We start from the raw sequence: 70561 nt of genomic DNA on the forward strand, positions 1-70561 counted from the left end.
AAAAAAATCAGACCCCCAACTACGATGTGGCAAATCGAGAACAGTGCTAACAACTTTCATCAGAAAGAGGAAAAGGAATTACCATGTCGTAAGAGCAAGGTAATAAGAAGTAAGGTTCAGAGAATATGCACTAGATTAGGAATCCATTTTCCTGAGGTGTATTCTTAATTCTTCTAGTTTTTATAAAGGTCTATAAAATCATGACCGGTGTGGAGAAAGTGAAGAAGGAAACGTGATTTACTTGTTCCCATCACACAAGAACGAGGAGTTACCAAATGAAATGAATAGGTGGCAGATTTAAAACAAACGAAAGGACATTTTTCTTCACACCACACATAGTCAACCTGTGGAACTCCTTGCCAGAGGATGTGGTGAAGACCAGGACTTGAACAGGGTTCAAAAAAGAGAACTAGATAAATTCAGGGAGGTGAAGTCCATCGATACTTACTAGCCAGGATGGGTAGGGATGGTGTTCCTAACCTCTGTCTGGAAAGGGGTGACAGAAGAGGGATCACTTGATGATTCCTTGTTCTGTTCACTCTCTCTGGGGCATCTGGAAGACAGGCTCCTGGGTTAGATGGACCTTTGGTCTGACCCAGTAAGGCCACCCTTATGTTGTTACGTTCTTATGCCCTCTGAGGCATTGATCCATTTAACTGACTGTTCAATTCCTCAGGTTCCTCATCTGTGATGATCATAGAATCATAGTCATAGGGTTGGAAGGGATCTCAGGAGCCCTGGCTGGGATGACTGAGTTGGGATTGATCCTGCTTAGGGCAGGGGCAGAACTCGATGACTCGTGAAGTCTCTCCCAGCCCTGTCTTTTCGGTCCCATTGGAATGCAGTTTTCCAAGCTAAATTTCCAACCCTCTGCTTTTAGAGAAGGCGAGACAACAAAACTCCTTTTCCAATAAAAACAAAATCCTTTCCCATGGAGAAGGCTTGATTTGACCATGTGTCCTCTTTCCCCAATTGCCTTTCCTTTATGGCGCTCCATTTACCTGACTGGCGAGTAAAACAAACATCTCACGAGGACAATATTACGAGGAGCCGTCATTCAGAACTCATCGAGAACCACCGTTCTCAATGAGTTAAAAATACGTTTCATTGGGTCATTATTTCCCCCAAGACTTTCCTTTATAGTTCTCGGTTGACCTGACCGGTGGGGAAAATGCATCTCTAACCACGTCTGTTCTCAATGAGTCAAACCCACCTTTCTCAATGGTTGTGTCTAGACTTGCAAGCTTGCTTCCTGGAATCCCTGCTTCCCAAGTGGGATCCGACCCCCCAATGAATTATTTAGGTAAACCCCTTTTAACAATGACAGGAGGATGTATACACCGATTGCTCTCCCGGGTAACATTTATTCACGCTGGGCTTGAGAATCAATACAAGCGGTTTGATTAAGTACCAGTGGAAGGGATGAAGTGGTTGCAAGTGGATCCAGGCAGAGCAAACTAGATGACAGATTTACAATAACAGAAAACACACAGCTGGTTCTAACACAGCGAAGCTTCTTGCAAAGTCACCCCAAAATTGTTATGTCACCAAAGCCAAGGTAGATCCTTTTTTTTCCCGGGGTGTCGGGTTCATTCTCTTGGGAGTGATGTAGAAAAAGGGGTAGTAGCTTCCCAATGTTTTATAGATTCCACTTTGGGTGGGAACTTCATGTTCTCTCCCCCACCTTCTATGGGAAATTGCCTGGTCAGACCCTACCAGTTGGGGTGGTCCCATGCCTTCCTAAGATCAACTACTGCTTAGACTGAAAAACAAAGGAAGCTGTTTACAGGTGATCACCTAGACCTTGAGGGAAACAGCGTTAATGGCGTTCCTGTGCACATTTAAACCCAGAAATCATTCCCTACCCCATATCTCCAACTTTACACACAAAAATGATCCATCCACCAAAATAAGATCTACAGATCCAGCAGTTTGGGACATTAAAACTGATAGGTTACATGAGGTTACCTGAAGATAAAAGAGTGGATTTTTATCAGCTCCTGGCTCCAAATCACAGAAGAGTCATTTGGATTCTTCCCAAAGCTTCACTCTCATGGCCCAGATCGCGGACAAATTTGAGGAAAATTTCAGAGCATCTGGTTCCTCTGAAAAACTTGAGAACTCTACATTGGAGACTCCTTTTTATCAGAGTCACACACTGTGGAACAGTCTTGTTGACAACCGTCAAGGATAATTTGCTTTCATCCTTCAGTGCTTCTGGGACAAACTCCTTCATCCCCTTGCGTATTGGAAGTTCAAATGAGCTAAGTTTTCCCGGGAGAGATGAAGGGCGAAAAAATTGGAGCAAGAAGAGCAAATGAGGTGCAAATATTTTCATTAAGCCAACGTGCTCCGATCGCTTTAAATTTGATGACTCAACTAAAGAAACCCAACTGGGTCACTCTCCTCTCATACGTAATGTTTACTAAACCTTTCATCCTTTTTGTTGCTCTTCTCTGGACCTTCTCCAACATGCCCATATCTTTCCTGAAATGTGGTGCCCGGAACTGAATACAATGCCTCAACAGATATCTAATCAGCATAGAGAATGACTTCTCCTATCTTACTTACAACACTTCTGTTAATGCATCATCTTTGATATTTTTTTTGGCAACAGTATCACATTTTGACCCATAGGGTATGTCTAGACCACAGGGTTTTGTCGACAGAAGTTTTGTCGACAGATACTGTCGACAAAGCTTCTGTTGACAAAGAGCGTCTAGACTACAGCCTGTTCTGTTGAGAAAGCAAACCGCTTTGTTGACATAACAGAGTGGATGCAAAGGACAGTGTAGATGCAATAATGCCTTCTATCAACAGAACTCTGTCGACAAAAGGCGTTATTCCTCGTAGAATGAGGTTTACATACGTCGACATAACTCAAAGGCAGTGTGGACGCAGGTATAGTTTTGTCGACAAAAGTCCAATTTTGTCGACAAAAGTCCACTTTTGTCGACAAAGCCCTGTAGTCTAGACACACCCATCTTGAGCTTCACCAGACACCTTTGAAAAATCCCAGATTCCACCAACAGGTTGGAATGGATAAGGGTAGGGGCTTCGGAATGAGCGTCAAAGCCTTTCTGAGGAATATTTTTTTGGACAAAACTAAAATGAACATGCCAACGGTCTGTTTTTCTTAATAGGAAATTAACTTTCCATTGGGAAACCAACAGCCAAGAAACGGGGAAAAAAACAACCCTTGAGTGTATTCATTTTTCAGTGTTGGCAGTTTTCATTTCTCCCATGAACTATCAGCATTTTTCTGTTGAAAAATGGAGGTTAGGTCCATCAACGGCTATTCACCAGGATAGGTAGGAATGGTGTACCTAGCGTCTGTTGGTCAGAGTGTGGTGATGGTTGGCAGGGGAGGGATAGCTCAGTGGTTTGAACATTGGCCTGCTGAAGCCAGAGTTGTGAGCTCAATCCTTGAGGGTCCCATTTGGGGCAAAAATTGTCAGGGATGGTACTTGGTCCTGCTGTGAAGGCAGGGGACTGAACTCAATAGCCTTTCAAGGTCCCTTCCAGTTCTAGGAGATAGGCAATCTCTGCTAATTTAGGGGAGGGATTATGTAATGAATTCCCAATTTTGTTCACTCCCTCTAGGGCACCTGGCATTGGTCACTGTTGGCAGACAAGATGCTGGGCTGGATGGGCCTGTGGTCTGGCCATTCTCATGTAAATGTTGACAAATGGATTTTCAAATTCTTTTGGCAAACTAAACAGATTCCCCATCCAATTTCAAAGTACTGTTTATTCCCACGTTTTACACTCTACCGTCAAATCTCTGCTGCCCAGTGCACAACACACATCCAGGGTGAATTCTCTGTAACTTAATGTTTTTAAAACGTGGCTGGTGGGTTTCTGAAACTCTACCAGAGGTTGGAAATCGATTACAGGAATGAGGGTTTGTGACCCTTCAACATGCAGGAGGTCAGACCAGTTGACCCCAATGGTCAGTTCTGACCTTGAAGTCCATAAATCATAGAATCACAGTATCCTAGAGCTGGAAGAGACCTCAGGAGCCATTGACTCCAGCCACCTTCCCAAAGCAGGACCAACCCCAACTCAATCTTCCCAGCCAGGGCTTTGTCAAGCTGGGATTAAAACACCTCTAGAGATGGAGATTCCACCCCCTCCCTAGGGAACCCATCCCAGTGCTTCACTGCCCGCCTAGGGAAATCGTTTTTATTAATATCCAACCTAGACTTCCCCCACTGCAATGTGAGCCCGTTGCTCCTCATTCTGCCATCTGCCCCCACTGAGAACAGCCTCTCTCTAGACAAAAACGATCAACCTTCAGTTTATTCATGTCCTTCCAAAGAGCAATTTCCTTCCTAGCACTTTCCTCAGGGCAGTTTTGACCTCCTGGTTCCTCAGGGTGTAGATCAGGGGGTTCAGGACGGAGGTGACGGTGTTGTACATGAGGGTGGCTATCATGTCCCTCTCTGGGGAGTCCCCTAGAATAGGCATCACATAGTTGAAGGTGGTAGGAACGTACTGGAAAGTCACCACCATGAAGTGGGAGGAGAGGGTGGAGAAGGCCTTCACCCTGCTCTCCCGTGACTGCACCTTCAGGAAAAGGAAGGAGATGATGTAGAGGTAGGAAAAGAGCGTGAGGATGAAGGGGCCTATCACGATGCCTCCGGTGACGATATTGAGGAGGCTCAGGTTGAGGCGGGTGGTGCCACAGGCCAAGTTGAGGAGAGGTTTGATGTCACAGAAGAAGTGAGGGACATGGTTGGGGCCGCAGAAGTGCAGCCGGGAGGTCATGACCGTGTGCATCAGGGCGTGCAGGAAGCCAGTGACCCAGGTGGCTGTAGCCAGGAGCAGACAGGCCTGTGGGTTCATGACCAGCCTGTAGCGCAGCGGGTTGCAGATGGCCACGTAGCGGTCATAGGCCATGACGGACAACAGGATGCCCTCGCTGCTGCCCAGGAAGTGGAAGAAGTGGAGCTGGGCCAGGCAGCTGGTGTAGGAGATGGTCTGGTGCCCAGAGAGGAATCCAGCCAGCAACTTGGGCATGGTGACCGTTGAGTAGAAGATGTCAAAGCAGGAGAGGTTACCCAGGAAGAAGTACATGGGGGAGTGGAGCTGGGGCTCGGCCATCACCACGACCAGGATGGCACCATTGCCCAGCAGGCTGGCCAGGTAGAGCACCAGGAAGAGGGCGAAGAGGAAACCCCGCAGCTCCTGGACTGTGGTCAGACCCAGTAGGATGAACTCGCTCACCTCCGTCTGGTTCTCCATCCCTGCAGGGGGAGGAAGAGATGGCGGAATGTAAAGCAATGCAGCGATCGTGGCGGCCTGTGTTTCTCAGCACACCTCAGTGAACCATTGAACCCCAGGGATGGCCGAGATCTTGGGAGGCATCGAGTCCAGCCCCCTACCCAAACCAAGACCCAACTCAACCATCCCAGGAAAAGCTTTGTCAAGATGGGACTTCAACACCTCTGCGATGGGGATTCCACCACCTCTTTAGGGAACCCATCCCAGTGCTTCCCCACCCGCCTAGGGAAATCCTTTGTCTTAATATCCAACCTAGACCTCCCCCACTGCAACCATCCCTCAAACGTTCCCGCAGCACCCGTCTCTTATAGATTACGACGTCCCATTTCTGCTTTGCGGTAACAGCCCAATTTCACAGGCTAGATAATGGGAGCTCAGGGGGGCAGTATGCGGTTTAGCTTGATATCGACGTGGTGGGATTCAGGACTGTGCTAGAGTAGAAAACTATCACCCTAAGTGACTATGTGTGAACATGTGAGTGTGTATGTGCATGTGTGTGTGTTTTCTTTTGGTCATAGTTACAGCCTGGGGGACTCAGTAGCAATGTATAGGAGAATAAGCCGTCTGGTGTATAAGTAAATATAAGTATAGATACAGTGCTAAGTTGCTCCTCTTGGCCTGAGGAGCAGCCATAGGGTGTATGGGGATAGATAGATAGATAGATAGATAGATAGATAGATAGATAGATAGATAGATAGATAGAGGGGGTCTGTGGGGATAGATAGGTAGATAGATAGAGGGGGTCTGTGGGGATAGATAGATAGATAGATAGATAGATAGATAGATAGAGGGGGTCTGTGGGGATAGATAGATAGATAGAGGGGGTCTGTGGGGATAGATAGATAGATAGATCCTTCCATAATGAATCAAGGTTGTCAAATAACAGGCCTAAATTATATTAGTCACAATATGACTGTTTAACAAAGATTAATACTGCCCTTGCAGAATTCAGAAAGCACGGACATGTTGCCATCCCATATAGTCAGTGAACAGCAGGTGTTTTGGTCCCTATCTCCATCCCCGTGGGAATCCTGGCTGTGTTCTAACCCGAGCTCTGTTTCCAACCCTCTTTGCTTGCTGAGGGCAAATGTGGAAGGGGGAATCCTTTGCCAAGCTGCATTTCCCCTGGTGTTCTGCTTTCCCAATGGCCGACAGACTCTCCATTATGGTTCTCAGTTGACGTGACGGTTGGGGAAAATGCATCTCTAACGACGTCTGTTCTCAATGATTCCAACCCACCATTGTCAACGAGTGGAAAATACATTTCCATGGGTCGTTCTTTCCTTCCCCACGCAATTGCAAATATCTCTTCACAGCCATCTGGTTTTATCTAAGACATCCATTTGGAAACACATTCATTAATTGGGAGGATCTTTTCCCTGGATACCTGGACTATACTTGTTATGACAAGGTAAATAGAGGCAAAAACGTGCATTCCACGAGAGAGACATAAGAACATAAGAACGACCGTACTGGGTCAGACCAAAGGTCCATCTAGCCCATGTAGCCAGACAGGAACTCCCCTGTAACATCCGTCTTTTCTTGCCTGGAGCATACAGGGCACACATAGCAGTAAAAGCCTTGGAGGTGGAGGCTCAGGATATGCAGGCTGCTGTGACCGTGAATGGCTGTAAACAGAGATACGCCAATTGCTGACCATGAGGCTGCCGAGGAGTGCCCTTAATTAAAACCCATATTGATACGAACACACAGCCGTCCGCGGGAGGAGCAATCTCTCGCCCAGTAAAAAAAATGTCTAGTACTCACAATTTAGTTCTCTCTCTTGCAAGTGTAAATTAACTTGAAACTCCCGTGTAAGAACTGGCGCCACAAAAACAGACCAGTACAATTTGGCATCTTAGATAAGAAAGAGGATACGGGCCCCCAGGGGTATAAAGATGGGTCCAGCAGCGCATTTCTCTGAGTGTCAATCTACCATCTATCTGCTGGTCGGGTTAGGTGTTTGATCTCCCGAGGTTCCACGGGGACGCCCACCTCGTATTCGTCTTTCCTAGGAATTGAGGGACCGGCCCTGGCTTGATCCGCTGGAGTGGAGAGGCACAGAAAGGGGTAAAAATTGTATCTGAATGTGGTCCTTTGTCTTAAGTGTACACATAGACTTAGAGCTCTTTAAAGATTAAGCTGTCACTTGGTACCATTATTTCTATTTTCTGTCTTTCTTTTCTTAGTAACCATTTTTAAAATCTATATTTGCTAGCAGTTAAGAAAGAGAGCAATAGCCATTGTAACCATATGCTTTTATAAGTCTTTTTAATAAACCTGTAACTGTTTAAGTTTTAACCTGACTCCTTCAGGTGCTGTAACAGAACCAAGCACAATTTAAAAGAACTTCAGCCGGTCATAAGGGACAGGTATTGGAGGAGCTTGGGCGTTTGGATCGTGTCACTCCCAAGTGACAGATCCGTTGGGGCATCTCTCAGTCTTCCTTAGACTGCCCGGTGCAGAGGAATCTTGTATCCTAGCAGCTGGAATCTAAGATGTAATAAGCTCTTCCTAATAACTCAGGGCATCTGTTAGCCTGTTGGCTGCCCTCCGTGATGGGACCTGGGTCCAAGCGGTAAAGGCATGAACGTTAAACCTTTTCTCAGTAACACACACACACATACACACACACACATACACACACTCTGCCCTGACCGTCTGCTAACACCCAGTAGCCTGTCTGCCGACAGTGGCCAGCACCGAGTGCCCAGAGAGGGTGGACCGAAGACTATGTTCAAGCAATTTTTCTCCTGCCATCCATCTCCAGCCTCTGACAAACAGAGGCCAGGACAACATGTCTATCCCCTAGCTAATAGCCTTTTATGGACCTAATATCCTTGAAATTATTTAGCTTCTCTTTAATCTCTATTATAGTCCTAGCCTTCACAGCCTCCTCTGGCAAGGAGTTCCACAGGTTGACAAAGAGACAGGTTTCCCTTCAGCCATCTGGTTCAGTTGAAGGACAAAGCACTTTTTAATTTAAGTCCACATAGCACAATAAACTCACCAAAGAAACGAGGCCACTGGTGAGCAGGCTAATGAATTTGAGAGTTCAGTGCATAGAAAGGAAAATTTTAAATAATGAAGATCATGGCCCACTGATACAGGCTGATTTGAGTCTGTTTGTAAGTCATGCGGGACTGCCGAAGGGTTGGGGGGCAAAAGTCCACCTCAAGCTATGCACCTTCCGGGGGCCTGTCTTCTCTCTTTGCCCCTCTGCCTCACGGCCTAGTTGCTCTTCCAAGATGAAATAATCGCTTCCAATCCTCCATACACCCAAATGCAGAGGTTGAAAGTGGAGAGGAAAACAATAACTAACGAGGAAAGATCAGAAGAAATAATAGTGATTTCAAAATATGGGAACCCACTAAGTCTTTACCTGAAGATAAAAGAGAGTTGACCGTTATCAACTCCTTGGTTCCAAATCACACAAGAGTCATTTGGATTCTTCTTGAAGCTCACGACCCAGACTGTGGACAAAGGCCACCGTGAGGAAAATTTCCGAGTATCTGATTCCTCGGAAAAGCTTAAGGGCTGTGCATCTGCGACTCCTTTTTATGAGTCCCACACAATGAAACACCCTTGTGGACAACCAGCCAGGAAAATTTGCTTGTGTCCGACGGTGCTCCTGGGAAAACCTCCTTGCGTGTTGCAGGCTCGAAAACAAACAAGCTAAGGTTTCCCGGGAGAGATAGAGGGCGAAAATACTGGAGCAAATGACTTGCAAATATTTTCCTTAAACAAGCACGCTCAGATCTCTTTAAAATGTATGACTCTCAGGAGGAGTTGGGATGGGGGTCTAAATCTCCTAGGCCTCTTTGAAAACCCCAAATACTCTAAGGCCAACAGGAATGATAATAATTGAGGTAGGACAGAGTCTGGGATTAGAGCGCACGGCACAGATTTACAAAGTTATTTAGGTGCCTCGAGTGCCAGATAGGCACCGTAACGGGATTTAAAGCACCCAAGTGATTTAGACACTTTAGCAGCTATTAATATTACACAGTGTAGTAGTCTGCCACCCTTTGGTGGTGGTTGGGGCCAGCCACGGGGGTTGATGGTCTACTACAACCGTTGTGAACAGAGATAAGTACCGGAACTCAACACTTGTGCTTTATTTTCGTAACATTTTTCTGTTGAAAAATGGAGGTTGGGTCCATCAATGGAGATTCGCCAGGATGGGTCATGAATGGTGTCCCTAGCCTCTGTTTGTCCGAGTGTGGAGATGGATGGCAGGGGAGGGAATATGTGATGATTTCCAGTTCTGTTCACACCCTCTGGGGCACCTGGCATTGTCCACTGTTGACAGACAAGATGCTGGGCTGGATGGACCTTTGGTCTGACCCCGTCTGGCCGTTCTCAGGTAAATGTTGACAAATGGATTTTCGATTTCTTGTGGCAAACTAAAAAGATTCCCCATCCAATTCCGAAGTATTGTTTATTCCCACGTTTTCCACCATCAAATCTCTGCTGCCCAGTGCACAATGAACATCAACGGTGATATTTCTGTAACTTGAAGTTTGAAAAATGGGGTTGGTGGGTTTCCGAAACTCTACCAAAGTTTGGAAATCGATTACAGGGTTTGTGACCCTTCAACATGCAGGAAGTCAGACCAGTTGACCACAATGATGCCTTCTGACCTTAACATCCACGAGTCTTTGAAATGACTTAGAATAATAGAATCACAGAATCCTAGAGCTGGCAGAGACCTCAGGAGTCATCAAGTCCAGCCCCGGCCCAAGGCAGGACCAACCCCAACTCAATCAATCCAACCAGGGCTTGGTGAAACCGGGACTTAAACACCTCTAGGGATGAAGATTCCACCCCCTCCCTAGGGAACCCATCCCAGTTCTTCCCCCCTTCCCAGGGAAATGTTTTTTCCTAATATCCAATCTAGACCACCCCCTACCCCAAAACCTGGGACCATTGCTCCTCATTCTGCCATCTGTCACCACTGAGAACAGCCTCTCTCCATCCTCTTTGGAACCTCCCTTCAGGAAGTTGAAGGCTGTTCTAAATCCTCCCCCCTTCTCTTTAGCAGACTAAATCAGCCCAAATCCCTCAGCTTCTCCTCGTACATCATGTGCTCCAACCCCCGGTATAATTTTGGTTACCCTCTGCTAGACCCTCTCCAATGTGTCCACATCCTATCTATAGTGGGGGGGAGCAGGACTGGACAAAATACTCCAGATGTGGAACCACTAGTGCCGAATAAACAGGGGAAAATCATTCCCCTAGATCTACTGGCAATGCTCCTCCTAATGAACTCCAATATACCATCAGCCTTCTTGGCTACAAGGGCGCCCTGTTGGCTGATATCCAGCTTCTCATCCATTGTCATCCCTAAGTCCTTTTCTGCCAAACTACTACGTAGCCATTTAGACCCCAGCCTGGAGAAGGGCTTGGGATTCTTCCATTCAAAGTGTAGGACGCTACACTTGTCTGTGTTGAACCTCATCAGATTTCCCCTACTTTAGTCTTCCCTGTGATTAACCTCCGATCTTCAGTTCAGAAATGTTCTCTGCAACCTATTTCCCAGTGCCTAATGCCACCTCCCAGTATGCAACCAACTCAATGTGAGACAGGACAATGCATTTTCCATTTCCCGATATTGTTGTCAACCATGTAGAATCTTAGAATCCTAAGGCTGGCAGACACCTCAGGAGGCATTGAGGACAACCCCCTGCCCAAAGTGGGACCAACCCAACTCAATCATCCCAGCCAGAGCTTTGTCAAGCCAGGACTTCAACACCTCTAGGGATGGAGATTCCACCACCTCCCTAGGGAACCCATCCCTGTGCTTCCCCACCCGCCTAGGGAAATAGTTTTTCCTAATATCCAACCTAGACCTCCCCTACTGCAATGGGAGACCATTGCTCCTTGTTCTGCCACCTGCCCCCACTGAGAACAGCCACCCTCCATCCCCAAAGACAGAGGATCAACCTTCAGTTTATTCATGTCCTTCCAACGAACAATTTCCTTCCTAGCACTTTCCTCAGGGCAGTTTTGACCTCCTGGTTCCTCAGGGTGTAGATCAGGGGGTTCAGGACGGAGATGACAATGGTGTACATGAGGGTGGCTATCATGTCCCTCTCCGGGGAGTCCCCTGGAATGGGCACCACATAGTTGAAGGTGACAGGAACGTACTGGAAAGTCACCACCATGAAGTGGGAGGAGAGGGTGGAGAAGGCCTTCACCCTGCTCTCCCGCGACTGCACCTTCAGGAAAAGGAAGGAGATGATGCAGATATAGGAGAGGACCGTGAGGAGAAAGGGGCCTATCACGATGCCTCCGGTGACGATCTTGAGGAGGCTTAGGTTGAGGTGGGTGTTGCCGCAGGCCAAGCTGAGGAGAGGTTTGATGTCGCAGAAGAAGTGAGGGACATGCTTGGGGCCACAGAAGTGTAACCGGGAGGTCATGACCGTGTGCATCAGGGCATGCAGGAAACCAGTGACCCAGGTGGCTGTGGCCAGGAGCAGGCAGGCCTGTGGGTTCATGATCAGCCTGTAGCGCAGCGGGTTGCAGATGGCCACGTAGCGGTCGTAGGCCATGACGGCCAGCAGGATGGCCTCGCTGCTGCCCAGGAAGTGGAAGAAGTGGAGCTGAGCCAGGCAGCTGGTGAAGGAGATGGTCTGGTGCCCAGAGAGGAATCCAGCCAGCAACTTGGGCATGGTGACCGTTGAGTAGAAGATGTCCAAGCAGGAGAGGTTACCCAGGAAGAAGTACATGGGGGAGTGGAGCTGGGGCTCGGCCATCACCACGACCAGGATGGCACCATTGCCCAGCAGGCTGGCCAGGTAGAGCACCAGGAAGAGGGCGAAGAAGAAACCCCGCAGCTCCTGGAGTGTGGTCAGACCCAGTAGGATGAACTCGCTCACCTCTGTCTGGTTCTCCATCCCTGCAGGGGGAGGAAGAGTCAGCGGAATGGAAAGCAGTGCAGCGATCGCGGCGGTCTGTGTTTCTTTGCACACCTTAGAGAACCATCAAACCCCAGGGCTGGCCGAAATCTTCGGAGGCATCCAGTTCAGCCCCGTACCCAAACCAAGACCAATCCCAACTCAAGCAGCCCAGGAAAAGCTTTGTCAAGATGGGACTTCAACATCTCTGCAATGGGCATTCCACCACCTCCTCAGAGAACCCGTCCCAGTGCTTCCCCACCCGCCTAGGGAAATCCTTTGCCTTAATATCCAACCTAGACCTCCCCCACTGCAACCACCCCTCAAAGGTTCCCACAGCACCCGTCTCTTATAGATTACGACGTCCCATTTCTGCTTTGCGGTAACAGCCCAATTTCACAGGCTAGATAATGGGAGCTCAGGGGGGCAGTATGCGGTTTAGCTTGATATCGACGTGGTGGGATTGAGGACTGTGCTGGAGTAGAAAACTATCACCTTAAGTGTGTGTGTGTGAATATGTGAGTGTGTGTGTGTGTGCATGTGTGAGTGTGTATGTGTGTGTGTGTGCATGTGTGTGTGTTTTCTTTTGGTCATACTTGCAGCCTGGGGGACTCAGTAGCAATGTACAGGGTAACAAGCCGTCTGGTGTATAAGTAAATATAAGTATAGATACAGTGGTAAGTTGTTCCTCTTGACCTTAGGAGCAGCCATAGGGTGTATGGGGATAGACAGACAGATAGGGTGTGTCTAAACTACATGCCTCCGTCAACGGAGGCATGTAGAGTAGACAGATCGGCAGAGGGAAATGAAGCCGCGATTTAAATAATCGTGGCTTCATTTAAATTTAAATGGCTGCCCCGCTCTGCCGATCAGCTGTTTGTCGACCACCCCGGTAAATCTCATCCCACGAGGCATAACGGGACGGTCGACAAAAGGGTTTTCTGTCGACAGGGGAACGTCTAGACTGACCCGCTCTGCCGACAAACAGCTGATCGGCAGAGTGGGGCAGCCATTTAAATTTAAATCAAGTCACAATTATTTAAATCGCGGCTTCATTCCCTCTACTGGTTGGTCTAATCTACATGCCTCCATCGACGGAGGCATGTAGTTTAGATACACCCTTAGATAGATAGAGAGATGGATAGATAGATCCTTCCATTATTAATCAAGGTTGTCAAATAACAGGCCTAAATTATATTAGTCACAATATGACTGTTTAAAAAAGATTAATACTGCCCTGTGCAGAATTCAGAAAGCATGGACATGTTGACATCCCATATAGTCAGTGAAGAGCAGATGTTTTGGTCCCTATCTCCATCCGCGTGGGAATACTGGCTGTGTTCTAACCCAAGCTCTGTTTCCAACCCTCTTTGCTTGCTGAGGGCAAATGGGAGGAGGAGGGGAATCCTTTGCCAAGCTGCATTTCCCCTGGTGTTCTGCTTTCCCAATGGCCGATAGACTTTCTCTTATGGTTCTCAGTTGACGTGACTGTTGGGAAAAATGCATCTCTAACCAGGTCTGTTCTCAGTGAGTCCAACCCACCGTTGTCTATGAGTGGAAAATACATTTCCCTGGGTCGTTCTTTTCTTCCCCACGCAATTGCAAATATCTCTTCACAGCCATCTGGTTTTCTCTACGACACTCATTTGGAAAAACATTCATTAATTGGGAGGATCTTTTCCCTGGACACCTGGACTATACTCGTAATGACAAGTTAAACAGAGGCTAAAACAGATACGAGCATTCCACGAGAGAAACATAAGAACATAAAAACGGCCGTTCTGGGTCAGACCAAAGGCCCATCTAGCCCAGTTGCCTGTCTGCTGGCAGCGGCCAGCACCAGGTGCCCCAGAGAGGGTGGAACGAAGACAATGATCAAGCGATTTGTCTCCTGCCATTTTTCTCCAGCCTCTGACAAACAGAGGCCAGGGACACCATGTCTATCCCCTGGCTAATAGCCTTTTATGGACCTAACCTCCATGAAATTGTCTAGCTTCTCTTTAAACTCTGTTATAGTCCTAACCTTCACAGCCCCCTCTGGCAAGGAGTTCCACAGGTTGACAAAGAGACTGTGATCCCTTCAGCCATCTGATTCAGTTGAAGGACAAAGCACTTTTTAAATGTAAGTCCACACAGGACAATAAACTCACCAAAGAAACGAGGCCTCTCGTGATCAGGCTAATGAATTTGAGAGTTCAGTGCATTGAAAGGAAAGTTGTAAATAATGAAGAACGTGGCCCATTGATACAGGCTGATTTCGGTCTGTTTGTAAGCCATGCGGGACTGCCGAGGGGATGGGAGGCAAAAGTCCACCTCAAGCCATGCACCTTCTGGGGTCCACCAAGCAACTGCCCTATCTCTTGAAAATGTGTCCTCAACCCTGAAATTGGGTGCACTTTTGAGCAGTAGAGTTAGCTGTCCAGACAGTCATAAATCTATCCTTTACTCCTACATCCAATGCCCCGAAGAATACACCTCAATCTTGGAAGGAAATAGCAGGGGATTCGATCAACAAAAGGATGTGGCCTGATGCATGGGGGATGGAATTAACATAGGGCAGGAGCTATTCCCCCCCACCTGGCCTTTCCCACCCACCACGCGTTGTGTTGGACGTTGCGACTTTGATGCTGTTCTTTTGTGTAACCCAAATGGAAGAGCCCCACTTCATACATCATCATGCGGTGCAGCCCCAAACCCGGAGCTCTGAAACACGCTCCTGAAACTGTACAACAAACTGCATCACAACAGCATTCCGCAGCTTAACCTCCTCCAGCGCATCACGGACAATCTACAACCTATTGTGGGAAATGGTCCCTCATTCTCACGGACCTTGGGGGGCCGGCCAATCCTTGTCTAGAGACAGCCCCTCAACCTGAAGCAAATCCTTTCTAGGAAACACATGTCACACCTCAGCCATACTCACCCCACAACTTACCCCTGCCATAAGCCAACTCTGCTCACACATCTATACAAGCGACAACGTCACAGGACCTAACCACATCAGAGTTTCATACCACTGCACATCCACTATATGCTATCAAGTGCTAGCCATGCCCCTTTGGCATGGACATTGGCCGAACTGGAAAGTCTCTGCAACAAAGGACACAAGACGTCAGAAATGGGAACACCCGGAAACCTATACGGGACATTTTTACCTGCCTGGGCACTCAGTCATTGATTTAGAACCTGGATCTAAAAGTAGCCGTTCTTCTACAAAGGAATTTCACCTGCCCAGTACAGAGAAAGAACGTGGAATTGACCTTCATGTGAAAAGATGACTCTGTTCCCCTGGAGTTGAACTAAGGCGGCGTCTACACTAGAAAGAAAAGTCAGAAAAGACACACAAATTCAGAAGAGGCTTTTCCAAAATTTGACCCATCTACACAGGGCCAAATTGTGGGAAAACCTCCTCTTTCTCCATTCCTTCCACCTCATTCAATGAGTGTTACAGGGATGACGAAAGAACACAACCCCATTTCTGAATTTTTTTTGGAAAAGCGGACGCGTTTCTCGGATGTGGAGTAGCTTTTCCAGGATACCTCCAGTCTAGACCTCCTGAAGTCTAGATGTACCCAAAGACATTAACTGGATGTCCCAGTATAAAACCAGCCATCCTTACATTTAACATTGACATCAAAAGCCAAGTCTGGAGTTCCAGCCCACTCCAATTAGCTAATTGATGGGCACTTTCCCCCCCTCTCCCTTCTTTTTCTGCAGTAAATTCTGGGTCGCCATTTTTTTCCACCCCAGATCATCCGAAGAAGTGGGCTGTGCCCACAAAAGCTCATGATACTAGATATATTTTTGTTAGTCTAGAAGGACCTCTCGTTGTTCTTACAAGAAGTCTGGTAGGTGTGAGATCGGGGAACAGATCTAGGGCCGTATTCTAGGTGTGGGAAGTGACTGAATGGAGACCAGCCTGTCTTCTCTCTTTGCCCCTCTGCCTCACGGCCTAGTTGCTTTTGCAAGATGAAATAGTCGCTTCCAATCCTCCATACGCCCAAATGCAGAGGTTGAAAGTGGAGAGGAAAACAATAATTAATGAGGAAAGATCATAAGAAATAATAGTGATTTCAAAATATGGGAACCCACTAAGTCTTTACCTGAAGATAAAAGAGAGTTGACCGTTATCAACTCCTGGGTTCCAAATCACACAAGAGTCATTTGGTTTCTTCTTGAAGCTCACGACCCAGACTGTGGACAAAGGCCACCGTGAGGAAAAATTCCGAGTATCTGGTTCCTCGGAAAAGCTTAAGGGCTGTGCATCTGCAACTCCTTTTTATGAGTCCCACACAATGAAACACCCTTGTGGACAGCCAGCCAGGAAAATTTGCTTGTGTCCGACGGTGCTCCTGGGAAAACCTCCTTGCGTGTTGCAGGCTCGAAAACAAACAAGCTAAGGTTTCCCAGGGGAGAGAGAGAGAGCGAAAATACTGGAGCAAATGACTTGCAAATATTTTCCCTAAACAAGCACGCTCAGATCTCTTTAAAATGTATGACTCTCAGGAGGAGTTGGAGCAGGGTTTGCTGCATTCCTTACTCTGTCTTGGGAGACCAGGGAGCAGACAAACTTGGACCTGTCCTAGCTAGGATACATGCCCCCGATCTCTGGCTGTATCTGCTGGAGCAGCCTGCAGTGGCCATGGGGAGGTGCTTCTCACCTGGCCCCAAGTGGCAGTGGAGAGAGAAGGTTGGGGTGGCCCTTTCTCCCTGGGGCAGTCTGAAGACTGAATCCCCCCTTCCCAGCCCCACTCCAGAGCAGTAATTGACATGAAATCTGGACCCTCTCATATTTTTTATTTACCAAAACCCCTCCATACATTAATTCAGTTATACACCTGTGTGATGCTGGGTAAATCATAGAACACTAGAACTGGGAAGGACTTTGAGAGGTCATCAAGTCCAGTCCCCTGCACTCATGGCAGGACCAAGCACCTTCTAGATCGTCCCTGGCAGGTGTCTGTCCAACCTGCTCTTAAATATCTCCAGAGATGGAGATTCCACAACTCCCCTGGGCAATTTATTCCAGGGTTTAACCCCCCGACAGTTAGGAACTTTTTCCTAATATCCAGTCTAAACCTCCCTTGCTGCAATTTAAGCCCATTGCTTCTTGTCCCATCCTCAGAAGCCAAGGAGAACAATTTTTCTCCCTCCTCCCTGTGACACCCTTTTAGATACTTGAAAAGCACTATCATGTCCCCTCTCAGTCTTCTCTTTTCCAAACTAAACAAGCCCAATTCTTTCAGTCTTCCCTCTTAGCTCATGTTTTCTAGACCTTTAATCCTTTTTTTTTTTTGCTCTTCTCCAGACCTTCTCCAATTTCTCCACATCTGTCTTGAAATGTGGTGCCCAGAATTGGATGTAACACTCCAATCGAGGCCTAATTGGCGCAGAGTAGAATGGAAGAATGATTTCTCATTGGTCACAACCCTCCAGCTAATCCATATAAATCTTCTTACATATATATATATGACAAAAAAAAGCAAAAAAAAAAAAAGATTTCAACCTATTATATCACAATTGAATACGTCTTTTGAGTGGGTCAGCTGTACAATTGACTCTTGGTTTCATTTTCTGCCAGGAAAGTGGATTTCTGAAAGGGTGACCCTTTAACTTTTCTCCCAGTCACACTAGGATGATTAATTTTTTCCTCTCTTCCTGTTTCTCTTTCCCTACCAGAACCCAACTAGTGTTACAAAGACTGAAATAATATTGGAGGGGCGGGAATAAGTAAAGCCTTGATTTCCCATCACGATCCTACCAGTGTTTTTCATTGTCATAAAGACGGCTGGAACTCAGGAAGGCAATTTTGGAAATATATTCTGAGACAGAGCGTCCTCTGGTTCAAATTTAATCTCGCCACTGAAATCAATGCATCTATGACAATTTACTTCCATGTAGGATCTAGTTTTACTTAAACAAATGCACACGAACAGGAGAGACAACTCTAAATATCCTAAGTACAGGTTGAACCTCTCTAGTCCAGAATTCTTTGGTCCAGAAACATCCGGAATGATTTGAGTTAGTTGGAAGTCTGCTTTTCGTGGGCATGGCCAAGTTTCCCATGATCCGATAAAGTTTGTTTACAGCCACTAGTTCTGGCTCTCAGTGTTCTGTGCTGTTATTTAGCTCTAATGGACCCACAAATGTCTTCTCAGAGACCACTAAGCAGTGGAAGTGTTGACAATGCTGCTACACAATATTGACCTCCCATGGTCTGGAAAATTCTCCCGAGGGTGCCAGACTAGAGAGGTTCAACTCTATCTTTTTTCTATCACTTTGATCCATGAGTGATAGGACAGATCTTTTTTCCCTATCACTTTGAGCCATGAGAACTCGGAGAAATTGGACAGTCCCTTTCTGACCCATGCGTGGATAGATCCCCGTTTCTATCAATTTCTCTGAATTGATGGGTCTATGCGACATTTCGGCAGAGTTCTCTTCAGGGCTTCCTTGACTTCTTGGTTTCTCAGGCTGTAGATGAGGGGGTTGATCAGGGGAGTCAGGACTGTATAAAAGACAGAAACAAATTTATTAAGGATTCTGAGGGCACCCGTGTTGGGTAACATGTAGATGGCTATTAGAGTCCCGTAGTAAATTGTAACCACAATGAGATGAGAGGAGCAGGTGGAAAAGGCCTTTTGCTTGCCTGTGGTGGAAGAGATTCTCAGGATGGTGGAGATGATACAAATATACGAGCTCAGAGTCAAAAGAAATGGGACAATGATGTTTGTGGAGGAGAATATGAGGGTGGCAAGGTTCACCACAGTGGTGTCACTGCAGGAGCGTTCAATCATTTGGGTGAGGTCGCAGAAGAAATGGTCAATTTCATGAGGCCCACAGAACGCTAGTTGTGACACCAAATAGATTATTATCGCAAGAATGAAGAATGAACTGAGCCATGACCCAGCGGCTAGCTGGATACAGAACTTCCCATTCATCAGGGTTGCGTAGTGTAGGGGCTTACAGATCGCTAGGTATCGATCGTAAGACATTGATGCGAGGAGATAGCACTCCACTGTCAATAGGACACCAAACCAATAAAACTGAACCATGCAGCTAGTAACGGAAACGGTTCTGCTTCCAGTCAAGAAACTGTCCAGTATCCTGGGAAGAATGGTGGAGCTGTAGCCAATCTCCAAGCATGACAAATTCCCCAGGAAGAAGTACATGGGGGTGTGAAGGTGCCGATCGGCCACCACTAGCACAACAATAAGAGTGTTCGCAACCATGGTGAGTAGGTAGATCCCTAGAAACAGCAGGAAGAACAGGATCTGCAGTCCAGGGAGATCCCCGAATCCCAGCAGGATGAATTCTGTGATGGACGTTTGATTTTCCCCTTCTTTTTTCTTCATCCTCCGTGGTGATGCAACTAGGGATTGAGCAAAAGTTGGGATTGGTTAAGAAGTGGAGTGAACAACACATTGGTTTCCCTCCTTTCAGTTCCTTACAAATTCAGTGGCACCTAAGATCAAGGTTTATATTCCTTCTCATCCAAGGGACTGCTTCTCATACAAGTGTTGCCTAGATCAAGGAAGAGAGATTTCCCACTAGATCAAGGAAGAGAGATTTCCCACTCAAGAGTTCCAACCCATTCCAAAAACAATACAATGAATTACTACTTCCTACACCTGTTCTCAACATCTTTCATTCATTGGTTTATGGGTTTACAAGCCAAAATGGTACCGTGAGACCATCTTGTCAAGTGTCCATTATAGACACACGCTAACGCATGTCCACATTGTATATGGTTAAAATGCATTCTCCAGGAAAGCAATAGTTTCATAGCTGTCCAAGAAGAAAGATAGAGTGATGTGAAAGAGGTTTGGCAGAGGAAAAGACCAAAAGACAGGTAGAGAGAGTGTGTAGGAGGCATGAGAGAAGGACAGAAGTGATTAGGGGCACAAATAAAACACTGATTACAGATATTGGTAGGTGAGATCTTACTTCTCTTCTTTCATCAGTTTCTTCAGTCACAAATCACTGTCACATTCTAGCGTTCTTACTTACTGAGTCTGGATGCTGACCAATAGGAGCCACCCTCGGCTTAAGGGATGCATAAGCTTTCGAGGATGTGTCCTGAAACGGTCACAAAAGCAGATGCCCAAATGACCCTGTTTGTCTTTAAGGAGACACAGGACTTCTGGGTTTTCTTTGTGGGTACAAACCAGCATGTCTACTCCTTTGAAATATAGAAATAGAGCTGTAAGTAGGTAGATAGATAGATAGATAGAGGGGGTGTGTGGAGATAGATAGATAGATAGATAGATAGATAGATAGAGGGGGCGTGTGGGGATAGATAGATAGAGGGGGCGTGTGGGGATAGATAGATAGAGGGGGTGTGTGGGGATAGATAGATAGATAGATCTGTAAGCAGAAAGATGAAGAGATTTGTTCGGCAGGGGGATCGCTAAAAAGACAGAGACTATGTAAGAGGTTTAAGTGAGGGATAGATACAAGGGATTAGAGGGATTAGTGCTAGGCGAGCAGGGGAGACAGCTCTCCTGTGTCTTCCGTCAGTTTCTCTCGCAATACCTCATATCCTGCTCTACTGTCCGGACTCAGGGAAAACTCCCCGGGCGTGAAGACACGGTGCAAGCGGAGGTGTCCTGAGACGCGTCCCACTCACTTGTAATTCTCAGCAGGAAGCCGCCCCCTCGCCGTTGATGGGGACCGAGTCTGGTTTCAGCAGCTTTCTTGCCCTCTCTGCTCCCGGGGAGGCATGTTGTCGTGGGATCGGGTCTCTTTCCTGCTGTCCTCCAAGCCGGCCGCCAGGCGCCAAATCCAGAATCTTCCCTGCTTCTGATTCTTACATCTTTTATTGTGGGAAACCGCCTCCTCCCAGATGCCTCTGTTCCTCGGATATCCCCAGGGCCCCGCGCTGGTGATCACTTTAAAATTCACCCTGTGCTGCTTGTTAAAACGGAGCAACCCCACAGCTGATGGTGCTGGCAGGGATGTCCCACAGGGAGAGCTCCATTAACGAGCTGACTGCATAGCCTAGCTAGGAGGCTAGCTAATTCGTGGGTGATAATGAGGAACACCAGGAAGCAACAGCAAGTAACCCCTGCAAGCGAATCAACTTGAATATTGACACAATGAACAAGTGGTTATCTACAAAGGCTAGACTGCCTCCCCCCAAAGTCTGCCCCTCTGGTGCTGCCGGGGCTTCATGGCCAACACTCTTCAGGCTCTCATCTCCTATCGCTGTCACCGGGGTCCCAGGGCTGTCTGGTCCAGGGGCTCCCTGGTCCAGCATCCAGAGATGGACCAGAGAGTCCTGGACCAGTGAGGTCCAACCTGTAATTACATCTAATTCTAACAGACCATTTTCCATCCTGAGATCTCATAGGCCGTAACACAACAGCTTAATCATTGAATGCATGAGGAAAGAGAAGCACCAAGGGGCAATGGAGGAAGGGATAGCTCAGTGGTTTGAGCATTGGCTTGCTGAGCCCGTGGTTGTGAGTTTGATCCTTGGTGAAGGCATTTAGGGATCTGGGGCAAATCTTCCAGGGATGGTATTTGACCTTGCTGTGAGGGCAGGAGACTGGACTCCATAACCTCTCAAGGTACCTCCCAGCTCTATGAGATCTGTATGCCTCCATAAATACAATAAACAGGACTTTCTAACAGCTAGTGGCATAGGTGGAAATTAGTCTGGGCTTCCCTCTGTGGATGCTGAGCGGAACAAATTTGGAGAGCCATAGGCAGGAACTCAAGAGCAGGGAAACATGATGATGTCATGGGGGACAGATCATGGAGAGACACAGAGCAGCCATTGCATGTTGCTGAATGAGGTTGTGTTCCCAGAGGAGCCATAGAGGAGTGTTGCTCTTGCACCAGAGAAATGAGTACAGCCTGGTGGGATCTGTTGTACCCTTGTAGTTTGTAGAAAGTGAAATGATAATTCATGAAGTTCCTGTTTTCTAATTGTGTGTTGACAGGCTCTGGTGGTCACAGTTTCAAGCTCAGCGTGAGTCTGAGTTTCAAGTGCAAGCTAGGAGTCTACAGGGCACCCCAGGAACCAAGAAGGCTAATGGCATATTGGTGTGTATTAGGGTGCATTAGGAGGAGCATTGCCAACAGATCCAGGGAAGTGATTATTCCCCTTCATTCAGCAATGGGGAGGCCACATCTCAGAATCATAGAGCCATAGAGCTGGAAGAGACCTCAGGAGGCCATCAAGTCCAGCCCCCTGCCCAAAGTATGACCAATCCCAACTAAATCAACCCAGCCAGGGCTTTGTTAAGCCAAGACTTAAACACCTCAGCTGTGTCTACACTGGAATGAATTACCGGAACTGCTTAAAACGGAATACTATTCTAGTTTTTCCGGAAAAGGAGCATCTACATTGGCAGGCTGCTTTTCTGGAAAAGCCCTTTTTCCGGAAAAGCATCTGTGGCCAATGTAGACGCACTTTTCTGGAAAAGAGCCCTGATCGCCATTTTCGCGATCGGGGCTTTTTTTCCGGAAAAGACTTCTGGGCTGTCTACACTGGCCCTTTTCCGGAACAGTGTTCCGGAATAAGGACTTATGCCCAAGTGGGAGCAGAATAGTTTTTCCGGAATAGCGGCTGATTTTGTACAGTAGAGCATCGTTGCTTTTCCGGAAATTCAAGGGGTCAGTGTAGACAGCTCACAGCTTATTCCGGAAAAGCGGCTGATTTTCCGGAATAAGTGGCCCAGTGTAGACACAGCCCTCTAGGGATAGAGACTCCACTACTTCCCTAGGTAATCCATCCCAGTGCTTCACCACTCTCCTCGGATATAGATATCTAATATCGTAATCCCCTCTCTCTCTCTCTCTTTCTCTCTTTAAGGGTGCATCTACACTGCACCCCAAACTCGAAATTGCAGCTCTTGTGAAATTGTATATCTTATTTCAATTTTATTTTGAAATACCTTATTTTGAAATTTGGTGTGTCTACACGGTGCCAAATTTTGAAATAACATGCTGTTTTGAGCCATCCCTTATTCTTCGTGCAACATGGTTCACCGGGATGGTGAAATAGCACACCTGTTGTTTCAAAAATATTGCAACGTAACTGGTGGCTTTGTAGATGCAGGGAAGCTATTTCGGGATACCTCCGGTATCCCAAAATAGCCTTGCAGTGTGGACGCCACCTTAGATTTTTGTATCTGTTTGTCTATGAGTCTGTCTGTCTGTCCATGAATCTGTTTGTTGCTTGCCTGGCTCATGAAACTGTCCTGTGTCCACCTTGACAGCCACCAAGGAAAAATTGAAATACCAGCTCAGCAGGTGGAGAATGAACATCGAACATCCTTTTGGCAGATTGAAGGGTCGCTGGTGATGTCTGCTCACAAGATTGGACCTGAGTGAGAAAAATAGTCCAATTGCTACAGCTGCCTGCCAGGTCCTGCACAATATCTGTGAGGCATGTATGTGTTGGCGGGAAAGGAAATTGCTTCAAAGTGGTGGGCAGATGTGGCGTGCTGGTGTGCTTAGTTGGAATGGCTGGACACATGGGCATGTGGAAGAGCACAGGAAGGCTTGGAAGAGCACTTTAGCAAGATGCCACAGGAATTGATTGTGACGCTCCTGGACTTTTCACGGCTGTTAGGGACTGGGTGGCACTGGGTGTGCATTTAGGGTAATAAGACTGATTGTTCATGCAGCTATTCATTCTGTACCTTTATAACGATCACACTGCATCAGACCCTGACGCTATGCAGGCTCACCCGTGGGAAACTAATTGTACTACTTCAACTATTTTCTAATTGCGCGGTTTCTCTCACAAGCCATAGACTCACCATACAATTTTTATAAAGTACAACAAAACCATCTGAAATAATCAAAAGGAACAGAACTTAACATGAAGAGGAATTTTCTTGTCCATTTCAGCTTCATATACAGTAACTGTGGTTTTCCATGTGTAGGAAGTGGTGACAGAAGGGGTAGAAATTCCTTAAAGTGAAGGGTTGACCTGTATATGAACCATGACTTCAGACCTCTGTGGTCCCTTTTCCTCCAATGCCTCACCCCTGCCCCACCTTTTCCCACAAGTCCCTGCTCCCAAACCAGTTTTCCCTTCCAATATTTCCCTCTGAGATTTTCAAGGCAGTCTAATAAATGTAGTCAAACTTTCAACAACAGTTGGTTGCTTTGCTACCAAACACACCTTCAAAAATAATTTCCGTTAACACAAGGGTTATATGCCATCCTCAAGTTCCCCTCTATTTCCTTGCAAAATGAAAATCCTTCCCATCCAGTGAAATAATATCTGGAACAAAACATTAACCCTTTCATTCTCCATCATGCGCTTGACTATGTTTTTCATTTAGGCAAAGGAAGGGGGAGCTCAGGAAGAGATTTTTCAAAAAAATTGATGTACGGACCATGGTCTTCACGTGGCATCGCCCACCAAATATGAACGTTCCTCTGGAGACTGACAATTGTTTACCTAAATCAATACTAGTCTAAAATAATCTTCCTATAACTCAGGAAGTAATGACAGATGGGAATCTGGATCATTTGGATGGATACGTGATTCATGAATCAACGTATTCCAATTGCCTCCGTTTCTGGGTCCAACACTACGGAAAGGCTGTGGACGCATTGGAGAGGGTCTAGCGGAGGGCAACCAAAATGATTCAGGGGCTGGAGCATTTGACCTATTAGGAGAGGCTGAGGGATTTGGGGTTCTTTAGACTGAAGAAGAGAAGTGTGTGTGTGTGTGTGTGTGTGTGTGTGTGTGTGTGTGTGGAGAGGGTGCGAGGGTTGAGAACAGCCTTCATCTCTCTGAAGAGAGGTTTAAAAGGGGATGGAGGGAGGCTGTTTTTAGTGGGGGCAGATGGTAGAACAAGGAGCAATGGTCTCAAGTTGCAGTGCGGGAGGCCTAATTTGGATATGAGGGCAAACTATTTCCCTAGGTGGGTGGTGAAGCACTGCGATGGGTTCCCTAGGGATGGGGTGAAATCTCCATCCCTAGAGATGTTTCAGTCCTGGCTTGACCAAGCCCTGGCTGGGATGATTGAGTTGTGGTTGGTCCTGCTTTGGGCAGGGGGCTGGACTCGATGACTCCTGGGATCTCTTCCAGCCCTGGTATTCTATGATTCGATGATACCATGGAGATTCCACCACCTCCCTAGGGAACACATCCTACTGCTTCCCCAACCTCCTAGGGAAATTGTTTTTCCTAATATTCAACCTAGACCTCCCCCACTGCAACTTGAATTTCCTCCGTAAATTTTTTTTCCTGTAACTCAGAACATTTTGACTGATGAGCGCATGGGCCACCAAGATATTTCCTTTCCCACTGGAGAATAAATTTATTTCTGTTTCAATCAAATCCCCTGAGTTCCTGGAAACACCTGACATTTCTGCAGAGCCCTCTGAATAGCCTGCTTCACGTCTTGGTTTCTCAGGCTGTAGACGAGGGGGTTGATCAGGGGGGTCAGGATGGTGTAGAAGACGGAAAACACTTTGCTTGGTGCTCTGAGTGCCCCGGTGTTGGGTAACATGTAGACAGTTATTAGGGTCCCGTAGAAAACTGTAACCACGGTGAGGTGGGAGGAGCAGGTGGAAAAGGCCTTTTGCTTCCCTGCAGTGGAAGGGATTCTCAGGATGGTAGAGATGATGCAAACATAAGAGGCCAGGGTCAACAGAAATGGGAGAAGGATGTTGATGGAGGAGAAGATGAGAGTTGTCCTGGTCACCAGACCCGTGTCGGTGCAGGAGAGTTGAATGACAGGGGTGAGGTCACAAAAGAAATGATCAATTTCATTCGGGCCACAGAAGGCCAATAGTGACATAAACGATATCAGTATGGCAAGGACTAGGAGAGAACCTAGCCACGATCCACTTGCTAGTTGCAAGCAGAACCTGCCAGTCATAACATTTCCATAGTGCAACGGTTTGCAGATCGCCAAGTACCGATCATAGGACATCACAGCCAATAGGTAACATTCGGCAGTTGCTAAGAAACCGAACCAATAAAACTGAACCATGCAGCCAGTCAGAGAAATGGTCCTGTCCCCAGTCAGGAAACTTCCCAGTAGCCTGGGCAGGATGGTGGAGGTGTAGCAGATCTCCAAGCAGGATAAATTCCCCAAGAAGAAGTACATGGGGGTATGAAGGTCCCGATCGGCCACCACTAATGCTACAATGAGAGAGTTCGCCGCCATCGTGATGATGTAGACCCCTAGAAACAGTGAGAAGAGCAGGATTTGCAACCCAGGAAGATCCCCGAATCCCAGCAGGATGAATTCCACGATGGACGTTTGATTTTCCCCTTCTTTCTTCCCCATCGTCCATGTGATGCAACTAGGCATTGACCAAAAGTACGGATTAGTGGCTGAGTCTGCAGAACAATGCGGTGGTTTCCCTCCCTTGGATTCCTTACAAATTCAGTGCCCAAGGAAACGCACGGTACTTCTATTTACAGAGTCTGTCCTCAACGTCTTCCTTTCATCGATTCATAGATTTACAGGCCAAAAGAGATGTTTAGACCCTCCCATTCCAATTGACTACAGCCCATTCCAAAGAATATCCCTGGTGAACCTCCAGTAATTCTGTTTGGCAGAAAGATACTTTCAAGGAAAGCATCCAGCGCCAGATCGTTAAACGGATTTAGGGGCAAAATGGGATTTTCGAAAGTATCCAGGTAACCAAAACTCAACAGGTGGTTGGTGCTTTCGAAAATCCGACGGGGCACCAAAATGTCTTCAAAAAGCTGGCCAAATTTGCCTTCCTTGCGACACTACAAGAAGGCCGTGAGCATAGACATCAAGTCTAGCCTAGAAATCAGATAACCAACTAGTGTTATAACCACTGGACACCACTACCTTTGGAAAACTAAGGTGGAGAATTAAGTAGGTGGATAAAGTTGGACTCTTGGTTACCCATCCCTTCCGAATTGATAACTGTCTAATCTCCATTCAGTTCCTTTTGTACAGACAGCCTTTTCCTCTGTGTAAGTCAGAACCTCCTAAGAAATAGCGAGAGCCATCCACACCCTCTGAAATCCATGCAGATAACGCACTGCAGCAGGTGCGTGGTACCTCGCAGGACGGAGGTGGACAGGTACATTGAAATTTGCACAGCAGGAGCTGAGAAACGGATGAGAAACGGAAGCCAAAGACAGAGTGACGGAATATCTGGGAGATAGAGATAGAAGGAGATAGGAGAGTGAGGGACAGACAGATGTGTCAGGTGGTAGATGGACAGACAGGGGGATGTTTATGGTCACACAAGGAGAAAAATTTTCCTGGGCAAACCCTCACCTCCTCAGATCTGACAAAGTGAGGGTTTGCCCACAAAAGTGATGCCCCAATAAATCTGTTCGTCTTTATGGTGCGCCAGGACTCCTAGTTGTTTTTATGGATACAGACTAACATGGCTACTGCTCTGGTACATGGAAATAGAGAGGGGTTGGAGGAAATGATAGATAGATAGATAGGGGGTGTGTGGGGATAGATAGATAGATAGATAGATAGATAGATAGGGGGGTATGGGGATAGATAGATAGATAGATGGGGGGGTGTGGGGATAGATAGATAGATAGATGGGGGGGTGTGGGGATAGATAGATAGATGGGGGGGTGTGGGGATAGATAGATAGATAGATAGATAGATGGGGGGGTGTGGGGATAGATAGATAGATAGATAGATGTAAGAGTTTCAATAGAGATTTATTGATCTCTAAGCAGAAAGATAACCAGAGGCGAATGTGGGTCCGTGGAGGGCTAGTTAAAAAGCCAAACAGGGAGTCTGTGTAAGCCATGTGGGTGAGGGGTAAAAATCAGGGAGTAAGGGGACGAGGGAAGGGTTTATTGGCCGGTGTGCAAGACGAGGAGGGGAGACAGCTCTCCTTTGCCTTTGACCGGTTTCTCTTGCGATATCTGATGATCCCGCTCTGAAATCCGGACTTAGAGAAAACTCCCCGGGCGTGAGGACACGGTGCAAGTGGAGGTGTCCTGAGACGGGTCCCACTCACCTGTAATCCCCAGCAGGAAGCCGCCCCCTCGCCGTCGATGGGGTCCAAGTCTGGCCTCACCAGCCGTCCTGCCCTCCCCGCTCCTGGGGAGGTAGCGGCATGTTGTCGTGGGGATGGGTCTCTCTCCTGCCAGTATCCTGTCCCCAAATGCAGAATGTTCCCAGCCCTGCCTTCCTACAGCCTTTATTGGGGGAAGATGCCTCCCCCGCCCCCGGCCACCACTGCTGCTGGATTTCCCTGGGCGCCCTGCTGGCGATCACTTAGTATTGTCTCGTTAGCGCAATTACCATCGAGCTGCTTCTTAGAAGAGTGTCACCCCCCAGCATTGGCATCGCAAGGGAAGTCGATGGCTCCTAGGCCTTGCAAGCGTGTTAAGAACACAAGAGAGGAGGGAATAAGTTGCCATTAGTACAGGTTGGACATCCCTGGTCCGGCACTCTCGGGATCCGGCAGCTCTCGGAGGAGGGAGTTTGCTGGACCAGAGGCGCTCAGTTATGCCTCTCTATTGAGGCACTCTGGGGTCTTCTGGGGTTCGTCAGCAGACTTGGCTGGACTCATCTGCTCTACCAGGGATTGTCTGCAGCTCCGAAGCCACCGGGGCTCCCCTGCCTCCCCCCAAACTCTGCCCCTCTGGTGCTGCTGGGGCTTCGTGGCCAACACTCTTCAGGCTCTCATCTCCAATCACTGTCACCGGGGTCCCCGGGCTGTCTGGTCCAGGGGCTCCCTGGTCCAGCAACCAGAGATGGACCAGAGAGTCCTGGACCAGTGATGTCCAACCTGTAATTACATCTAATTCTAACAGACCATTCTCCATCCTGGGATCTGATAGGTCGTGACACAACAGAGTATGAATTATTATGTCCATTGAATGGATGAGGAAAACGAAGCCCCAGGAAAAGTGGGGGAGGGGAATTGCTTAGTAATTTGAGCATTGGTCTACTAAACCCAAGGTTGTGAGTTCAACCCTTGAAGGGGCTTCTTTAGGGATGGGTGTTAAATCTGCCAGGGATGGTACTTGATCTTCCTGTGAGGGCATGAGACTGGACTTGATGACCTCTCAAGGTCTCTTCCAGCTCTATGAGATCACTATATCTCCCTGAATTTATAATGGAGATTGCCTATCTCCTAGAACTGGAAGGGACCTTGAAAGGTCATCAAGTCTAGTGTGCTGCCTTCTCAGCAGGATCAAGTACCATCCCTGATGAATTTTTGCCCCAAATCCCTAAATGGCCTCACCTCTGCAAGGATTGAACTCACAACCCTGGGTTTAGCAAGCCAATGCTCAAACCACTGAGCTATCCCTCCCCCCTAATTTAATAAACAGGGCTCTCGAACAGCCATTAACATCGGTGGCAATTGGTTCCAGGTTCCCTCTTCCAAAATCGTTGGCCCCGTCTTCTGGGTGACACAAATTACATCCTGTCTTTCTCCAAAAACTTCTGCTTCTTTGGGTACTGCATTGTGCAGGGACGGATCAGCCGAAGGCTTTGGTAGAGCAGAAAGAGCTTGTCTACGCTAGAATCACTACAGAGGAAAAATTTTGCCATCGGTCTAATTCCTTCATCTCTCTGAGCCGAGGTAGCTTTATCAAATCTGGGCACCACGGTTCAGAAAAGAGGTGGCGAAATTGGAGAGGGTCCAGAGAAGAGCAACATAAAATGGCGGAAGGTCTAAACCAGTGTTTCTCAACGTTTTTTTCATCAAGTACCCCTTTCGAAAAATTGTAAGTAACCCCAGTACCTACAGTTTTCACAATTTTTTTCTACCATTTTAACATGTTTGTTTAAACAACTTAATTGTAGCTGGGTGGACGATGAAATTTTTGGGTGTAAAAAATACAAAAATAGTAAAGCGCTGCAAAACTTCAAACAAAATTTCAGTTTTCTTCAAATTTCAGTCATGTTGACGTACCCCCTCAGATTCCTCTCAAGTTCCCCTGAGGGTACTGGTACCACTGGTTCACTAATACTGGTCTAGGAAACAGGAACTAGGAGGGAGTTGGAGGATTGTGTCCAGGTCTGGGCACCATATTTCAGGAAAGATGTGGAGAAATTGGAGACAGTCCAGAGAAGAACAACAAGACTGACGAAAGGTCTAGAGAACATGAGCTATGAGGGAAGGCTGAAAGAATTGGGCTTGTTTAGTTTGGAAAGGAGAAGATTGAGTGGGAACATGAAATGAAAGCGGTTTTCAGATATCTGAAAGGGTGTCACAAGGCGGAGGGAGAAAAATTGTTCTCCTTGGCCTCTAAGGATAGAACAAGAAACAATGGGCTTAAACAGCAACAAGGGAGGTTCAGGTTGGACATTAGGAAAAACTTCCTATCTGTCCGGGTGGTTAAACACTGGAATAAATTGCCCAGGGAGGTTGTGGAATCTCCATCCCTGGAGATATTGAAGAGCAGGTTGGACAGACACCTGTCAGGGATGGTCTAGATGGTCTTTGGTCCTGCCGTGGGGCATTTCCGTTATTTTGGAAGAAAATCGAACTAACAGAGGGCTTTTTCCCATGTTGGCAAACCTCATTCCAGGAGGAATAAAGCCTCTTCTGAAAAGCTCTTTCGGAAGAGGGGCTATGTCTAGACTGCAAGCCTCTTTCGAAAGAGAGCGTCTAGACTGCACGTTGAACTTTCGAAAAAGCGGCTTGCTTTTTTGGAAGAAAGCATCCAGCGAGTCTGGATGCTCTCTTTCGAAGACGGCCTATTTACATTGAAGAACGCCTTCTTTCGAAAGAGGAACTTTCGAAAGAAGGCGTTCTTCCTCATGAAATGAGGTTTACCGCCATCGAAAGAAAAGCCGCGTTCTTTCAATTTAATTTCGAAAGAACGCGGCTTGAGTCTGGACGCAGGGGACGTTTTTTCGGAAAAAGGCTACTTTTCCCGAAAAAAACCCTGAGTCTGGACACAGCCAGGATGTGTGTAGTCGCTCCACTGCTATTATGTCGAAATAGCCCCACCCCACGGCTGTTCTAAGTTACTCCTCCCCAATGCCTCCTGGGAATGCACATTAAGGCAGCCTGCCTGGGACTAATTTTGAAGCTTCCATCGAGTGTGGATGTGCTATTTCGAAATAAGCTATTCCAGAAGATATCCAGAAGAAATAAGCTTACAGTTTAGATGTACCCTCTTTCTCTCTCCTTCCCCCCCCACAGCCCCTCTTCCCCCCCACAGCCCCTCTATCTATCTATCTATCTATCTATCTATCTATCTATCTATCTATCTATCTATCTATCTATCTATCCCCATACACCCTATCTATCTATCTATCTATCTATCTATCTATCTATCTATCTATCTATCTATCTATCTATCTATCTATCTATCTATCTATCTAATCTGCCTAGCTTAGTAGCTAGGGTCCTGGACAATGGGTGGAAGCTAATTGGCTTCTGTTCCTGGTGATCACTAACCCTGTTCTGCAACCTTAGGCAGTCACAGCCACCGCCTCTTTGTGCCTCAGTTTCCCCCACTGTCAGAGGAGGGCCTGGCTATGATTCTGTCACTGGGAAGTGCTTTGCAGCCTAAGTGTCGTTTCCGATGGGCTGCGTATTTAGTCTTCATTTCCCCAGTGCACAGCTGTGCCAAAAGGCAGTTCCCATTGAGATGAACTTGTCGGTGGTTGTCGCCTTGATGTTCACGCAGGTGTAAGAGGATGTGTATGAATACCTCCCCAAATTCCTTAGCTCTCATGGGGGAGCCCTGAAGCTGGAAGAGCCTGGGGGCGGGGATGCTGCTTGCTCTTCTAAGCCCAATAAGAATGCCGAGCGAGAGGCATTTCACTGAATTCACGGAGTCAAGCAAAGGAGACTGCGGCTGTCCCATTGGGAGCATGCAGAGATCACGCCGGGAGACTGAGAGCGTGCGAAGAGAGAGAGAGAAGCCAGATTCCGCTCCCCAGATCCAGTCATCTTCAGCCGAGAGGCAGTAGCTCCGCACTCAGGATTGAAGGTACGTGTTTCCGTGCTAGGGGAAAACCTGAGGCCCTTCCACACATGTTACTCAGTGTTTTCTGCTGATTCAAGTCTCACCACAGAGCACGATTAATGGGTATTTTCCCCGTATCTGGATTTTAGGGTCTGCTTCTTATCCTGCAGGGAATCCTGCTGATGAAAAGGAAATACTCACCCATCCATCCGTCTGTCTGTCTGTCCATCTATCCATCCATCTGTCTGCCCATCCATCCATCCATCCATCATCCTGCCCATACATTCATCGTCTGCCCATCCACCCATCCATCCATACATCCACCCATCCATTCATCCATCAGTCTGCCCATACATTCGTCATCTGCCCATTCACCCATCCATTCATGCATCCAACCATCAGTCTGCCCATCCATCCATCCATCTGTCTGTCCATCTGCCCATCCATCCATCCATCTGTCTGTCCATCTGCCCATCCATCCATCCATCTGTCTGTCCATCTGCCCATCCATCCGTCCATCCATCCCTCCTTCCACCCATCCTCAAGTCTGCCCATCCATCCATCCACCCACCCACCTGCCTTCTTGCCCGCCCACCCACTCATCCATCCATCAGTCTGCCAATCCATCCATCCATCCACCTGCCTTCCTGCCAGCCCATCCATCCATCCATCTCAGTCAGGAATAGTTGGGGATCTCAGCACAGCTTCCAGGCATCCCAAGCTGATGGGAAATCCACACAGATTTGGAAAGAGCAGACACCTTTCTCCCACCCGGCACAGGGTTTGCCTCTGCATTTCCATCTCTCCCTCACTTCTCTCCTCTCCCCTGGTTTTATCTCACTGCTGACCCTAATACTGGAATGTCCCTAATATTTTGACACTGTCTGTTTAATATCTTCATCGACAATAAAGATATTGAATGATACGTAGCTGGGAGGGATTGAAAGTGCTTTGGAGCATACGATTATAAGTCAAAATGATCTGGACAAACTGGAGAAATGGTCTGAGGTCAATAAGATGAATTTGAATAAGGACCAATCCAACGTGCTCCACTTAGGAAGGAACAATCCGTTTCATACATACAGAACGGGAAGCGACTGTCTAGGAAGGAGTACGGCAGAAAGGGATCTAGGGATCAGAGTGCACCACAAACTAAATATGAGTCAGCCGTGTGATGCTGCAAAAAAAAACCATGATTCTGGGCTGCATGAACAGAAGTGTTGTGAGCCAGATACAAAAAGTCATTCTTCCGCTCTACTCTGTGCTGATTAGGCCTCAACTGGAGTATTGTGTCCAGTGCTGGGCACCACATTTCAATTAAGATGTGGAGAAATTGGAGAAGGTCCAGAGAAGAGCAATAAAAATGATGAAAGGTCTAGTAGACAAGACCTCTGAGGGAAGATGGAAAGTATTGGGCTTGATTCGTTTAGAAAGGAGAAGACAAAGAGGGGACATGGTAGCAGTTTTCAAGTACCTGAAAGGGTGTTACAAGGAGGAGGGAGAAAAATAGTAGTCTGTGGCCTCTCTGGACAGGACAAGAAGCAATGGGCTTAAACTGCAGCAAGGGAGGTTTAGGTTGGACATTAGGAAACACGTCCTACCTGTTAGGGTGGTGAAACACTGGAATAAAGTGCCTCGGGAAGTTGTGGAGTCTCCATCCCTAGAGATATTGAAGAGCAGGTTGGACTGATATCTCTCAGGGATGGTCTAGACGGTGCTTGGTCCTGCCATGAGGGCAGGGGACTGGGCTCGATGACCTCTCGAGGTCCCTTCCAGTTCTCATGTCCTAAGAGTCGGTGATTGCTGGACTGAGATGCTGCAGAGCCTTGCTGGGAGATCTGCGTTACGGCTGTTCCACTGGCGTAGAAACCACGAGCCGTTCCATGGCTGGAGACTCACATCAGTCGGGCAGCACATGTAGGGTGCCACTGGGGTGATTCAGAAGACCCATCTCTGCCTTGTGGCCGGTGCAAGGTTGCCGCCTCCTTCTCCAGCCCCGATTGCACTGGGCGTTGGTCTTGCCTGGCCATCTGGACACTCTTGTGCTACTGCTGTCTCAGCTCGTCAGGCAATGCCCCCTTCTTTGCAGGAGCCCGTGGGCAGCTAAGATGCATTGAGTGTTCCCCCAGCTCAGAACAGAAAAGATGGAAAAGATTCGGTAGATTTAGCTGCCTAATTGATTTAGGAGCCTCATGACATTTTCAGATGCATTGACGAGCCTAAGTCCCATTTTCCAAAGTGCCTTCGGGCCAGGTTTCTTAAGGTATTTAGGTGTCTAGAGGGATTTCCAAAAGCATCTAGGCACTTAACACTCTGACATGCCTTTGAAAATCTCAGTAGGACATACCTTTCAAAATCTACACTTTCGAAAATGGGACTCTGGGTGCTTAAATAATACGTCCTATGAAAAATCTATTAAAAATAATTTTGCCAAGTGTCTGACGAACTTGGAAAAATAGGATCGCGAATCCTAAATCACATGGCGCTGTCTTAGAAACCGTACTCCCTTCAAGGAGTTGAAGGCTGCTACCAAATCCCCCCTCACTCTTCTCTTCTGCAGATAAACAAGCCCGAATCCCTCAGCCTCTCCTCGTAGGTCATCAGCTCAAGCCCCCTCATCCATGGGTCTGGATTGAATCCATTTTTAAAAAAAACTAGACATACACAAATCCATGGGTCCGGATTGAATGCATCCGAGGATGCTGAGGGAGTTGGCAAATGTCATTGCGGAGCCTTTGGCCATGATCTTTGCAAACTCGTGGAGATCGGGAGAGATCCCGGATGATTGGAAAAAGACAAATGTGGTGCCCATTTTTAAAAAAGGGAAGAAGGATGATCCAGGCTGGTCAGTATTACCTCAGTCTCCAGAAAAATCATGGAGGGGATCCTCAAGGAATCCATTCTGAAGCACTTGGAAGAGGGGAAAGGGTTCAGGAATATCAACAGGGATTCACCAAGGGCCAACGTCAAGGCTGTTCCCCACTCTGGCACACCGAATGCAGAGGTTGGGGGCCTGCAAGAGATTCCCAAAACCTGGACTTGGCAGGGTCTGGTACCAAAACTTCCCCCTACAAAACCCAAATTCCCATATTTTGGGGAACCCGCTGCTACCACCCAAGTAATTCCAAGAAAACCAGGGAAGAGGTCACCTAAGAAACTTCCTTCCTCCATTTTGCTTGGAGTTGGGAAAACAGGGAATCCACAGAGAACAATAACTCTGCCCTTGTAACTAGGCACTTGGTCTGAAGGACACAACAATCAACCAATACTGGTTAATTAGAAAAAAAAAACCAATCTTTTATTACCAAAACAAAACTACAGTTGCAAGCATCGTACATTGGCTAGATGGAAAGAGCCACCATTTGATATAGATCCTCAGGGAAAAACCCCGGACTGTAATCCTTAGTTACAAAAGAGATAAAAACACAATTAGCCAGCTCAGACATGACTTCCAAATCCCCAAACAAGGAAAACAATAAACCCTGATGGGCAATCTAAACTTCTCCCTACTTACATACACATTTTAAGAAGTCCGTTCTTGGAGAAAGAAATGTCTCCCATCTCCCTCAATCCCTGGGAGAAATTTCTCTGATCTCAAAAAAGAAGAGAGAGAGAAAGAGAGAGAGAGAGAACCCTCTTTTCCAGTTTGAAATTCCTGTCTGCATTTTATTGGCTGACTGCTCAACACCTTTGCTAGGTATTTGACTTAACTCCTTAGTCATTGGGTGCTGGTCAGAGAGAGAGAAAGAGAGACACAGAGGTACGTCTAGATTAAATGCCTCTGCCGACAGAGGCATGTAAAATAGGCTATCTGACATAGTCAATGAAGCGGGGATTTAAATATCCCCAGCTTCATTAAAATAAAAATGGCCGCCGCACTGTGCCGGCTCAGCTGATCGTTGACACAGCGCGCCAGTAAAGACGTGGATTGGTCGACAGGGTAAGCCTCTGTCGACCACTCCCTTATGCCTCATGAAATGAGGTTTACAGGAGCGGTTGACAGAGGCTTTCCCTGTTGACTGATCCGCGTCTTGATTTGCACGCTGTGCTGAAAATCAGCTGAGCCGTCACAGCGCAGAGGCCATTTTTAATTTTAGTGAAGCCAGAGATATTTAAATCCCCGCTTCATTGACTATGTCGGGTAGCCTATTTTACATGCTTCTGTTGGCAGAGGCATGTAATCTAGATGTACCCAGAGAGAGAGAGAGAGAGAGAGAGAGAAAGAGGAGAGGAGAGAGAGAAAGATTTACCAAGGGCAAGTCATGCCTAACCAATCTGGTTAGCTTCTATGATGAGGTAACTGGCTCTGTGGATGTGGGGAAGTCGGTGGATGTGATATACCTCAACTTTAGCAAAGCATTTGATACGGTCTCCCACAATATTCTTGCCAGAAAGTTAAGGGAGTCTGGATTGGATAAATGGACTATAAGACGGATAGAAAGCTGGCTAGACTGTCGGGCCCAACGAGTTGTGATCAACAGCTCGATGTCAGGTTGGTGGTCGGTTTCTAGTGGCGGGTCCTGAGGATCGGTGCTAGGGACGGTTTTGTTCGACTTCTTTATCAATGACCTGGATGAGGGGATGGATTGCACCCACCCCAATCCTCTACTCTGTCTAGGTCACTCTGGACCCTCTCTGTGACCTCCAGCGTATCTACCTCCTGCCCTAGCTTAGTGTCACCACTGAGAACAGCCTCTTTTCACCCCCTTGGAACCCACCTTCAGGGAGTTCAAGGCTGCTCTCAAATCCCCCCTCACTCTTCTCTTCTTCAGACTAAACAAGTCCAAATCCCTCAGCCTCTCCTTGTAGGTCATGCGCTCCAGCTCCTGAATTATTTTGGCTGCCCTCTGCTGGACCCTCTCCAGTGAATCCACGTCCTTGCCCCAGAACTAGATGCAAAGTGACCTGGTTGAATATGGATCCTAGTTATTTTGGAACCTATGTGCATTGTTCTTACTTTTTCTCTGTCAGGGTAGCCACACTGAATGGAGGAAAGGAAGGCGGGAAATCAGACGTCCGCCAGAGAATTCGTACTCCTGGGAATCAGCAATGCCCCGGAAGTGCAATTTCTTCTCTTCTTGCTGTTTCTAGTGATCTACGTGGTGACCATGACCGGGAACATCCTCATTGTGTTGCTAGTGGTGGCCAATCGGCACCTCCACACCCCCATGTACTTCTTCCTGGGGAACTTGTCCTGTTTGGAGACGTGCTATAGCTCCACCATCCTGCCCCAGCTGCTCGCCGGGCTCCTGACGGGAGACAGGACCATCTCCGTTCCTGGCTGCCTCACACAGCTCTATTTTTTTGGTTTCCTGGCTGCCTCAGAATGTTACCTCCTTGCCGCGATGTCCTATGACCGGTACGTAGCCATATGCAAACCCTTGCACTATGCCGTCCGCATGAAGGCTAGGAACTGCCTCTTGCTGGTGGCTGGGTCTTGGACCGGTGGCTTTCTGGGCAGTACAATCATGATGGCTTTGGTGTCGCAATTACGTTTCTGCGCCCCCAACGAAATCGATCATTTCTTCTGTGACTTCACCCCCTTGATTCAACTCTCCTGCGGGGACACCAGCCTGACCACATGGGTGACATTGATTCTTTCCTCCATCGAAACCCTGGCCCCCTTCCTCTTGACCATGACGTCGTACGCTTGCATCGTGGTCACCATCTTGCGGATCCCTTCCACGAGCGGGAGACAAAAGGCCTTCTCCACCTGCTCCTCCCACCTTACCGTTGTCACCGTTTTTTACGGCACCATAATCATGGTTTACGTGGTGCCGAAAAATCGCACCCTGAGAGAGTTGAACAAAGTGTTCTCTGTCTTCTACACCCTCCTCACTCCCTTGGTCAATCCCCTGGTCTACAGCCTGAGAAACAGAGAAGTTAAGGAGGCCCTCGGAAAAGTTCTCCATACATTCTTTGGACCAAATTGTCAGCAGAAGCTCCACAGAAGCCAGCGTGGCACTGCAAGTTAAAACAATGGCCCAGCTGGTCCATAGTAGTCAGAAGACACCAGCTGGGTTTCATTTAAGAGGATTAAACCAAAAGTCTGGTAGGGTTGCCTCTACGGTAACTGACATTCAAACCCTCTGGTAGTGTGATAGGAGAATATTGGGATATAGTGAGTTCTCAGACAGCTGCATCATCTTCAGAACATCAGAACGGCCAGACTGGGTCAGACCAAAGGTCCATCCAGCCCAGTATCTTGTCTGCCGACAGTGGCCAATGCCAGATGCCCCAGAGGGAAGGAACAGACCAGGGACTCCTCACGTGATCCCTCCCCTGTCACCCATTTCCAGAGAAACAGAGGCTAGGGACCCCATTCCTACCCACCCTGGCTAATAGGCATTGATGGACCTAACCTCGAGGAATGTATCTAGCTCTTTTTGGAACCCTGTTAACGTCCTGAACTTCACAACTTCCTCTGGCAAGGAGTTCCACAGGTTGACCGTGTGCTGTGTGAAGAAAAACTTCCCTTGTTTGTTTCAAGCCTGCTGCCTATTCATTTTATGTGGTAACCGCTAGTTCTCATATTGTGGGAATAGGTAAATAACTTTTCCTTAGTCACTTAGTCTCCTCTTTTCCCAGGTGAAAATTCTAAGCCTTTTAAATCTCTCTTTTTACTCTCCACTGCCCTAGTACCCATTATACCGTATAGCCGCTCCTCCCCCACCCCCACCTTCTGCTGCCCCCTAGTGCCCATTATACAGTATAGCTGCTCCTCCCCCACCCCCACCTTCTGCTGCCCCCTAGTGCCCATTATACAGTATAGCCGCCCCTCCCCCGCCCCACCCTCTGCTGCCCCCTAGTGCCCATTATACAGTATAGCTGCCCCTTCCCCACCCACCGTCTGCTGCCCCCTAGTGCCCATTATACAGTATAGCCGCCCCTTCCCAGCCCCACCCTCTGCTGCCCCCTAGTGCCCATTATACAGTATAGCTGCCCCTTCCCCGCCCACCCTCTGCTGCCCTAGTCCCCATTATACAGTATAGCCGTGTCTCCTCCACCCCACCCTCTGCTGCCCCCTAGTGCCCATTAGACAGTATAGCTGCCCCTTCCCCACCCCACCCTCTGCTGCCCCCTAGTGCCCATTATACATTATAGCCGCCCCTTCCCCACCCCACCCTCTGCTGCCCTAGTGCCCATTGTACAGTATAGCCGCCCCTTCCCCACCCCACTCTCTGCTGCCCCCTAGTGCCCATTATACAGTGTAGCCGCCCCTTCCCCATCCTTATCCTCTGTTGCTTCCTATTAATGTTTGTACAATAGTGGATTATGTGAACCTACATTGTCATTTCTTCTCATGCACTCAGGAAATCTTTCTTACACCCCCATCAAATATTTCACACCCCTTTTGACACTGCCTCCTGGCCAATTATCAGTGAGGTTATGGTGTATAAATCCCACCCTGAACATCAGTGTTGGGAGCTAGAGGAAGAAAGTCCAGGGGCAATTTTCCCTCTTCCTTTGGACCCTTCAATGAACGCTGAGACATCGCCCCTTGAATCATGCATTTGTCTTTATTTCCCGACCCATTCCAAGCCAGCCCCTTCTGGAAACCCCTGGCACATGCGCGTTTTGTGTGGAAAATCCCATTGCAGAATCGTTCTGTATCTGTCACCCCCAGCAGATATTCCCGACTCTCCTGACTTTCACCCCAGAACTCGGTCAATTGTCCAGGCTCAGAGTGTGTCATCGTGGTACATGGTAATCCAAGCCATGAAGCCACTGACAGTTCTAAAATCAAATGGGCTGTTTTGAGGTGGTAGAATTTCTCTCAGGCTTGGTCTACAGCAGGCCAGGCCGTTGGGTTTAAGGTCAACCATGCCAGCTATGCAAAATCATAGACTCCTAGGATTGGAGGAGACCTCAGGACGTCATAGCTGGTGTTGCGTAGGCGAAACTGGTTGACCTTAAATCAAATCGCCGTGGCATCCCCACAGTGGAAGACCAATCGGAGCACAAGCTCCTGTCGGCTTCCCTTACTCCTTGCAGATCGAGGAATTCTGGGCACTGGCAAGGACTGTCCTCAATGTTCAATTTACTGGTTTGCAGTAAACCTCCTATATCAAATGCTAGATGATTGACCTCTGGGATTGGCATTGGTCCTGCCTTGGACAGGGGGCTGGACTTGATGATCTCCTGAAGTCTCTTTGAATCTTCTGCTTCTATGGATCTTCTCCAAACAATGGGCACTTAAGAACAATTTGCACCTTCTCTATCAGCTTCATGTAACATGAACACTCTAATTCACTATTTCTCCCCCTTCCTTCTTCCCCACCCCACATCTCCTACTGATATTGGAACTGGACTTTCAATGCTCCAGTCATCTGAAGAAGTGGATTGTATCCACAAAAGCTCATGATGCCCTCCGCATGTTTTGTTAGTCTTTAAGGTGATGCTAGACGCCTCATGGTTTTGCAAGTTTTTGCAAATAGAGTGATTACTCCAGCAAACATTTTGGATGAGCGTATCTGCGAGGAGATCTTGCAATACTTTTCCTGCTAACAGCTTGATTCAGCTAAGAACATGAGAAAGTCCAGACTGGGTCAGATCAAAGGGCCATCCAGCCCAGTGTCCTCTCTGTCGACTGTGGCCAATACCAGGTGCCCCAGAAGAAGGGAACAGAATAGGGAATCATCAAGTGATCTCTCTCCAGTCATTCCATTTCCTGACAATCAAAGAATAGGGACACCATTCCTGTCCATCCTGGCTAATAGCCAGCGATGGACCTAACCTCAATGAATTTGCGTAGCTCTTTTTTGAACCTCGTCGAAGACCTAGTCTTCACAATATCTTCCAGCAAGGAGTTCCACAGGTTGAATCTGTGCTGCATGAAGAAAAACTTGCAGGATTTGAAGCCAAACTTCCGGATCAGAAGCAAACCTTTCTTGCTTTCAACACAACACCTTGTATGTCGATCAACAGTTTTCAACCTTTTTTGTTTTTCCTTTGGGGTATGTCTAGACTACAGGCTTACTTCGACATAAGTTTTGTCGACAGAATCTGTCGACAAAACTTATGTCGACATAGAGCGTCTAGACTACATCCAGTTCTGTCAACAAAGCAAGCCGCTTTGTCGACATAACAGAGTGGACGCAAAGGACAGTGTAAATGCAATAATGCCTTCTATCGACAGAACTCTGTCGACAAAGGCGTTATTCCTCGTAGAATGAGGTTTACATACGTCGACAAAACTGCTGAGTTTTGTCGACATTATGTCGACATAACTCAAAGGCAGTGTGGACGCAGGTATAGTTTGTCGACAAAAGTCCACTTTTGTCAACAAAACCCTGTAGTCTAGACAGACCCTTGCAGACCCCCAGCAAATCTGAAATGGAGACACAGACCCCTATGGAAATCTTAGCCATAGTCTGCAGACAGAGAGGGGTCTGTAGAGGATGGATTGAAAACCACTCATTTAGACAATCATGCCAAAAGCTTACTGAAGCAGACACGTGCTTGAGCTGATGGATTGTGATGTGCAGAAGAGAGGAAAAATGTATGTTTGTGTTATGTGTGTCTAATTTTTTCTACTAGTTGATTGTTGCTTGGTCTTGATTGCTCTGCGGCCTCCACAAATGAATGCACATAACGGCATTATTGAGAGAGAGGTACATTCATAAACCCATATAACCCTAGAACACTAGAACTGGAAGGGACCTCAAGAGGCCATCGAGTCCAGTCCCCTGCCCTCTCGGCAGGACCAACCTCCCAAAAGAAAGATCAGACAGACAGAGAGGCAGCCAGCCAATAAGTGAAATACGTGTCTTTGGGTTTGGTCATTATAATGGAAATATTAGTCAAACCATTAAATTGCTGCATGGACAAGGGCCATGGAAATTGTCTGTTCACTGTGTCTCATACTTTCCCATCTTCAGCTCTGGAACGGGTCGTGTTTCTTGCAGTCGTGGTCAGATTGATCGACATCATTTCAGATGCTCCACTTGGTGGGACTCATCTTTTAGCCTTCTAGACTCATGGAATCACATTATTGTGGGGTGGGAGAAGACCTCAGGAGACCATCAAGTCTCAGGACCAACCCCAACTCAACCATCCCACCCAGGGCTATGTCAAGCCGGGACTTGAACACCTCTAGGGATGGAGATTCCAGCCCCTCCCTAGGGAACCCATCCGAGGGCTCGGTCCCCATCCTCGGTCCCCATCGACGGCGAGGGGGCGGCTTCCTGCTGAGGATTACAAGTGAGTGAGACCTCCCCCACTGCAACATGAGACCATTGCTCCTTGTTCTGCCATCTGCCCCATTGAGAACAGCTCTCCCCATACTCTACATGCCAGGGATCCCCCTGCCCCACAAATAACCCCATGTACCCAACAAGTAGAAGAAAAATGAATACCTTCCCTAAAGGTAGCAGGTTCAAAACAAATTTCACGCAGTGCACAGTCAACCTGTGGAACTCCCTGCCAGAGGAGGTTGTGAAGAGCAGGACTTTCACCGGGTTCAAAAAAGAACTAGATAAATTCATGAAGGTTAGGTCCATCAATGTCTATTAGCCAGGATGGGTAGGGATGGTGTCCCTAGTCTCTGTTTCTCTGGAAATGGATGATAGGAGAGGGATCACAAGAGGATTGCCTGTATCTGTTCATTCCCTGTAGGCCACCTGGCATTGGCCACTGTCAGCTGGTCTGACCCAGTATGGTCATTCTTATGTTTTTATGAACTTTCATGGGTAAACCCATTTTTTCCAATGCAGCTCATTTGATTAAACGAATTATACCCACAAAAGCTCATGATACTATATATATATTTTTGTTAGTCTGTAAGGGTACATCTGCACTGCAGGACAAAGTCGAGTTAAGCTACACAACTTCAGCTACGGCAATTGCGTAGCTGAAGTCAAAGTTGCTCAACTCGACTTTTGGTGCTGTCTGCACAGCAGGAAGTCGATGAAAGAACCCTCGCCCTTTGACGTCCCTTACTCCTCGTGAAATGAGGGTTACAGGAGTTGGAGTCCGAATCCCGTTAGTTCAAAATTATTTAAAAATAATAGGGTGAGAGAAAACGAATTATTTCGAAATAAAGTGAGTTATTTTGAAATAATGAGAGATATTTCGAAATAGGCGTGCAATGTAGACATTGCCTAAGGCACTACGAGAGTACTCGTTGTTTTTAACATTACAGACTAACACGGCTACCACTTTGAGATACTTTTTTCAGATGGTCCCCAGTTGAGTTAATCCCATAGGGTACGTCTAACTACATGGTTCTGTTGACGGAGCCATGTAGATCAGTTTACTCGAAAAAGGGAAATGAAGCGGCGATTTAAATAATCGCCGCTTTATTTAAATCAAAATGGCTACCGCGCTATGCCGATCAGCTGAATGTTGGCTCAGCGTGGCGGTCTAGACAGGGATCTGCTGACCCCGGAACCCTTCATCGGCAGATCCCGTCTAGATTGCTGCGCTGTGCCAACAATCAGCTGATCGGCACAACATGGTGGCCATTTTGATTTAAATGAAGCGGCGATTATTTAAATTGCTGCCTCATTTCTCTTTGCCATCCTGCCTAATCTACATGGCTCTGTTGATGGAGCCATGTAGCTTAGATACACCCATACTGTCATACAGAAAAAAAATCAGTAACCAAGCCAACGTAATTACATTAATATATTATTACAAAGACGCTCTGGACGCATTCTCTAGTTCTTGGGATGCCCTGAAATGGGAGGTGAGATTAGACAATTTTTATTCTCCTCTTGCTTTTCACCATCAGCAGTACCCTAAACGCCAAACATTTTACAGCAGAAACCATCTCCTAGGCAGACATTCTACTTCTCGTCATGTTTGGGATTTCCTTCCCATGTTTTAGGAGCAGAAATTTACCATACTAGGCTATGTCTAGACTGCAAAGAAAAGTGGGGAAAAGATACACAAACTGTGTATTTGTGTCTCTTTTCGCACTGTTCTTTTGAAAGAAGCTTTTCTGAAATTTGGTCCGTCTACACGGGGCCAAATTTTGGAAAAACATCCTCTTTTGGCACATCCCTTCTTCCTCATACAATGAGGATGACAGGGATGGTGAAAGAACCCAACTGTTTTTTCGGAAATTGTTCCAAAAAAGCAGACACGTTCCTTGGACATGGCACAGTTTTTCCGGGATACCAGAGGTATCCCGGAAAAGCTCTGCAGTATAGACATAGCTATACACTAATGACTCTTCATGCCAACTTAGTTTTTTCAATAGAGATAGGACACAGTTCTTCTAACCTAGAGAGTTGACCTCCCAAGTCTGGTCTCTTTCCCTAACTCTCGTCTTTAATACACCGATTTAGCTCTTTATCATCCATGAACAAAGGGAAGGGAGAGACACAAAGGACATTCATTCAATAGTTGATCAAGAGTGAACCCAAACAACCAGACCTGTGACAATCAACAAGACACAGTTCTGTGTTCAGTGACTCCAGAACACAGCTGAATGTATCGTGTTGCGGTATAGCCAACGGGGACTTAATTCGCTATCATCGACTCCTCGCAAAAGCCACCAATCTATTGACTGATTTCCTGAAGGCCTCCTTGAACTCTTTGTTTCTCAGGCTGTAGATGAGCGGGTTGACCAAAGGGGTCAGGACGGTGTAGAAGACCGAGAAGACTTTGTTCAGGTCTCTCAGTGTGTTTGTTCTTGGTATGACGTACACCATGATGAGGGTCCCGTAGAAAGTGGTCACAACCATCAGGTGAGAGGAGCAGGTGGAAAATGCCCTTCGCTTCCCGGTGGTGGAGGGGATGCTTACAATAGTGGTGATGATATAGATGTAGGACATCAGGGTTAACAGAAAAGGGGGAAAGATATCTATGGAAGCAAAGCAGAAAGCCACAAGTTCTATCAAGTTGGTCTCGCTGCAGGCGAGTTGGACGACGGGGGTGAAGTCACAAAAGAAGTGGTCAATGTCTCTAGGGCCACAGAAAGTTAACCGGGACATCAAACATATTAATATGGTGACGACCACAAAGGCAATGAGGCAAGAAACCGTTGCTAACTGGACGCAATGTCTCCCGTTCATAACTCTTCCGTAATGCAAGGGTTTACAGATGGCTAAATACCGATCATACGACATCACGGAGAGGAGGTAACACTCCGCCGCGGCAAGGCCAGCGAAGAAATAGTACTGTACGAAACAACCACCCACAGAGATGCTTCCATTCCCACTCAGGAGGCTGGCCAGCAGCCTGGGCAGGACGGTGGAGATGTAGCAAGCTTCCAAGCAGGACAAAATCCCCAGGAAGAAATACATGGGGGTGTGAAGGTGCTGATCTGCCACCACTAGCACAAGAATGAGGATGTTCCCAACCATGGTCATAATGTAGATCAAGAGAAACAACAGGAAGAGACAACTCTGTAATTCGGGGAGGTTTCCAAATCCCAGGAGGATGAATTCTTTGATGGCGGTTTCATTTCCGACTTCCATGTCTGCCATGGGGACCACCTTTGGACAAGAAAAACACATTGGGGGATTTTTCCGTGCAGTACCTCATATTTCACAGTAGAAATGTTAAGTCTTTCACCTTCATCGCGTGTGACGTGCCCATATTGCTAATGCAGCATCTTTCCAGCTGTAGACTCTAGTTTTCCAACTTTGCCAAAAAGAGATCAACAAGTTCTCTACCGAAACACACAAGTGACTGTACTCTAAAAGTTTCATTTTTGCGCCCTCAGTGGGACCCTACATTCCTAATATTTTATAGCAGAAACCATATCCTAGGCTGGGATCCCACTTCTGATCCTGTTTGGTGTCCTCCCCCCATGTTTTCGGAGCAGAAATTTACTACAATACACTAATAACCCTTAATATAAACACATAACAGCCATACTGGGTCAGACTAAAGGCCCATCTAGCCCAGTAGCCTGTCTGCCAGCAGTGGCTAATGCCAGGTTCCCCAGAGGGAGTGGACAGAAACCTGTGGAACTCCTTGCCAGAGGTTATTCGGAAAATAAAGACTTTAACAGGGCTCAAAAAAGAGCTAGATAAATCCATGCATGTTTACATATTCACACAATATAAGAACTAGGGGTCACCAAATGAAATTAATAGGCAGCAGGTTTCAAACAAACAGAAGGAAGTTTTTCTTCAGTCAGTGCACAGTCAACCTGTGGAACTCCTTGCCAGAGGATGTGGTGATGGCTAGGACTTTAACAGGGTTCAAAAAAGAGCTAGAGAGATTCCTGGAGGTTAGGTCCGTCAATGGCTGTTAGCCAGGATAGGCAGGGATGCTCTCCCTAGCCTCTGTTTGTCAGGGGCTGGAAATTGATGACAGGAAAGAGATCACATGCTGATTACTTATTCTGTTCACTTCCAAAGCACCTGACATTGTCCATTGTTGAAAGATAGGATACTGGGCTAGATGGACCTTTGATCTGACCCAAGTATGGTAGTTCTCATTTTCTTAGGTAGGTAATCTAGCTCTTCTTTGAACCCTGTTAAAGTCCTGGTCTTCACAATATCCACTGGCAAGGAGTTCCACAGGTGGTCTGTACACTGCATGAAAAAAACTTTCCTTTTTTTCATTTTAAACCTCCTGCCTATTAATTGTATTTGGTGACCCCTACTGCTTATGTTATGGGAACAAGTCAATAACGTTTCCTTTTTCACTTTCTCCACACCTGTCTTGATTTTATAGCCCTCTATCCTACCCTCCCTCACTTTAGCCTCCTCTTTTCTAAGCTAAAAAGTACCAGTCTTTTTAACCTCTCTTCATATGGCACTCGTTTCACATTTTTTGTTCTTTTCTGAGCGTTTTCCAATGCTAATCTATCTATCTATCTATTGAGATGAGGTGACCACATCTGTATGCAGTATTCATACAGAGGCAATACAATATTCTCTCTCTTATTTTCCATCCCTTTTAAAATTATTCAAATTAGTCTGTTTTTGTTTGTTTGTTTGTTTGTTTGTTTTTGGCTGCCATCTATTGTTTTTAATAGGGATTGAACACTATTCTTCTAAGATACAGAGTTGAGGTCCCAAATCTTACCTCTTGCCTATCTCTCTATCTCTCTTCTTTAATATCCTGATTTATCTTGTCAGCCTTTTAAAGAATTCACCCTCATTGTAATCAGGCATTATAAAGTGGAAGGTGACAACTATCATTCTGAAAGAAGATTGGAGGAGTGTTCTGTGTCCCACCTCTCATAATGCCAAGAGGCATTTTACTCCCCGAGAAACACCAATTTTCAGCTGGAAAAAAAGTTAAAACCTCAACATATTTTTAAAATATATATTTATCCGTTATTTTTGCTTTTGATCATGGAATTCAGGGAAAATTACCAAGTTTTTCTCAGCCCCAAACCAAAACGTTTTCCGGTTTTGCCTGAAAATGTTCCTCCTCATTGTGTGTGTGTGTGTGTGTGTGTGTGTGTGAGTGTGTGTTGTTGTTGTTGTTGAAGAGTTTTGCAGGAAAGCAGACATGTTTGGGAAAAGCTACATCTGTGTCAAAACTTCCATTTTGCAGTTGAGAAACCTTTAGATGACAAATGTTTGACTAGTCTTAATGCCCATAAAAGACTTGGTTTTTGATTGGCATTATCAGACTATCCCCAGGTACATTTATAGTATCTTAAGATTAAAAAAAACCCTTTGTTTCTGGGCTTAAAGCAGCATCTCTCTGGGATAATGAAGAAATTGTTTATAAAGTCCCCACCCCTCCCTTTCTTGGGGATATTTGATACAGTCTATGCTATCAAACAGAGACCTTCCTGGGTATATGGACCACTGGACTGATCCCTTCTAGGCCCTTTTCTATGGTCCTGTCCAACTCCAGGAGTTTCCTCTTATTACGGTGAGAGAATTTTAGGAGTTAAGTGCGAACAGCGACATTTGACGTCCTACCTATGGCATCTTAGTGCCCAGCCTGTAGCTGGACCCTTTGTAGATACACCCAATGTGGCTTGGGGCTGCAGAGAAGTTACATGGGACTCCTCTTCTCAGACACCTTCCCGGTGTCTGCAGCTTTCTTTTGGCTGGGCTTGAGTTGTTAGGTTCTAGGGTTAGACGACACCACCGGGAGCATCGAACTGGACTTTACATCTCGTAAGACATGTCGACGCTGCGCTGTGCACCCAGGTTAGAAGGATTAGCACGTGGGATCCAGTATTCTCAGACCAGCATTTCAGCGTCCGCACTGTCCTATCCTGATTTTTTACCCTTGATCTATTTCTTTTTCTCGTAGGGCTGTGTCTCTTAAACTGTTCAAGATAGCCACAAGTGACCAGAGATTTGGGGAGTTAAAACACAATAAAGACACTGAGTTTTCAGAAACTACAGCTATCTATCTATCTATCTATCTATCTATCTATCTATCTATCTATCTATCTATCTATCTATCTATCTATCCCCACACACCCCATCTATCTATCTATCTATCTATCTATCTATCTATCTATCTATCTATCTATCTATCTATCTATCTATCTATCTATCTATCTATCTATCCCCACACACCCCATCTATCTATCTATCTATCTATCTATCTATCTATCTATCTATCTATCTATCTATCTATCTATCTATCTATCTATCTATCTATCTATCCCCACACACCCCATCTATCTATCTATCTATCTATCTATCTATCTATCTATCTATCTATCTATCTATCTATCTATCTATCTATCTATCTATCCCCACACACCCCATCTATCTATCTATCTATCTATCTATCTATCTATCTATCTATCTATCTATCTATCCCCACACACCCCATCTATCTATCTATCTATCTATCTATCTATCTATCTATCTATCTATCTATCTATCTATCTATCCCCACACACCCCATCTATCTATCTATCTATCTATCTATCTATCTATCTATCTATCTATCTATCTATCTATCTATCTATCCCCACACACCCCATCTATCTATCTATCTATCTATCTATCTATCTATCTATCTATCTATCTATCTATCTATCTATCTATCTATCTATCTATCTATCTATCTATCCCCACACACCCCATCTATCTATCTATCTATCTATCTATCTATCTATCTATCTATCTATCTATCTATCTATCTATCTATCCCCACACACCCCATCTATCTATCTATCTATCTATCTATCTATCTATCTATCTATCTATCTATCTATCTATCTATCTATCTATCTATCTATCCCCACACACCCTATCTATCTATCTATCTATCTATCTATCTATCTATCTATCTATCTATCTATCTATCTATCTATCTATCTATCTATCTATCTATCTATCTATCCCCACACACACCCTCTCTCTCTCTCTCTCTTTCTCTCTCTCTCTCTCTCCCCCCTTCCCCTTCCCCTTCCTCTTCCCCTGCCCGCACTGGCTGGACAACAAACATCAGTGGAATACCTTAGCTCCTGGTTGCCATTTCAAAATCTCATGCCGTTGAAACAAAACTATTGGATTTTTACCTTGAATTCGGTTGCACGCGAGGCTGATTTTCTGGTGTCCCCTCTTCCCTCTGTGATTTCGAGCCTGGGGTTCTATTTCTGTAGCATCTCATCTATCATCCTCTGCTCCCCATTCTGCATCATTGCCCAGAGAGCGAGTCACGTGGCGTGGGCCTGGGGTTGCGCTTTGCCTTGCGCGTTGCCGCTGAGAAACGTCCACGCAAGGTTTCGCTTTTATCTCTCTTGTGGGAAGGCCGCCACCTCTTGCTGCTCCCATTGGTTAATGAGAAGGGAAACTCACTAACGGGCTTGCACTGTGCACTACAAACACCAGCGGGAATGGAGACCACTCAGGAACAGCAGAACGGCCACCCTGGGTTAGACCAAAGGTCCATCCAACCCAGCATCCTGTCTGCCAACAGTGACCAATGCATGATGCCCCAGAGGGAGTGAACAAAATAGGGAATCCTCACGTGATCCCTCCCCTGTTCCCCATTCGCAGTCTGTGACAAACCGAGGCGAGGGACACCATTCCTACCCATCCTAGCTAATAAGTATCGATGGCTCCAACCTCCACGAATTTATCTAGGACCCTGCTTTGGGCAGGGGGCTGGACTCGACGACTCCTGAGGTCTCTTGCAACCCTTGGATTCTGTGATACTAATGACTGTTGGGTCACCAGCTTTCATTTTGATCATTCAGAAAACACACTTTATACCTAAATTCTATGACATAAGAATGTTAAACCAGCCATACTGGGTGAGACCAAGGGTCCATCTAGTCCATACTGTTATCCAGCAGAGGCTAGTGCCTGATGCTTCAGAGGGAATCAGCAGAAAAAGTCATTAACTGAATGATCCATCCCAGTTTCTGCCAATTGTTAGCTAAGGAGACCCAATGCATGGGATTACGGTCCTGACCATCCTGGCTAATAGACATGCTAATGGACTGATCCTCCATGAAATTATCTAATCCCTTGTTGACCCCAGTTGTGGTTTTGGTCTTCATAATATCCCCTGGCAAGGAGTTCCATAGGTTGCCTGCATAGTCCAAGGAACTTACATTTGTTTTAAACTGAGTGCCTAGTGATTCCATTGGGTGATACCTGGTTCTTGTGGTGTAAGTGTTAGGTGTAATGAGTGTGTCAAGTCTGATATGAGTCACCACCAAGTGGGTCTCTGCCAGGTGACACTGAGGGGCTCTTAGCATCCCAGCAACCACAGGTGGCCAGTTGGGAGGTGCTGTATAGGTTCCCAAACTGGGCAGCAAGCTCCCTGGGGGGCATGAAGAAATTCCAGGGAGAGCGTGAGACAACCCAGCCTCCCATCAATTCCCGTCCCCCCGCCCCCCGGTCATTCCCCCTACCCCCGCAAGAAAGAGCCTGGTCCATCTGGAAAAAAAATTAGAAAATCCCATTTTTACATTGGTCCCAGGAATTGAAGGGACCGTGACTGTTTTTTGGACCTGGTCAGTTCAACAAGTTTTGCTCAACAAGTTGTGCTGCTATTTTTTTGGAGGAGGGGGGTTAGGGTTTCTCAAAAATCGAAAAGGGAGGTTAATGCCGAAAAGTTTGGGAACCACTGTGCTAGAGGCACGGCAGAGCTGAAAAAGCAGCCTAGATTGGGATGCAAGTAGTAAGACCCAACTTGGACAAAGCAGTTCTTTAGCAAACTTAAGAGCACACCAGAAAATGGATAGATGCCCTCCTTGCCTCTCACACATCATCCTACAGGTTCCAGCAGGTTGGCATTGGACCAGATGGCCTCTTGGGGTCCCTCCAACCCTTGATCTTCTATGGTTCTGATCTTCTCTGTCTCTGAGCTTAAATCAAGGAGACTCTAGGGGTCTTGGAGAACAGGCCATATATTTAGGAAACAAGAAGGAAAATAATTCAGGAAACGGTTAGTTTGACCTCAGTTGTTTGCAAGCTCTTGGAACACACATCGAATGAGAGGGTAATTAAAGTCATAGAGGTAAACGGTAGGATGGTTTCACTATAGGGAGGTCAGGTCAAAATATCCCAATCCCTTTCTTGGAGAAGAAAACTTTGAGCTACTCCAAAAATGTATTTCCCAGATGTCTGGCTGGAAGGTCTTGCCCACGTGCTCAAGGTCTACTTGGCCCCCATAGCTAGGGTTTGGAAGGAATTTTCTCCCAGGTCAGATTGGCGGACACCTTGGTTTTCTTTGGGGTTTTGCATTTTTCCTCACTTTCCTCTGCAGCCTGGGACATAGTCACTGGCTGGTTTTAACGGGAGTGGATTCTCTAGACCATGGAATCTTTCAGTGGTGATTTGAGGGACTTCTCTAACTCAGCCGGCGGTTATGAGCCTCTTACAGGAGTGGCAACGTGAGTGTCTCTGGTCTGTGATGTGAAGGACATCAGACTAGAACAATAACATGGTCTGTTCACCAGGGCGAGTCTCTGGTGGGCTCCTGGGAGCAGAGTTACTTTGTCCCTCCACAGCTACAGGTGCTGGCAACTCCCATTGGCTGTGGATCGCTATTCCCAGCCAAAGGGAGGTATGGTGTAGGGAATAATTCCGGACACACTGGGTGCAGGTGAAAACAAGCATAGGATTTATTGAACTCACAGCGCTGGTGGAGTACCACCCAGGGGTTAGCCTGGAGAGCACTAACTCAACCAAAACATACACTAGACCATATAGGCAGCAGATGGACAGAGGGGAAGCGATTTGATAGGTCTAGCAATGGAAATGAGATGAGCACATAAGCCAGTGAACTACCAAGATTACACAGTATCTCCGCCCATTGCCAATTAAACATGTTATCGCTAATACAGGTAGTTATTCCTAATAAGCTAAATAAGCCGACGTCAACAAATGGACATGTTGATATTAACTTTTGTTTTGCTGAAATTGTGATATGTCGACTGGGAGAGGACTACTTCCTTGCGTTGGCACAGTCCTTGGGATCCAAGCTGATTAATCTGAAATTACAGGAGACAGTGAGAAAACCACGCAGCCTGGCTGGTACCAGCCAGGCCTTATCAGAGTGAGAGCCCCTTTAGAATGTAGTTGCCAGGGGAACCAGGGTCACGGTAATTGTGGTGGCACCGATAAAGATAGAAGTGGAGGCCCACCTGGAGCTAATATCGGTGAACCAGATGTGGCCTGTGGACCGATTTTTGCCTTCCAGTAGACTAGAGGTTTATGATGGTCCCTTCTGGCCTCAACGTCTGTGAGTCTATGACGTGACTTAGGTTCCATTGTATGGGGATGGATAGATAGATAGAGGGGGTGTGTGGGGATAGATAGATAGATAGATAGATAGATAGATAGATAGATAGATAGAGGGGGTGTGTGGGGATAGATAGATAGAGAGGGTGTGTGGGGATGGATGGATAGATAGATAGAGAGATAGATAGATAGATAGGACAGAGCAATATAAATTAGACACTTCAAAATTGCAAATGAATCTGGGATTTGAATTTCCCGTGCTTCAGTTGCATAATCGCATCATGGTGGTCTTTCAAAAAAGCGCCATTTCGAAAGTGAAACTGCCGTCTAGACACGGTTAGTTCAAAAATTGAAGCCTTTTTCAAAAGATCCAGTAAACCTGAGTTTTCACTTCCAAAATAGCATTTTTTTGAAAGAGCGCCATGATACGATTATGCAAATGAAGTACAGGAAATTCAAATCCCGCTTCATTTGCAATTTCGAAGTGTCTAATTTACTTCTCTCTGTCGAAAGGGGGATGTAGTCTAGACGTAACCTAAAATATGTGTCAAAGACAAAACATGATCATAACTTTTAAACTCTTCCTTTATTTTATTATTACTTATTAGATTTGCAAAGAAAAAAAGATATAACTCCACAGGTCTCTACAACAGTGACATCGCAAATATAGAGTTGTTGATTCGACTCCCACGACTTGAACTCGAGTCTGACTTAAGTCGCCTAGGTGACTTGACTTGAGACTCGACTTGGGTTCATTGTTTGTGACTTGAGACTTGACTTGAGACTTGCTAATTTTGTTAAATCAACTTGGTGAAAAAAGGGACCGGAAATGCCGATATTTATGGCTTGTACGAAAGTGACTTGACATTTTTTAAATTAAGACTCAAGACTCAACTTGGGACTTGACTTGAAAGTGACTTTAGGGACTCCAGACTCAACTTGAGACTTGTACTGTAGTGACTAGAGACTCGACTCGGACTTGACAATGACTGCTTGAAGACAACACCAGGCAAATGAACTGAGAATTATTTTTCTTTCTTGCTTCCTCTCACCAGCTTTCCTCTCCCCAAATTCTCCTCCATCCATGAGAAGAGAAAAACACCAGGTAAAGCATATCAAACAAACACCGGTCGCCTAAAGGCAGCAGCTAATACCTGTCGGAAAATTCAGTGTAATCTGTGTCTGACACAGTTGTCGGCCAGGATATTCCCAGATGTGCGAACGAGCTATGGACTCATCTTCAAGTGATTTGTAGTGAGGTATCAGTGCGCCATTCTCTTCAGCTGCTTGGAAATAGCACCTTCTGAAAGCTCATGGGAAATCCAAGACTAGAAGGTGGGGAGAGATAGCTCACTGGTTTGAGCGTTGGTCTATTAAACCAAGGGTTGTGAGGTAAACTTTTGAGGGGATCATTTAGGGATCTGGAGCAAATCAATCAGGGATGGTACTCGGTCCTGCCATGGGGGCAGGGGACTGGACCCAATGACTCTCGAGGTCCCTTCCAGTTCTATGAGATAGGTATATTTCCCCCCCCCAAAAAAAATAGAAGACTCTGTATAATCCATACAGCTAAGCTATGTCTACACAGCAGTTATTCCAGAATAGTTATGCTGAAATAGCTTCTTTCCAAATAGCCTGCCTACACTGCAGGGAAGCCTCAATATGAGTCTGAGGCTGGCTCCCGTAATGTGGACATGCTATCTCGACTTAGAGCTCCAGGAGGCAGTGGAGACAAATGACTTAGAACAGCCCTCGAGAGGGACTAGTTCAAAATAGCAGCAGTAGAGCATCCACGCATACCTAATTTCAAAATAGCTCTTTCAGAAGAGGCGTCATTCCACGTCGAATGTTTTTATGGAAGTTGGAATAAGCCGTCCGTTATTTCGAAACCATTTCGAAATAACAAAATGGCTGTGTAGATGCTCGCATAGTTATTGTGGAATAACGGCCACTATTCCGAAATAACTCTGCTGTGTAGATGCACCCTAGGGCTATGCCTACACTGGCGGGTTGTTGTGCCAGAAGTATGCAAATGAGGCTAAGCGTGGAATATCACCGAGCCTCATTTGCATACCTAATGAGCCACCATTTTTGCAGAAGAGGCTCTTGCACTAGAAGGAGCTGTCTACACTGTCCCTTCTTGCGCAAGAAAAACCCTCTTGCGCAATGCCGCTACGCTGATTATCAGTGCTCGCCAAACCGCGGCGAGCCCCGCTCGCCAGCCACGCTGTCCAGCGATGTGCACATGCGAAGATCATTCTGCACATGTGCAGATTGCCCAAACCCGGCTCTTCCGGCTTGTAATCTACTCACCACGGGTGAGTAGATTGCATTATTTGACGAGCCCTGCTGATTATTTGCAGGAATAACGGCATTGCACAAGAGGGTTTTTCTTGCGCAAGAAGGGGCAGTGTAGACAGCTCCCTCTTGCACAAGAGCCTCTTCTTCAAAATGGCAGCTCATTAGGTATGCAAATGAGGCTCGGCAATATTTCACGCTTAGCCTCATTTGCATACTTCTGGCGCAGCAACCTGCCAGTGTAGACATAGCCCTAGAGTGGATCACTGTCTCATGGAGTGGCTCTGAGACCATGTAGAGTGAGAGATAAGAACAAGAAAGCTCTTCAGCCTAAGTTGAGAAGCAGCTGGCTTTATCGCTCGAATGGTAGCGGCTCCTACATTAAACTCTAGAAGTCCCAGGTTTGAATCCACCTTGTGGCAGTTACACATGATCCTAACACCTCAACTCCTCCTTAATAGCTGAGTCTTCTTTCACAAACCCAAAGCACACAACTATCTGATCGTGCAGCAACGTCCATCTTCCAGAATCTCCTCCAGTGGGTTACCAGTGGAGATCGGTCCATTTTATCATCTGAAATCTTGCAGAAGCCAGAGCCTTACTGAGAGCTTTTCTCAGGGCTTGCTGGACCTCTTTGTTCCTCAAGCTGTAGATGAGGGGGTTGGCCAAGGGGGTCAGGATGGTGTAGAAAACAGAGAACACCTTGTGTAAGTCCTTCGAAACATGGGCCGTTGGAACCAGGTAGACCATGATCAGAGTTCCGTAAAACATCGTGATGATGACAAGGTGCGAGGAGCAGGTGGAGAAGGCCTTTTGCCTGCCGGTGGTGGATGGGATTCTCAGGATGGTGGTGATAATACAAAAGTAGGATGCCAAGATTAGTAGAAATGGGGCCAAAGACCCGATGGAGGACATAGTGAAAACGGTGAGTTCTAGCAGTTGGGTGTCGCTAGAGGACAGCTTTACAATGGGTGGGAAATCGCAGAAGAAGTGGTCCATGACGTGGGTGCCGCAAAATGTTACTTTCGTCATGAGAAGGAGTACGACGGTGCTGCCCAAAAAGCCGCTTGTCCAGGGACCAGCCGTGAGCTGGAAACACATCCGTCCATTCGTCAGAGTGGTGTAACGGAGGGGAAGGCATATCGCTACGTACCGGTCGTATGACATCATGGTGAGCAGGTAGCATTCGGTAGCGGCTAGCATACCGAAACAATAAAATTGTGTCAAACAATCCCGGATGGAAATGGTCCCATCCCCCGTAAGGAGACTGGAGAGAAGCCGGGGTAGAATGGTGGAGCTGTAGCAGGTTTCTAAGCAGGACAAGTTGCCCAAGAAGAAGTACATGGGAGTGTGAAGATGCTGATCAACTACCACTAGCACCATGATGAGGAGGTTCCCAGCCATGGTCACCATGTAGATCACTAGAAAGAGCAGGAAGAGGAGGGGCCGCCGTTCAGGGAGATCCCCAAATCCCAGGAGGATGAATTTGGCAGGGGAGGTTTGATTTTGACAGTCTTCCTTGGCCATGGGACGGATCTAGGGTAAATGAATAAAATCAGCCCTAGCATTCCAAGGCGATAAACTCAACTTTTCATTCAGCTCAGTGCGGCACTAAATGAAAATGGACAAACTCTGCAGTAAAAGTTCAAGATGACAAGGGAGATTGGGAAAAATGTATAACCCTAATTTCTGGAGAAGTAGCAGGCCGAAAACCTGTAGAGCCCCTTTGGAAATCCCAGCTACAATAAAATGTCCTCTGTTGCTGAATAATAAAAACTCATAGAATCCCAGGCCTGGCACAGACCTCATGAATCATTGAGTCTAGCTCCCGGCCCAAAGCTGGACCAACCCCAACTCAATCATGCCAACCAGGGCTTTGTCAAGCCGGAACTCGAAAACCTCTAAGGATGGAGATTCCACCCCTTCCCTAAGGAACCCATTCCAGTGCTTCCCACTTGCCTAGGAAAATCATTTTTCCTAAGATCCAACCTAGCCCTCCCCCAGTAACATGCAATCAGAATTAAAATGAATAAAACCCCTGAACATTCACAGCAAAAGGCTGGCGATGAACCTAATAGATTTCTCTTTACAACAAAACAGAACTCTCTGGGTATGTCTAGACTACAGGGTTTTGTCGACAGAAGTTTTGTCGACAGATACTGTCGACAAAGCTTCTGTCGACAAAGAGCATCTAGAATACATCCAGTTCCGTCGACAAAGCAAACCGCTTTGTCGACATAAGAGTGTGGACACAAAGGACAGAGTAGATGCAATAATACCTTCTATCAACAGAACTCTGTCGATAAAAGGCATTATTCCTCGTAGAATGAGGTTTACGTACGTCGACAAAACTGCTGAGTTTTGTTGATGTTATGTTGACATAACTCAAAGGCAGTGTGGACGCAGGTATAGTTTTGTCGACAAAAGTCCACTTTTGTCGACAAAATCCTGTAGTCTAGACACACCCTCAAAGATGTTTAGAATGCAGTAGAGAATGAAATAAACCAACCTAAGAAAGAAATCTCCTTTCGGCTGGCTTAAAAATTATTCAGTGAAGTTATCATGGTCTATTATAAATAAAAATTATTATAAAAACTCCACTTTGGAAGGAACAATCTGTTTCACACACACAGAATGGGAAGCGACGGTCTAGAAGGAGTCCTGCAGAAAGGGATCTAGGGGTTATAGTGGACCACAAGCTAAATATGAGTCAATAGTGTAACACTATTGCAAAAAAAGCAAACATGATTCTGGGCTGCATGAACAGAAGTGTTGTGAGCAAGACACGAGAAGTTATTCTTCCTCTCTACTCTGATTAGGCCTCAGTTGGAGTATTGTGTCCAGTTCTGGGCCCCACAGTTCAAGAAAGATGTGGAGAACGTGGAGAAGGTCCATAGAAGAGCAACAGAAATGATTAAAAGTCTAGAAAACATGAGCTAGGAGGCAAGGCTGAAGGAATGGAGCTTGCTTAGTTTGGAAAAGAGAAGCCTGAGAAGGGACATTATAGCGGTTTTCGAGTATCTAAAAGGGTATCACAGGGAAGAGGGAGAAAAATTGTTCTCTTTGGCCTCTATGGATGGGAAAAGAAACAATGGGCTTAAACTGCAGCAAGGAAGGTTGAGGTTGGACATTAGGAAAAAGTTCCTACCCGTCTTGGCGGTGAAACAGTGGAATAAATTGCCTAGGGAGGTTGTGGAATCTCCATCCCTATAGATATTTAAGAGCAGGTTAGACTGACTCCTGTCAGGGATGATCTAGACGGTGCTTGGTTCTTCTGTGAGGGCAGGAGACTGGACTTGATGACCTCTTGAGGTGCCTTCCAGTTCTAATATTCTATGATTCTGTGATTCTATTCAGTGTCTTTAGCATATTCCCATTAAGAGAAGGAACTAAGATAATTTGCACAAAATATGCATAGCACCTGCTTCAAGGATACTATCACTTATTATGCACGTCACTTTAATCGTGTGCTTATGTTCCATTGAAATTAAAGGGTGAAAACTTGGCAAAACTCTCCTTGATTGAAACACAATCACTGGGTTGGCTTAAACGGGATTTAAGCACACGTTTAAAGTTAAGCACATCCTGAAAGTCTACCCTGAATTCGAGCCTGAACATAAAACATTCCAAGTCACATGGAGGAAATCAGAACTTTCCCAGTGACCACTTATACAGCCTGTCTTGTACAGAAAGCATACACCTTACGCAATAATTTATTATCACTTTGCAGAGTCTGGAGGTTGTTGCCACAACTTCTGTCTTTATTGATGCAATCAAAGGGTACACTTACACTGTGGAGCTATTTTGGGATAAGTCTGGTATCCCGAAACAGTTATTCTGCATCTTAAGAGCAAGGCCGTTATATCAAAATGTAATGGGCGTGCTATTCAGACGTCCCTGTAAACCTTATTGCATGAGAGTTAAGGGACATTTCAGAATAGCCTTATTTTGACATTTAGTATGCAGAGAGCGTCATACTATGTATGGATAAGCAGCAGTTCCTCAGAAAAGGATCTGGGGATGACAGATGATGAGAAGCTGGAGATGAGTCAACATTGGGCCCCTGTAGCCAAGAAGGCTAATGGCATATTAGAATGCATTAGGAGGAGAATTGCCAGCAGATCTAGAGAAGTGATTATTCCCCTTTATTTGACTCTGGGGAGGCCACATCTGGAGTGTTGTGTCCAGTTCTGGGCCCCCCACTACAGAAAGGATGTGGACGCATTGGAGAGGGGCCAGCGGAGGGTGACCAAAATAAGGGGGCTGGAGCGCATGTCCTATGAGGAGATGCTGAGGGATTGGGGTTTGTTTACTCTGCAGAAGCGAAGAGTGAGGGGGGATCTGATAGCAGCCTTCAACTTCCTGAAGGGGGTTTCCAAAGAGGCTGGAGAGAGGCTGTTCTCAGTGGGGGCAGAACGAGGAGCAATGGGCTCAAGTTACAGTGGGAGAGGTCTAGGCTGGATATTAGGAAAAACAATTTCCCTAGGTGGGTGGGGAAGCGCTGGGATGGGTTCCCTAGGGAGGGGGTGGAATCTCCATCTCTAGCGGTTTTTAAATCTCGGCTTGACAAACCCATGTCTGGGCTGTTATAGTTGGGATTGCTCCTGCCTTGGGGAAAGGGCTGGACTTGATGACCTCCTGAGATCTCTTCCAGCTCTATGATTCTATGAGCGCCAAATTTTGAAATTAGCTCTTTCGGAACCACCTCGAAACCAGCTACGCAATTTGAGTAGCACAAATTGCATCTCTTATTTTGAGGTAAGGGTGCTGTGTAGATGCACCCTAAGGTGCTGCGTGAAGGTGACAATGTCTGTAGGAGAGGTGGGTTCAAATCCCATCTTTGCCAATCTAGCCAGCAGCTGGGTATCCTCACACCTCATGAAGGAGAGGGGGGCTTTTCTTTCATTGGCTGAGATGATTTAGTTGGGATAGGAGACATTTTAGCAGGGGGATGGACTCCGTGACTTCCTGAGGGCTCTTCCCACCCTATGGCAGTGAGACATTTGTGAATGCATTAAAGTTTAAGCGGTGATATTTCTTTTTCCTTCTATTTTATGCTCTTCCCCCCTTGATACTCATCGCTTTAAGACAATGGTCTCCAACCTTTTTAACCATGAGATCACTTTTTGAATTTCAGTGCAATCCCAGATCTACCTCAAACACACATACCCTGGCCCCGCCTCCTTTGTGCTCCTTCTCTGAGGCCCCGCCCCTACTCCCTCCATCCTCCCTACCTCACCCAACCTTCCTCCCTTTCACCAGGCAGGGACAGTGGGTTGGGGCACAGGCTCTGGTCTTGGGCTACGGGATTTGGAGTGTGAGAGGGGCTTTGAGCTATGCCTGGGGCAGGGACGTGGGATGCAGAAGGGGGTTCAGAGTACAGGCTCTGTAAGGGTATGTCTACACTACCCTCCTAGTTTGAACTAGCGGGGTAATGTAGGCATACCGTATTTGCAAATGAAGCCCGGGAGCTGTACCGGTAGTTCGGAATAGGAATCCTAGTTTGAACTACCTAGTTCGAGCCCCGTGTAGCCGCGCTGCACGGGGTTCGAACCAGCGGGGATTTAAAAATGGCGGCTCCCCGCTTATGCAAATGAAGCCCAGGAAATTCAAATCCTGGGCTTCATTTGCAAGTGCGGTATGCCTACATTACCCCGCTAGTTCGAACTAGGAGGGTAGTGTAGACATACCCTCAGGGAGTTTGGGCCTGTGGGGCTCTGGGCTAGGGCAGGGCCTTGGGGTGCAGGAGGGGGTTCATGACTGGGGCAGGGGAATGGAGCTGTCTCCAGCTGGACACTGCTTACCTCAGGGGGCTCATGGGTGAGGGTGCAGTGGGGTAATTCAGGCTCACTCCTGCCCTGGGCCTGCACCACTCCCAAAGCAGCCAGCAAACTCCCTCCCTCCCAAGCCCTGTGGTGCTTCCCCCCCCCCCAGTTCTGTGGAGATAGAATGCAGGGTGGGGGGCACCTTAATATCAGTACTCCCTCCTCTCTTTCCCTGCTGTGTACCAGGGGAAGGCAGCTCCAAGGCAAAGGGTAGGAGATGTGCAGCAGTGGGGGGAGGGGCAGATAAAGTGCTGGCACTTGAGAGCCTCTTGGCCAAACCAGTCAGGAGCCGCTGTCAGAGGCTCCCAGCTCAACCGGTAGATCCCCAATCGCCTGGCTGGCGAGCCCTGCTTTGCGGTATCTGGAGGTTCAATAATGAAAAGGGAAACCAAACATCTGCCACCAAGCCAAACATCTGCTCCACTCAGAAATTCAAAGCTCCCACCCAGGCAGGGAACTCAGCTGATGGGCGGGTGGAGGGGCATCTCACTGAAGAAGCCACTAAAAGGAGCTGCTGTCTGCTTGCACTGAGGAGCTCCCAGAGCCAGTAAAAAGGGAGATAAGGAGACAATTAGGGTGTGTCTAGACTACTGAGTTTTGTCGATAAAAGTGGACTTTTGTCGACAAAACTATACCTGCGTCTACACTACCGCTGAGTTCTGTCGACATGACGTCGACAGAACTCAGCAGTTTTGTCGACACTGGTAAACCTCATTTTACGAGGCATAACACCTTCTGTCGACAGAGTTCTGTCGACAGACGGTGTTATTGCCTGTAGGGTTGCGTCTAGACTACAGGGTTTTGTCGACAATGCAGCTTGCTTTGTCGACAGAACTGAATGATCTAGATGCTCTATGTCGACAGAAGTTTTGTTGACAGTATCTGTCGACAAAACTTCCGTCGACAAAACCCTGTAGTCTAGACGTACCCTGGGTGTCTGGGAGATGGGGAGGGAGGGAGGGAGTAATTTATTAATTGGCGGCAGAGTGGAGGAGAGTTTAGAGCATCCGTTTGCAGGAGGAGAGAGAGAGGCAGAAACTCTGCACTCTCCAGCCTCCTTGGAAGGGGGAGATAAATGGCTGAGTGCATGGGGTAGGTTGGGGAAAGAGAGGGTGGGCGGGTGTTGGCATGTTTGCAATGAGGTGGAAGCGGGGGGTAGTTTGTTTGAGGTGTCTGACTCGCTGCAGTCCTCTCTGTCTGACTGGGTTGAGGAGGGGAGCAGGCTGCAAGGGTAGTGTGTGTCCCAGGCATGATGGCTTTTCAAACTAAGTTTACTAAAATCACTTAGGAAAGTTAGATGTCAGCAAGTCACCAGGTCCTGATGAAATGCATCCCAGGATACTCAAGGAGCTGATAGAGGAGGTATCTGAGCCTTTAGCTATGATTTTTGAAAAACCATGGCAGACGGGGGAGATTCCAGAAGACTGGAAAAGGGCAAATATTGTGCCCATCTATAAAAAGGGGAATAAGAACAACCCAGGAAACTACAGACCGGTCAGTTTAACGTCTGTCCCAGGGAAGATAATGGAGCAGGTATTTAAGGGAATCATATGCAAACACTTGGAAGGTAATAAAGTGATAGGGAATAGCCAGCATGGGTTTGTGAAGAACAAGTCATGCCAAACTAATCTGATAGCTTTCTTTGATAGGATAATGAGCCTTGTGGATAAGGGAGAAGCAGTGGATGTCATATACCTAGACTTTAGTAAGGCATTTGATACGGTCTCGCATGATATTCTTATTGATAAACTAGGCAAATATAACTTAGATAGGGCCACGATAAGGTGGGTGCATAATTGGCTGGATAACCGTAGTCAGAGAGTTGTTAACGGTGCTAAATCCTGCTGGAAAGGGATAACGAGTGGAGTTCCGCAAGGGTCTGTTTTGGGACCCGTACTGTTCAATATCTTCATCAATGATGTAGATATTGGGATAGAGAGTACGCTTATTAAGTTTGCAGATGATACCAAACTGGGTGGGGTTGCGACTTCTTTGGAGGATAGGGACATAATTCAAAATGACCTTAGCAAGTTAGAGAAACGGTCAGAGGTAAACAGGATGAGGTTTAATAAAGAGAAATGCAAAGTGCTCCACTTAGGAAGGAACAATCAGTTCCATACATACAAGATGGGAAGCGACTGTCTAGGAAGGAGCATGGCGGAAAGGGATCTAGGGGTCATAGTGGACCACAAGTTGAATATGAGTCAACAGTGTGATGCTGTTGCAAAAAAAGCAAATATGATTCTAGGTTGTATCAACAGGTGTGTTGTAAGCAAAACTCGTGACGTCATTCTGCCGCTCTACTCTGCACTAGTTAGGCCTCAGCTGGAGTACTGTGTCCAGTTCTGGGTGCCACATTTCAAGAAAGATATGGAGAAATTGGAAAGGGTCCAGAGAAGAGCGACAAGAATGATTAAAGGTTTAGAGAACATGACCTATGAAGCCAGGCTTCATGAACTGGGCTTGTTTAGTTTGGAAAAAAGAAGATTAAGGGGGGGACATGATAGCGGTTTTCAAATATCTAAAAGGGTGTCACAAGGAGGAAGGCGAAAATTTGTTCCTCTTGGTTTCTGAGGACAGGACAAGGAGTAATGGGCTTAAAGTGCAGCAGGGGAGGTTTAGATTGGACATTAGGAAAAAATTCCTAACTGTCAGGGTGGTCAAATATTGGAATAAATTGCCAAGGGAGGTGGTGGAATCTCCCTCTCTGGAGATATTTAAGAACAGGTTAGATAGACATCTGTCAGGGATGGTGTAGACGGAGCTTGGTCCTGCCTTGAGGGCGGGGGCTGGACTCGATGACCTCTTGAGGTCCCTTCCAGTCCTACGATTCTATGATTCTATGATTCTATGGGTGTTAAAGGCTTAAGATAAGAAAGTCAAAGATTCTTTTAACAGAATTTTTTTGAGCTTTGCAGAGATCTAAAATTCTGGATATAATTATTTTGTTAAACATCTGTGTTACTAATTAATACATGGTAAATTGTATGGCATTAAAGCCAGATCTTTCCAATGTGGTAGAGTTCTGGTTCTTGTGAGTCAGAGGTAGCAAGTACAGGTAGTCCCCGACTTACGAGTGGGTTACATTCTGAACACCTGGTCATTACTCGATTTGGTCACAAGTCAGAAATACCCTTAACCGCACTTCCTGCGTTGTTCGAAAACCTTGATGTACATGGATCTCAAAGCGAAAATATTATAATGGGGTTAATGGGAGGTAGGTCATGAGTACGGAGGGTCATAAGTTGCTGTGTTTGTAAGTTGAGGAGTGGCTGTACTAGCTTGGGGTGTTAGAAAAATTGATACAGGTACTGTCAAAGGGTTGCATTAATATTCTCTTTTGTCTGATTTCATATTAAATTATGTATTTCCTTCTCCTTGTTAAATATCCCTTATTTTAATATATTTTCTTCCACACATATGGACTGGGTGCGTGTTTTCTTTGCACTGGCAGTGAACAACCACACATTACTACAATCTTGGTGGTGCACAAAAGAAATGTCAGTCCCCCCAAAAGAAAATTTAAACTGCCCAAGGATAGAAAATGTTAGAGGGAAGACTTGTCTGCTACCACTTTCTCCCTGTTGGGAGATAAGAACCACTACGACATGTATATCCTGTTGTTTCTGTTGAATCATCTGCCTTTCCACAGTTGTTATTCAGCATCTTCCCATCCAGTGGTGCTGGCAAACTTTGAGATGTGTGAAGCATCCTCCATCGTGCCCCAGAGGTCGGTGTGTAGCATGAGCGGGGAGAAAACACAGGGTGGCCACTTTTTCCACAGTAATCACAAATGAAATGGGAGATAGCATCCAATCATTGTGGAAGCTCTCTTTCGAAAAAGCGGAGAGATTTCTCCTTGCGCTATTGCTGTGTAGACACTTTCTTTTGAAAGAAGTTTTTCCAGAAGATCTCTTCCAGAATAGCTTCTTCTGAAAGAAGCCTGCTGTGGAGACGTAGCCATATATGTGTGGAAAGGAAGGAAGGGAGGGAGGGAGGGAGGAAGGAAGGAAGGAAGGAAGGAGTTCCCCTCATCTCAAAGAATAAAATGGGTCCTGTCTAAAGAACTCTATCACTTCCTCCCTATTTTTCTATACCCTAAAACTTGCTCTATCAGATTCTGTGCCTGTTTTTGAATGCAATCAATTTCACAATAGCTTTTGTCAGGGACTTTTTGACCTCCTTGTTCCTCAGGCTGTAGATAATGGGGGTGATCATGGGATTCAGGACTGTGTAGAAGAGCGAGAACACTTTGTGAAGGACCGTGGACGTGTTGATTGATGGAAACACATAGACAATGATAAGGGTGATGTATAAAATAGACACCACAATGAGGTGTGAGGAGCAGGTGGAAAAGGCCTTTTGCCGCCCGATGGACGACGGGATTCGCAGGATGGCGGTGATGATACAAACGTAGGAAGCCAATGTCAATAGCAAAGGCACTACCGTTCCTATAGCAGAGATAATTAATGTCACGAGTTGTAGAGTTCGGGTATCACTACAGGAGAGCTTCATCATGGGTGAAAAATCACAGAAGTAATGGTCAATTTCTTTGGAGTCACAGAACGTTAATGAGAAGAAGAAATAATTTAGTGTGCCAACAACCAGAAAAGTACACAGCCAACACCCCACCACTAGCTGGCAACACACCCGTCCGTTCATCAGAGCTGCGTATCGGAGGGGATGGCATATCGCTAAATACCGATCGTAAGACATGGCCGTGAGCAGCAGGTTTTCTCCCGTTTTCATGATACCAAACGAATATAATTGCGCAAGGCAGCAGTGAACACAAATTGTCCTGTCCCCAGTCAGAAGCTCTGCCAGGAGGACGGGCAGGATGGTGGAACTGTAGCAAATCTCCACACAATCCAAGTTCCCCAGGAAGAAGTACATGGGGGTGTGAAGATTATGATCAACGACAACTAACGCAACAATGAGGAGGTTTCCAGCAATCGTTACAATGTAGATGAGTAGAAACAAGAGGATGAGAAGAGGCTCCAGTCCGGAGACATCCCCAAATCCTAAGAGGATGAATTCCATGATGAGGGTTCGATTTCTTCCGTCCTCTTTCTCCATATTATGAATCTAGAAATGTAACACCATAAGATATTGAGGTAGCAAAGGCATTCAACTTCCACCGTCAGTTACACTTGATAGAAACACGGAGTAGGTGATTTTGGATCACTGCACCTCTGCCCGGCAAAAGTGGGGTTGTCAATAAACCGGGAAAAACTCATTTCAATAAGAGTTTGAGCTTCCAAGAACTAAGAGCATGGAACCCTATGGAATTACAGAAATGTTCCTTTCAACTCCATGAAGTTCTCATGAACTTTCAATATGGACTTCTAAGTTGGGATTTTTGAAGGAGGATCGAACCTCTTTAGTCCGGCACTCTCTGGTCCAGACAGATCCATTGTCCGGCATGTTTTGAGTTAGCCAGATGTCCAATTTCATAGGTGTAGCCAAGTTCCTCTTGGTCCTAAAAAAGTTTGTTTACAACCACTAGTCCTGACTCTGAGTGTTCTGTGCTGTTATTTAGCTCTAATATACACCAACATGTCTTCTTAGATCCCAGCAGACTATAAGAAGTGTTGGTAATGCTGCTAGACAATATTGACCTCTCCGGTCTGGCAAATTCTCTGGTACAGAATTGGTCAGGTCCTGAGGGTGCTGAACATCAGTGTCATATCAACAAATCTCTGTGACATAAAAAGATCATTACATTGGTTAGGAAAGATACTCAGAGTTCAATTACAGGTAGGTCTACCCTTTAGTTGTGAGTTGAAATGCTCACCTTGGGAATACGTACATGCTCTTACATTGATGAAGCTAGCAGAGTAAACTAACCAGCTTCATTTGAATGTACACAAGTTCAACTGACATGACATCCAACAATTGATACAGAAAACGAAGTGAAAAAAATGAAAACACATGAAGAAGTCTACGGAGGTCATGGGGGAGGTTTAGGTTGGACATTAGGAAAAACAATTTCTTGATGAGAGTGGGGAAGCAGTGGGATGTGTTTCCTAGGGAGGGGGTGGAATCTCTGTCTGTAGAGGTTGTTAAGTCCCGGCTTGACACATCCCTGGCTGGGATGATTGAGTTGCAGTTGGTCCTGATTTGGGCGGGGAGCTGGACTCTATGACGTCCTCAGGTCTCTGCCAGTGCTAGGAGGCTATGTCTAGACTGCAAGCCTCTTTCGAAAGAGGCTCTTTCGAAAGAGAGCGTCTAGACTGCACACGGAACTTTCGAAAAAGCGGCTTGCTTTTTCGAAAGAAAGCACCCAGTGAGTCTGGATGCTCTCTTTCGAAGAAGCTCTATTTACATTCAAGAACGCCTTCTTTCGAAAGATGAACTTTCGAAAGAAGGCGTTCTTCCTCATGCAATGAGGTTTACCGCCGTCGAAAGAAAAGCCGCGTTCTTTCGATTTAATTTCGAAAGAACGCGGCTGCAGTCTAGACGCAGGTGAAGTTTTTTCGAAAAAAGGCTACTTTTTTCGAAAAAAACCCTGAGTCTGGACACAGCCGGAGTGTATGATTCTAAGGGTATGTCTACACTTGCAACCTATTTCTAAATAGGAATGCAAATGAAGACTTTCGAAATTGCAAATGAAGCTGGGATTTAAATATCCCGCGCTTCAATTGCATAATAGACTTACGGCGCTATTTTGAAATAGCGCTATAGTGAAATAAAACACACTGAATAGATGCGTTATTTTGAGAGAAAACCCTTCTCTTGAAATAATGTTAAACCTCATTTTAGAAGGAATAAGGGTTATTTTGAGAGAAGGGTGTTCTCTCGAAATAACGAGTTTGCACAGTGTGTTTTATTTTGAAATAATGCTCTTTCGAAATAGCGCCCTAACAGGATTATGCAAATGAAGTGCTGGGTATTTAAATCCCAGCTTCATTTGCAATTTTGATTGTCTTAATTTGCACCCCTATTTCAAAACAGGAATAGATACACAGACAGAAGTAGATGAATACATGGACACAAAGAGAGAAAGAGAGAGAGAGAGAAAGAGAGATTGTTTAGTTACCCAGTTTATGAGCAATAAAAAGAGATCCTTACTGTTACAGGAAAGGAACTGGAGACAATAACTGTGACAGCTCCTCCTACGACTCAATTCTTGATCTATCCTGACTTCTAAATACCTCAACATCTGGTGTGTGAAGTACTCCTATATACACTCTCTACACCAGGAGTTTCAATGGCTCATTGACATTGGTGGAACATCCGTGTAGGATGGAAGAATGGAAATGGAGAAAGAAAAAAACAACCCGCCTGTACATAGTGAAGAAAAACGGCATTTTTTCAAAATAATAAATGAGCAATAAAATTCATTTGGTGGAAAATAAAATTCTCACACGAGACTCCAATAAACTAGAACGACTCCTGGAGGACAGGTCCATCCATGACTTCTTGATGTCAGAAGCTGGAAATGGGTGACAGGATATGGGTCCCAAAATTATCAATGGTTTTGTTAATTCCCTATAAAGCACCTGGCTTTGGCCCCGGTTAGAAGACAGGGTATGTCTACACTAGCCCCCTAGTTCAATCTATGGAGGCTAATGAGGGCGACTGAAACTGCAAATGAAGTGTGTTATTCCAGGAGGAATACCAGCTAATTCGATTTAGGGCTTTAATTTGGAATCTCGTTTCACTATCGCGTGTAGATGCGGGTAGTTACTTTGGGCTAGTCAATTTCTAAAATGGCGACTGGCCAGGAGCATGCAAATAAAGTACGAGATATTGAAATCCCGTATTTCATTTGAAATTTCGGTTGCTCTCATTAGCCTCCGTAGATCGACCTAGGGGGCTAGTGTAGATGTACCCACGGGCTACTGAACTGGATGGACCTTTCCTCTCACCCAATATGAGCCTTACTTATGTTCTAAATGTGAGAGCCGTTCTTTGTTCTCAACCACCTTTTGCTATAACCAATCTGCAATTGGTTCATAGAATCCCAGGGCTGGCAGAGACCTCAGGAGTCAGCAAGTTCAGTCCCCTGCCCGAAGCAAGACCAGACCCAACCTAATCATCCCAGCCAAGGCTTGGTCAAGCCGGGACTTAAAAACATCTAGGGATGGAGATTCCACCACCTCCCATTCCAATGCTTTACCATCCTCCTAATACAATAGTTTTTTCACTAATATCCAACCTAGACTTCCCCACTGCAACTTTAGACCATTGCTCCTCATTCTGCCATCTGGGTTCTCTCGCAGTGCTACCCGGAACTGGGGTTCCACTCAACCTTCTCACCCACTCGCCTTCAATTCCTCTCACACTGTGCTGCTGTGGATAGCTGCCGACTCATTCCTAGGCCGACACTTCCTGCAGTATTTACAAAGGAAGGAATACGTGTAGCTGTGGGTACAAGCAGGATCTCTGACCAGGCTCTGCACTAGTTAGGCCTCAGCTGGAGTACTGTGTCCAGTTCTGGGCGCCACATTTCAAGAAAGATGTGGAGAAATTGGAAAGGGTCCAGAGAAGAGCGACAAGAATGATTAAAGGTCTAGAGAACATGACCTATGAAGCCAGGCTTCATGAACTGGGCTTGTTTAGTTTGGAAAAAAGAAGATGAAGGGGGGACATGATAGCGGTTTTCAAATATCTAAAAGGGTGTCACAAGGAGGAAGGCGAAAATTTGTTCCTCTTGGTTTCTGAGGACAGGACAAGGAGTAATGGGCTTAAAGTGCAGCAGGGGAGGTTTAGATTGGACATTAGGAAAAAATTCCTAACTGTCAGGGTGGTCAAATATTGGAATAAATTGCCAAGGGAGGTGGTGGAATCTCCCTCTCTGGAGATATTTAAGAACAGGTTAGATAGACATCTGTCAGGGATGGTGTAGACGGAGCTTGATCCTGCCTTGAGGGCGGGGGGCTGGACTCGATGACCTCTCGAGGTCCCTTCCAGTCCTAGTATTCTATGATTCTATGATTCTATGAGCCAACAATGTAAAGTTACAGTGGAGACCACCTCCAGCTCCCCAGCCTAGGACTTCACAGATGCACGGCCCTGCCTTGCTCACAATCCCGAGACGCGGGATTTCATTACTTGGTTCGCCTTCCGCTCAATGAGGAGAGGAACATGAGCCCTCATGCGAACCAAGTTGAGATTCTCCCCCGGATGCTTCATTTCAGGGGACCCTGGTTTAGGTTAAGCTACCGAGAAGAGTGTTAATTAGAAAATAAAGAGGGTACGTGATTTTGCCAAGCAGAACACAGCGCCAGCACCGAAATAAAAATACAAACAAAGGATAACACACGAGATACATTAAGCATGAAGGTGCAGTGTCTCACCCTGACTGATGACACCAGCAAAGTGGCAGAATCTCAAGGCAAAAGCTTTGCTACAATAGTTTTTCAGGCTTCTCAAAATACCCTAGAAATCTCTTTTGTCTGAGTCTATCTCCTCCCCCCAATTTCGTCTTTGTTCCTCAGGTCTTTCCAGGAGTCCTCTTGCGCAGGAAGGGAAGAAGAACTGGTGATGTTACCCTCCGGTCTGTATAGATTTCGTGCAGGGCGGGAACCTTTTGTTTCAATACTTAATTCCCAGACCATTGTGTGGAAAAATACAAACATCTCAAAATGGTGCCCAGAGACACCAGCCTGGCCAGTGCCCTTGGAGAGTCAGAGCAACCATTAATTACCGGCTCTCTGGAGACTTCTCAAGAAGGTTCATCAGGTGGGAAAGAAACTTCTCCCAAGGCCCATGATTTTCCCTAGTTGCTCGTTACCCGGAATAGGCCCTCCCAACCAGCTCACTAGACGAGTCATCTCT

General features: G+C 46.5%; 8 protein-coding genes across 8 annotated transcripts; 1 reads left to right on the forward strand and 7 right to left on the reverse strand.

Annotated features, from left to right (window-relative positions):
- Positions 1 to 4305: 4305 nt before the first annotated feature.
- LOC102453186 (olfactory receptor 12D1-like) lies at positions 4306 to 5253 on the reverse strand. Its single transcript, XM_006110491.2, has one exon. It carries the CDS (start codon positions 5245 to 5247, stop codon positions 4306 to 4308), a length of 942 nt encoding a protein of 313 aa, XP_006110553.2. The 5' UTR covers positions 5248 to 5253.
- A 5990-nt stretch (positions 5254 to 11243) lies between these two features.
- On the reverse strand, positions 11244 to 12191 carry LOC102443903 (olfactory receptor 12D1-like). The gene has a single exon (XM_006124802.2). The coding sequence runs from the start codon at positions 12183 to 12185 to the stop codon at positions 11244 to 11246; it is 942 nt and encodes a 313-aa protein (XP_006124864.2). The 5' UTR covers positions 12186 to 12191.
- Positions 12192 to 18577: 6386 nt separating this feature from the next.
- On the reverse strand, positions 18578 to 19540 carry LOC102444139 (olfactory receptor 6B1-like). The gene has a single exon (XM_006124803.2). It carries the CDS (start codon positions 19538 to 19540, stop codon positions 18578 to 18580), a length of 963 nt encoding a protein of 320 aa, XP_006124865.2.
- Positions 19541 to 25492: 5952 nt separating this feature from the next.
- On the reverse strand, positions 25493 to 26492 carry LOC102444615 (olfactory receptor 6N1-like). Its single transcript, XM_006124805.2, has one exon. It carries the CDS (start codon positions 26477 to 26479, stop codon positions 25493 to 25495), a length of 987 nt encoding a protein of 328 aa, XP_006124867.2. The 5' UTR covers positions 26480 to 26492.
- A 10557-nt stretch (positions 26493 to 37049) lies between these two features.
- On the forward strand, positions 37050 to 38039 carry LOC102444837 (olfactory receptor 11A1-like). The gene has a single exon (XM_006124806.2). It carries the CDS (start codon positions 37050 to 37052, stop codon positions 38037 to 38039), a length of 990 nt encoding a protein of 329 aa, XP_006124868.2.
- Positions 38040 to 44543: 6504 nt separating this feature from the next.
- LOC102445075 (olfactory receptor 11L1-like) lies at positions 44544 to 45500 on the reverse strand. Its single transcript, XM_075911907.1, has 2 exons — positions 45230 to 45500; positions 44544 to 44944 (listed from the first exon to the last, which is right to left on the reverse strand). The coding sequence occupies exons 1-2, from the start codon at positions 45498 to 45500 to the stop codon at positions 44544 to 44546; spliced, it is 672 nt and encodes a 223-aa protein (XP_075768022.1).
- A 9996-nt stretch (positions 45501 to 55496) lies between these two features.
- On the reverse strand, positions 55497 to 56521 carry LOC142821104 (olfactory receptor 5AP2-like). The gene is given in 2 exon segments (XM_075911908.1): positions 55497 to 56398; positions 56401 to 56521. Coding segments are annotated over 2 exon segments (1023 nt in total).
- Positions 56522 to 64891: 8370 nt separating this feature from the next.
- On the reverse strand, positions 64892 to 65854 carry LOC102445571 (olfactory receptor 10K1-like). The gene has a single exon (XM_006124809.2). The coding sequence runs from the start codon at positions 65852 to 65854 to the stop codon at positions 64892 to 64894; it is 963 nt and encodes a 320-aa protein (XP_006124871.2).
- Between the last annotated feature and the right edge of the window lie 4707 nt (positions 65855 to 70561).

This window comes from Pelodiscus sinensis, chromosome 30 (genome assembly GCF_049634645.1).
Source record: "Pelodiscus sinensis isolate JC-2024 chromosome 30, ASM4963464v1, whole genome shotgun sequence".
Lineage (NCBI taxonomy): Eukaryota > Metazoa > Chordata > Testudines > Trionychidae > Pelodiscus > Pelodiscus sinensis.

Excerpts from the sequence above, each read along its gene's own strand:
- LOC102453186 (XM_006110491.2), bottom strand. The coding sequence starts at position 5,247 with ATGGAGAACCAGACGGAGGTGAGCGAGTTCATCCTACTGGGTCTGACC.
- LOC102443903 (XM_006124802.2), bottom strand. The coding sequence starts at position 12,185 with ATGGAGAACCAGACAGAGGTGAGCGAGTTCATCCTACTGGGTCTGACC.
- LOC102444139 (XM_006124803.2), bottom strand. The coding sequence starts at position 19,540 with ATGAAGAAAAAAGAAGGGGAAAATCAAACGTCCATCACAGAATTCATC.
- LOC102444615 (XM_006124805.2), bottom strand. The coding sequence starts at position 26,479 with ATGCCTAGTTGCATCACATGGACGATGGGGAAGAAAGAAGGGGAAAAT.
- LOC102444837 (XM_006124806.2), top strand. The coding sequence starts at position 37,050 with ATGGAGGAAAGGAAGGCGGGAAATCAGACGTCCGCCAGAGAATTCGTA.
- LOC102445075 (XM_075911907.1), bottom strand. The coding sequence starts at position 45,500 with ATGGCAGACATGGAAGTCGGAAATGAAACCGCCATCAAAGAATTCATC. Across the intron at positions 44,945-45,229 it reads GCTGGCCAGCCTCCTGAGTG|CCGTCGTCCAACTCGCCTGC; the intron begins GGAATGGAAGCA and ends GTGACTTCACCC.
- LOC102445571 (XM_006124809.2), bottom strand. The coding sequence starts at position 65,854 with ATGGAGAAAGAGGACGGAAGAAATCGAACCCTCATCATGGAATTCATC.